We start from the raw sequence: 72,089 nt of genomic DNA, 5'->3' as shown, positions 1-72,089 counted from the left end.
TTTTCAAAAAGATCATCTAAAAAGAAGACAAAATATTGTTTATTAAAATACATAATTTATATGATTTTATCATTCTTTGTTTTGTTTGTCCTAAACACTGCTAAATGAATATTCTGTTGAGTAAAAAAATACAGGAAAATTGATAATAGTAATCATATACTCAATGCAGAGAATATTTCAAAAAAATTAAAGGTAAAATTTTTAACTATTAGAAATCTATAGTATCTTAGTCACTGACCAACACAATAACTGTAATATGATTCTGATTTTGAAATATTGCTGATACTCATTCTAAAAAGACAAATTTAGAACACTTTGTGCAGGTATAATGAAAGTAATAGAAAAATGAATTTTAAATAATTAACATATAATTTAATTATATGTACATGTAAGAGGTCATTTAGAAGTAGTAAGTACATATTAACAAAAAATATATACATTATTAAAATTCTGGGGAAATTTTGTTTAGATGTTAAAGAAAGCTGACTAGAAGGAATTTTGAATTAACCTATAACATATAATTTCGTGTCATCTAATATTTTTGGCTAGAAAAAAAACTTTCAAATGCATAAATCTAAGAATGTTTATCTTTTTCTGCTTTGTGTATGTGTGTGTTGTGTGTGTGTGTTCTAATGCACATTTATTTAAATTTTTCTTCTTTTCCTGTACAGATTTGATATGGTTCACCACAAAAAAAAAATAAAATAAAATGAAGAACCAATCAATGGAAATAGAGTTCATTCTGTTAGGACTGACAGATGATCCACAAATTCAAATTGTGATTTTTCTGTTTCTATTTCTCAACTACTCATTGAGCCTAATGGGGAACTTAATCATTATCCTTCTCACTCTACTGGATCCCCGCCTCAAGACTCCCATGTATTTCTTTCTCCGTAATTTCTCCTTTTTGGAAGTCATATTCACAACAGTGTGTATTCCCAGATTCTTGATAACCATTGTGAATGGAGACAAAACCATTTCTTATAATAACTGTGTAGCTCAATTATTTTTTTTCCTTTTACTGGGAGTTACAGAGTTTTACCTCCTGGCTGCCATGTCCTATGACCGCTATGTCGCCATCTGCAAACCTCTCCATTACCCAGTTATTATGAACAGCAGAGTATGTTACCTACTGGTGCTCAGCTCCTGGGCAACTGGATTCTTAATCATCTTTCCCCCTTTGGTCATGGGACTCAAGCTGGATTTCTGTGCTTCCAGAATCATTGATCACTTTATGTGTGAAACATCTCCTATCCTACAGATCTCTTGCACAGACACACATGTCCTTGAAATGATGTCCTTAGTCTTAGCTGTGCTGACACTTGCGATCACGTTGGTATTAGTGATTCTCTCTTATGCTTGCATTGTTAGGACCATTCTGAAATTCCCTTCTGCACAGCAAAGGACCAAAGCTTTCTCCACCTGTACTTCCCACATGATTGTGGTCTCCATGACATATGGTAGCTGTATCTTTATGTATATAAAACCATCTGCAAAAGAAAGAGTGACTGTATCCAAAGGTGTAGCTTTGCTGTATACCTCAGTTGCCCCTTTACTAAATCCCTTCATCTATACTCTAAGGAACCAGCAGGTGAAAGAAGTCTTCTGGGATGTATTACACAAGATTATGTGTTTTTCAAAAAACAAAATTTAAGAACATGATACAAATTATAAACTTAAAAACTGAAAACCAGTTCCATATATTTGTTATGATCATGTTTTTCTACCTCATCAGTTACTTCGGGAAGGAGATTCTCTTGTAAAAGTCTGTATTCCACTGTTCATTTTATTCATTCTCACAAAGGATTTTGCTCTGCTATGGTAACGTCCTTCAGGGTTTTTTTTTTTAGGAATATATTTTTTTATGTAAATGGACACAACACAATGCCTTTATTTTATGTGGTGCTGAGGATGGAACCCGGGTCCCGCCTGTGCTAGGTGAGTGCTCTACCGCTGAGCCACAATCCCAGCCCCATGTCCTACAGTTTTAAAATCCAAACTGTAACTAACCTTTCCTTATAAAATATTAGATTCCCCAAAACATGACTTTGAAATTTGCATAAATGTTCCTTGATGGATATAATTAATTAATTAATTCATCATGTTTTGTTCCAGACATTGGGTGGAGTAAAATCCTTAGTTTTAAGAAGTTTTCGTTACCTGAAGGACACATATATATAAGCCAAATATTGTTGCACAGTGTGTGTAATTAGTTTTATAATAAAAGTCTACAAAAATATTATGGTGTGGATAAGATGACTTATATGGCATTTAAAAGATGAGGAATATTATTCAGAAAAAAGTAATAACTCTGCTGAAACTAAAAATATGTGTAAGGAAAGAAGACTGAGGTGCAAATAACACAGGGCTATTAGGTAACTATATGCATTTGGAGACAGTAAGACTAATGGTTAGAATAGGATTTTGAGATATTTAATTTGGTTCAGTAAAAGTTTTACCATACACTCTCTAGAAAATAAAAGTTCATAAGTCATGCACTTTTCTTGCCTTAGTTTCTCCATATGTAATGCAAGAGAAATAAAAGCCATTCCTCTCATTCAGTAAAAATATTCTGTTTGAGTTGCTCTTTGAAGAATAACATTTAAGTCTGTGAAGAATTCAAGAATACGCTATTTGATATGCTGATGCAGGTAAAGGCAACACTAAAGAGGTGCAGTAAGGTGCAATGAGGCTTCAGAGGCTGAGGCAGTAGAATCAAGAGTTCAAAGCCAGCCTCAGCAAAAGCAGGGCATTAAGCAATTCAGTGAGACCTGTCTCTAAATAAAATACATAATAGGCCTGGGCCTGGGGATGTGGCTCAGTGGTCAAGTGCCCCTGAGTTCAATCCCTTGAACCAAAAAAAAAAAAAAAAACCCAGAAGAAGAAAAAGAAATCAAAGAGATGGAAAGGTTAAAACCTACAGGAGCCTATTAGCCAGAATACTGTTTTGGAATTATACCTAATGAATCAGTAATTTTCAAATACCTTTATAGTGATTACCTAGGTAGATTTAAATTTAACTTATTTTTTGTTTTTAATTGATGCATAAAATTTGTATATATTTATGGTATATAGTGTAATATTCAATAAATGTTATATTAAATAAATAAATAAATACTCAAATCAGGATATTTACTATATAGATGGCCTCATATATTCACCAGTTCTTTTGATGTACCAAGTTTTTATTCCTAGGGCTTCATAAGGGAAACGTCATACATAGTCAATACATCATATATTAAATGAGCACCTCCCATTATTTTGAGGTCATAGACTTTCTTAACATTTTCAACTAAAGTCATTGAAAGAGTATGTAAAAAGGAAATTTCAATATTCACTTCTTTTATTTTAGGGAGTTTGCTTTTGAAATGAAATTGAGCACGGATGTCTTAGAATGAGGAGGACAAAGAAGAGATCATTGCTTTAACCTCTATAAATTTTGAGGCTTATGATATAGAATTGATAGTGAGTCTAGCATATAGGTTATAGAGTGAGAAACAATTATACCCACTATATAATACAATTATATCCATTTTATTATTTTCCCAAATTAAAAGTTTAATTGTTTAATTCACAAAATAAAAGTTTAAATATCTAACTCTTTTTTCCTAAAAATACTTTTAGTGAAAATAATCAAATAGATATAATTGGCCTTAATTTACCATTTCTACTCCCTAAAAAATACATTAAATTATTTTTAAAATGTTTTTTGTAATCATCTAATAAATCTTTTGAAGCACACAGAAATTACCTAACTGAGAAGTTATCCAAAGAACCAGATCCCTCAATCAAATAAGGACTTGGGTGAACCACGTAAAAAATAAACCAAGAAGAAAAAAGATAAAAATATTTTAGGATATTTTAGTATTGTTTTAATTATTTTCTGCTGCATTTATGACTTGATAAATATTAAGTTATAGTTTGGATTCTAATTATTCATTTCTTTCCCATTTTTCACATCTTTAACTCATTCTCTTAGCCCAAAGGAAAATATCACAATGTTTTTCCCTCAACCTTGCACATTCTTTTTCCTTACAAGATCTCCCAAATCCCTTTCTGAAGTCAAAGTTTCCTAGGGTGCAGGTTTATTGTAATAAACAACTATGGAAGCAATACTTTAGAAACATTTGCATAATTTTATACACATGTATATATTATTTATTTTATGGTGATTTAAAATCCTTTGGGTATATTCTAAGGAGTATGTCAATGGTGGTTCTATTCCTAGTTTTTTGAGGAATTTCCTTACTGCTTTCCAGAAGAACAGCACCAATTTGCAGTCCCACCAACAATGTATGAGTGTTCCCTTTTCCCCACATCCTTACCAAGAATGACCATAGTGGTATGTTGATAGGACCCTTTTTTAAGTCTTCAATTTGCCTTAGAATCTTTACTGATTGGTTTATGTTCAAGGCCTGAATTCCATGTGGGAGGGGGGGAAATCCCTGTTCTGCCCTTGAGGTTTGTGTGCCCCACTTGGAATCAGGATAAGACACCCTGTTATCTAGAGAAAGCTAACTGCACATACTGTCTGCCTGAGAAAGCTGATTTTATCTCCTTCTGTGACTTTGTCCCTGTGACCTCCCATTATTCCTGCTTATTCCCATTTATCCCACCCATTACTAACAATACCTTACTGGCCTAAAGAAGATCCTTAGATTTCTAGTAGTTGAAACTTAAATTCCTTATGGTTAGTGGACTTTGGATTCTTTAGGTAAGGAATAAGCAGAAGAAAACTTATTAATAAAAAAAAACTCCTGCCCCTCTAAATACTTAGAATTCTCTATCATATATTTTAGTATCCAAATATATATTTTTTGTACTATGACATTTTATTTTATAGACCTCACTCTACTGTTATTCAATTTCCAGAAGCTTGTCCATTTTGTCAAGTCTGATACAAGTTCTTGGGCAGTTGTTTGGTGGGGTAATGAATGAATGAATGAATGAGCAGTTTTCATCCCAAGATTTGTGAATCAATGACTGAGAAGAATTTGTCCTAGAAGATCTTGGAGTAGAGATATTGTTCTACATGGAACACATATAGATCTTAAAACCTAGACCTGTTTTAGCTTGACAAAATTGAATTGCTTTAATAGTAAAATATTTTCTTATGTTTGTTGCTCTTTTTCCTGATTCTTCCCTGAATCAGAAATCATCTACTATGCCCTGTAAAACCAGGACATCAACATGAATAGCTTTCATGGATTTAAGCATTCTTAATGGCCAGGAACTTCAAACAGCCCTATATGATGGGGAAAACTTAATCAGTATTTCTCATCCCTCCCTACCTGTCCACAACACTGACATCACTTTTTTGGGGGGAGGGGGTACTGGGGAATGAATTCAGGGGCACTGGACCACTAAGCCACATCCCCAATCCTATTTTGTATTTTGTTTAGAGACAAGGTCTCACTGAGTTGCTTAGAACATCACTTTTGCTGAGGCTGTCTTTGAACTCGCAATCCTTCTGTCTCAGCTTCCCGAGCTTCTGGGATTATAGGCATGTGTCACTGCACCAGCAATATCACACTTTGAGTCCAGCCAGTGATAGAAGCAGTGATTTGCACTCCTGACCATGGTTTTGGTTTTCATACAATCTACATTGAATTATATGTAGCTGAGTCAACCTCACACATGACCTTCCTAGTCATTATCTAAGAGCAGATGACCAACTAGGAGGCCACTTCTCAGAGTTTCCTTCTCAGTATGGTATGTTAAAGCCATGAGAGGACTTTGTGCAAAACTTGAAAGTGGAAAGAGAAGTAAAGGTTATTTTTCTCCAAAAGGGTTTGAAGTCAGACTGATGAGTTAACAGGACACCCAGAGTACCTTCCAATTAAGTGTTTTAGAATTACCTAACTAGCTGATAAGGTTTTGAAAATTGGAGCCAGAATTAGATAGGCATTTAGTATAGATAGGTAAATCAAGTCAGGTTGGATCAAGGAGGCCAATTTGAGTAAGTCTGGAAGTTGGAGTGGGATTGAAATGCTAATGCCTTCAGAGCCCTTTCTACACCCTTATCAAGATAACCTGCCCCTGCTACAACCTGTGGCTAAGGTAACTTGTCTCAGGGGTTGTCCCTCCCTACAGGAAATTGTTAATCACATCCCCTTCCAGCCCAGATCATCCCACTTTGGCTCCTCCAGCCCATCTGCTGAAGGTATTCTGACCATGAAAATAGGAAAGCCTCTGTCCCCGGTGAGCAGATGCCCTGGGAGTAACTGGTGTTCTGATTCCCAGGATTGGAATGCCCAGCAGTTCCCCACTGAGGCTATTAAGATAACTATGCAGAGGCACTACCTGGTTTCCATAGTAACATCCTTGGATGTGAGAGACTCTGTGTTTGTATTAATCTGGACATTATCTCAGTTAAGTAGCATTAGGGTTAAAGGAATACTGGTTAGAGTGTAGGGTAATATGGGTAATATGTAATCTTTTTTGAGTTAATAAATTTGGCAGGAGAGAGGAGCAGAAAGCAAACACCTCTTTCTCACTTCTTCTGTCCACTCTACTCCATCTTGTCTGCCTGCTTCTACTTCACCTGTGTCTCTTCACAGGGTTTCTTCACAGGTGTTATTTATAATCTTTTTCTCACCTTTTGCCATCCCACTGAACATCACAGGGCCTAATCTTGAAAGCAGAAAAGAGAGAGATATGCAGGGGAAGACAGCAGGAGACAAAGGAACCCTAAAACCTATATTTAAAAAAAAAAAAGCCAGAACACCTTCTCCTCTGAGGATACCATGATACCAGCTATGGCCTCCTTCTCCCTCCCAGGGGAAGCCTATGTCACTGCTTTTTAAATAAACCCTCCTTTATATTCTTGCCTCTGTGTGCTTCTCTAATGTTATACTTCAACATGTGGGGAAACAGAACTCGTCACTAGTAACTAGCAGTATCCAAAGCACTCTCACAGAAATTATAGAAATTCATTGCCATTTCCCATTCACACTTCCTGCACCTTCTCTGCAGGCCTCCAACTGAAGCCAGATTTAAAGTTAGGTAGTCAGTGTATTTAGGCAAATCGGGTCTAATATCGAGTAAGATCCAAAACGGAGGCCATGTTGAGAATGAATTCCGGGAAAAGCTGAACAACTCTTGGAATGTTAATAAAGTCCTGGAAATGCAGGACAACTCATGGGATGTTAATTTCCCCAAGGCCCAGAGCCCATCCCAAAGAAGTGTTAATAAAACAGCTCCCAGCACACTTGAAGATGCTGACTCAAAAGTCCTTCCTGCCCAGATTACTTCTTTGGCCCACCTGTGTCCCACCCTTTGGGCCTTCCCACCTACATTCCATCACTGAAAGAACTATAAAAAGGGGAACACATTCGCCCTTCAATGGATTCCACCTCTTGGGTCCCCTTCTTCCTCCAGGAGAAGTCTTTTGTGCTGTCCTTTATTAAAGCCTCTACTTTCCACTCTGACCTTGCCTGGGCATGCTTCTCTGGTGTTATTCTTCAACATTGGGGAAGCAAGGACTCGTCACTGGTCAACAACAGTAACACAACCTGAAATCTTCAGTATTAGTTTTCTCAACATTCTCTCATCAACACTCAAAGTTTGGCTTCTGGCTACCTCAGGTCTTGAAAAGCAAGTAGAGTCTTGGAGTCTGTCAAATTATAAAAACAAATAATCTATGTGTATTTTTTTTCTTTGCTGAAGCGAGCTCATAAAGAGAGGAACAAAATGTGGAATGTATTCCTCTAAAGGCATCCTTCTTCTTTTTCCTGAGGGATAATTTCTTAAGCGTCTCTTCCTGGATGATGGGAATGGAGGAATGGACTCAGCAATAACATGAGAACAGCCCATTCCTATTAACTCCACTTTGACATATTTCATTTCAAAAGGACATGGAAGGATAGTTTTCAGAGATTGGTGTTTCAATTTACCCACTTCCCACACCAAAGAAAATGATTCACTTTTGTGGAGCGATCCCTCAGAGAATAAAATACCAAAGTACTGGAATAAGGGAGGAAAAATGGGCTATTTCCAAAGGACAGGAAACATGCTGCTAAATCACAACAGTATACAGAAGGAGCTATGGATGCTTGCAATAGCATGGTTGAACTTTGCTATGTTGAACAAAAGAAGTCAGACATGAAATTCAAACAGTGCAGGTTTTTTTATATGAAATTTTAGAACACGCATGACTAATCTGCAGTGACTAAAGATCATCAGTGTATACTTTGATTCAATGAGATGAGGTGTTTTTATATACATGCCTCAAATATATAAATATTTTCCCAAGCCAAGATATAAATGAATTGTAGGTTGAATTTCTTTCACGAGTTAGTATCATCTGTAGTGTTCAGAGACTGTAAATTTAGAACCAAAGCCTGGTGTTCAATTATTTTTACCACAAATGACATCTATTTATGTTTACAAATAACTTATTTGTGATTATTATGATTCCACAGGAGAAACTTTTTCAGTGGAATATCCATTTTGTTCATGTGTTATAGCTCTCATTGCAACACCCTTGAACTTTTTTTCCTTATTCATCTTTCAAGATTCATTGTAAGTGATGATTCTTCTTGAAAGATTACTTTGCACTTAAAAATTACTTAGATTTTCTACTTTTTCTATCACAACATCAATTACTTTATATAAATCACCATGTTTTGTGTATCTATCAATTTTAGCAATGTAAAATACTTAAGAGTGGATACAATTCTTAGCAATTAATATATGTATCAAATATTTAACTAACTATGTCTAGCAAGTTTGTAAAAAGCATTCAGTATATAAAGCAGCCCTTTATGAGAATAGACATTTCTAGGTAAAGTTAGAATTTTATATTCTGAATTGAGGAAGGCAGTTTATTCCCAGAGATTAGGAAGATCCACTCAGAAAGAAGAGGGGAGAGGTGCAGATAGACAGAGCAAACTTAATAAGATATAAATAGTCAAGGGAAAAAATGGCAGAGATCCAAAGTAATGCAATACATAACCATATTGAGTTTTCTCATTCATGTTCCCAAGAATGTTATTTATGTCTAACTCTCTCTTGTTGTTTTGAAAAGAACAAAACCCATGGAGCATATGCTGGAGAGCTTCTCTCACCTGCCAGTTCCTCAGGGTGTAAATGAAAGGGTTGAGTAAAGGGGCAACAGAGGTATTGAGCACTGCTACACCTTTAATTAAAGTCATCCTTTCTTTTGCTGATGGCTTCATATACATAAATATACAGCTCCCATAAGTGATAAAGACAACTACCATATGTGAGGAGCAGGTGGAAAAAGCCTCATTCCTTGTTGACCAGAAGGGAATTTGAGAATGGTTTTGATGATGAATGTGTAGGAGAGGACCACTAAAAACAATGTGAGGGCAAGTGTCATCACAGCTAAAACAAAAGCCATCAATTCTATGAAACGTGTATCTGTACAAGAGATTTGCAGGACAGGAGAAATGTCACACCAGAAATGATCAATCACTTTGGAAGCACAGAAATCCAGTTTGAGTCCCAAGAGCAAAGGAGGAAAGATGATTAAGAATCTAGCTGCCCAGGAGCTGAGCACCAGTTGGTAGCACACTGTGCTGTTCATAATGACTGGGTAATGCAGAGGTTTGCAGATGGCGACATAGTGGTCATAGGTCATGGCAGCCAGGAGGTAAAACTCTGTAGCCCTTAATAGGAAAAAAAAAAAGAAGAATTGAGTTGCACAGTCATTGTAGGAAACTGTTCTGTCTCCAGTGAGAATGCTTATCAGGAACCGTGGGATATGGACTGTTGTAAACAAAACTTCTAAGAAGAAAAAATTTCGGAGGAAGAAATATGTAGGAGTCTTGAGGCAGGGATCCAGCAGGGAGAGGAGGATGATGACTAAGTTTCCCATCAGGCTCAAGATATAATTGAAAAATAGAAAGAAGAAAATCATAATCTATAGCAGAGGGTCATCTGTGAGTCCAAGCAAAATGAACTCTATCTCCACTGATTATTTCTTCATTTCTCTTTTGTCCTATAAAATTTACAGAAAATAAAAACTAGTATCACAAGAAATTATGTCTTCCTTTTCATCTATATAAATTTCCATTTTCAGAAACTTACTGATTCACAAGTATTTCTCAAATAGCTTAGAGATCATCACAATGGAAATAACTTCCACTCCACTCATCATCTTTATTAGAATACCGAGAAATTCTTCCCTTGTCCAAATTGAAGTAGGTCCTACTTACGAGTTTATAGGACACTTCATTTGAAATGTAGCTCCTCAGTTTGATTCATGTTAATCTATGACCAATCTTTCAAATGTTTTATCATAATAGGCTGTTCTAATATTTAATTTGTTTGTTTCTTTGTTTATTTGTTTGTTTTGAACCAAGAATTGAACTCAGGGTCACTTAACCACAGAGCCTCACCCCCAGGCCTTTCCTGTATTTTATTTAGACACAGGGTCTCACTGAGTTGCTTAGCGCCTCATTAAGTTACTGAGGCTGGCTTGGAATTGAGGTCTTCCTATTTCAACTTCCTGAGCCAATGGAATTATAGGCATGCACCATCACACCCAGCTTGATATATATTTTTTTGAAGTTAGCTAATATTTCAAACTAATTGTCATTCAAGTGACACAATGGTTATAAGAAATAGTTTTCGTCCCAGTATCCATAATACCTAAAAATTAAGGGATACATGTGATAGTATAGGAAATTTATAAAAAGGAAAAAATATATGAGTTTCTGGTGAGCATTCAGCAGGGTGAGTGCAGGAATGATCAGATCAAAGCAGTGCTTAAATAATTGAGAAACAGGAAGATAAATGACACAATTTTCAAATGTGGGTCATCATTTGAACCCACTATGATGAACATTGTCACTACTTTATGGTTTTCCATTACCATCCTCTGTCTTTTATCAGGTCTAAATTATGAGGGTTAGGGAGAATCTCTATCTAATAAGAGTGATAGCTAGTGCTTAAGTTAGAGCTAGCAAAATTATGTTTCAGGTAGAGTTATGCAATGCTCATTCATGTTTTACAGGTAGTGTGCTGCTAAGAAAAATAGTTTGTATTTCCAGAATACCTTGATGGTAAAATTAAAACTTCATATATTCTAGCAAATTTATAAATGTAGTAGTATTATTTTATGAATATTTGGAAGACCCATAAAGTTTGAATAATTTACCTTTTTATATAATATATAAGAGTTGAGATTGCCACAGTCTGGCTGGGCACAAATCATGAGCCACTCAATCAGGAACAAACTTTATTTCTGAACTCCACCAGCACACTCCACACACACTCTCTGGGAAATCTCCCGAACACCACAGGGCTCCTCCAGGAACCACCAACCACCAACTGGAACTCCCACCACCGGAACTTCACCAACCAACGCGAACTCTTCAGGAATCCCCGCGAGCTCAACGGGAACTCAACGGGAACACTGCGAGAACTCAAAAGTCATCATCTTAATGGCTCGCTGGCATCACCTCTCAACACTACTTCTGGCAAAAATGCCATGCGTCATCCGGACTCGGCTGTGGCCCTTAATATGAGATGGTATATATAAATTCATATATTTGCATTATAATGTAGATACAAATGCAGGATTGCAAAAATATTGAGTTCTTGCAGGCCTATTTTTTGTTGATATAATCTCTGATGATTATGTGTAGTCTTCATATAGAGGAATAAACTGAGCTTCTGTTCATGGAGCAATAACTACCCCTAGTCAGCCAGTACTAATTATTTATAATGCTAGTAATGAACATATACACCATCTGAAAACACGGTCTGTTGGGCTTTTGTTACTTTTCTATCATTGAATGGAATTATATTTCCCCAGGAGATCCATGTATAACTAAAAAACATATTTTTTAAAAATCCATGCTATACTGTAGTCATGTGATCCTTTTACAATTTTTTTTCATGTCATAAAAATAAATATTTTCCTTTCTTGGTAGGGATTGTGAGCCTTTTATTCAATATATTTGAAAATTATGTATTCAGTATCACTTATTTACTAGGTTTTATATACACTCACATGGACATGAAAAATAAAGCATTTGTCTTTATGGCAGATATTAAATGTACAATATAAACAAAAATTAAGGAATATTGGTGCACAGCAGGGAGACCTCTGGTCAGTAGAGCAGACAGGAGAGACAATTCCTCTAGACTTGGTTTGTAGGCTGTGTGGTGGGGACAGGAAGAACAGTTATGTTTAAATGGATAACATTTAAGTTGAGAGATAAATAAAGAATAAAATTTAGAAGAAGAGGAAAAAAACTTTTTGTTTTTAAACAGAGATAAGAGTAAGTGTAAAGCCTTTGTGATGCCAGGAGACTCCAAAGATAACAACCTAGCCTGCATCCCAGAGATAGGAGAAAATTCAATGTGAAAAGTTATTTAATAATTGTGTGAACTCTTTTGAAAGAAATTAATAGGCATTTTGTGTTCAAATTCATAAGATTTTTAGGGAATGAAAAAGTTTATTACTTTATGATCATTTATTTGAACTGACTTTTAATAAATTATCTGAGATTCCACATATATTGCTGACATTTTCTTGTTTCTATTAAAATGATATTTCCATGATATGCAAAAGTTTATTGCTTTATTTAGCTACATTTGACTTAAAATATTCATATTCCATTTTTGCATTTGAATGTTTTTTCCATTCTTAGTTACTTAATTCTAAAGCTGTAGTTAACATTTTGACATTGTAATTATAATTTCATATCCTACTAGAAAAGAACTTTTTCCTCATCTTAATTATTAGTCTCTATAATTTATGAATATTTTAATTTTAAAATTTCAGCATTTTATATGTATGCAAATATTAGATACATAGTAATAAACTTTAGGATCCTAAATATCAAATCTACTTTTATTTAAAACACATTTATTTGTATATGCATTTATTTTAATTTTCTTTATTTTTTAAATATATCATGTCCTTTATTGATAATGGTGATTTGAAAAAAATTTTAGTTATAGAGGATTATTAGTGAACTAAATAAATTGAAGGATATTATAATTTTTTTTCTTTTTGGGTACCAAGAGCTAGGTACTCAAAAAAAAATTTTTTTTAACCATCTAGCATCATTTACAATGGAAGAGATACTGAGAAATCTATATGAATTATTTTCTTAGAAGTACAAATGCATACAAGCTAAGCTATTTATTTCCTTGTTGGGTTTTACTTTTGTCTTATTTTGTTTATTTTTTCTTTCTTTCTTTCTTTTTCCCCCTAGATTAAAATAATGAACCAGGTTTACATGAACTCCAAAAACACTATCATTTCTTTAGATTGGGAACTTAGCTTGAAAAGGGTTTATTTGAAGGGGAATTAAAGGACTGAATTTATGTTTTGGAGACTGTATGTTCTGGGTGCAAGAAATGTTTGAGAAGATTTACCTGAATAGAAATCAGATCAAGCAGATTTAAACAGATGTGGTGTTTAATGGTTTGTGCTTAGTTAATATTTTATTTCTGTATTTGACCACTTTCTTTCCTCTTTGAGATTAAAGCAAGTTTTTTTAAGGAATCACTGAAAGCTTGTCTCACCTGTTTGTTTCTCAGAGTGTAAATGAATGGGTTCAGCATGGGAGCAATGGATGTCATTAGCACTGTCACAACCTTATTGATAGCTACAGATTCCTTTGCTGAAGGTTTGACATAGATGAAGATACAGCTTCCATAGGTGATGGATACCACAATCATGTGAGAAGAACAAGTGGAAAAGGCCCTTTTTCTTTGCTGGGCAGAGGGGAATCCTAGAATAGTCTTGATGATGTATATGTAGGACAGAACAACGCACACAAGGGTCAGAATGAAGGTAAGCACAGCACAAACAATCACTAACTGCTCTATGAGCCATGTGTCCGAGCATGAAATCTTCAAGATAGGAGATGCATCACAGAAAAAATAATCAATAACATTTGAATCACAAAATTTCAAATTTAGGAAGAGAGTAAGTGGTGGGAGTATTATCAACAAACCAGCCATCCAACAGCAGAGGACAAGCTTCCTGCAGACTCTGTGGCTCATGATGATGACATAATGCAGGGGTTTGCAGATGGCCACGTAACGATCATAGGACATGATGGCCAGAAGAAAAAATTCTATTACTCCAAAGATGTCAGTAAAAAACACTTGAACGACACAAATATTATAAGTAATGGACCTGTCACCGGTTATTATGTTATACAAATATCTAGGGATACAAGCAGATGTAAATGAAATTTCTAATAGGGCAAAATTTTGTAGGAAAAAGTACATGGGTGTTTTAAGGTGGGGGTCCAATAAAGTGAGGGATATGATGGTCAGATTCCCAGTTATACTCAACATGTAAGTGAGAAATAGAAACGCAAAAATTGGAATCTGAAGTTGAGGGTCATCTGTTAGTCCCAACAGAATGAAAGTTGTTATTGTATAGTTTTTCATCACTAACTACTTTTATTTAGTCAATCTTCATGTAAAATTTAGAGCTATTTTATTTAACAAGAGTAACATGAAAGCCAGACAGATATAGTCACTACTAGAGACAGAAAACTAATGCACATGTAGTTTCTTCTGTAAGTTGTAATTGATGTTGTCAATACCCTGATAGGCGTGACTACTCCTTTTATTTTATATTTGTAATCTATATCCAACTGGATTGTTCCATGTTGTTGGCTTTGGCTCACAATGTCTTGTGATTCAATAAAATTATGAATTCTTTTTATCTCTAAGATTTCTTCTGTATTTTAAAATGGATATTTAAATGTAAGTTTTTTCCAGCCTTTTCATAGAATATTTGATCCTTGTCAAAATGTAAATGTATAGCATCTCATCTGGACTCCATGCATAGGTTTGTCAGTGACTTGCATTTCATGCTTTGCCAGCTATGATCAAGCCTGTATATATGTAGTTTGTTTTGTGTTTTAAAATGTAACTGCCACATTGTTGGCTCATTCCTTTGATTCTCCTTACATTTCTCTGATTGTGTGTAATTTATATGCAGTATCCGCTGGGGTGCACATGTGACTACAAATGAAGAAATGTTTGATCCAAGGATATACAGCTGGAAAAATAAAACATATTACTTACATACTTTCAGTCTGTTGACGATGAAAAATACTCTAACAACTTGATAACACTAGAGTCAAGTACAAAATCAAATTCCAAATACTAAATAAGCTCTCCACAGTCTGCCTGTGTACATCTCTTATTGTGATTTTCAGTTTCAGCATCTGCTCTATTGGACAGACTTCTAAAAATCTGCAGTCTGTGTTAATTGCTCATTTTTGCTCCTGTGACAAGCAATTTTAACTTGGCTTTAGCATTTCCCATGAGAAACTAAGTTTGTTGAAATTAGAATGTTATATTTTTTGCTTAAACTAGGATATCTACCCAAACTAACATAATCCTAGATTTATGATTAGTGTGTTTAAGAAATATTGTATGAATAGATACATATCTATATAATTTGCCTACATGTTCAAAGCCAGCTTCGGTTCTATTTGGGTTTCATCTTGAAATTACTTTGTCACTGAAATTAATTACTTAAATTTCATATGAGCCTGTATTTGACATTTATTTTCTTTGCTAGTGAATAAAGTCATACCATGAAAGTATCACTCCTGTGCTTATGTTGTTAACTTCCATGCCAACCAAAATGTCCACTGGTGTCTCTTCCTTGTTTTAGCTCTTCAACAGATATCTTTGTTATATTTTTGCTTTCTTGAAGAATCTGTCAGTAATGTATTCAAACCAAAAGTCAAGAAATTTGCATATCTGAATATACAATTTTACATGCCAGTCATCTTAAAATGAGTATTTTAAAATGAGTATTTTTACATCTCAATAAGTGCAATGAACTCTAATTTCAAACCATTTAATTTCTGTTATCAGTTTATAAACTTCTCTTTAGTTTTATAGAATTCTTATTATTTCAAAATTTCACCTATGTTAAAATAAATTTATGAATATACCACAAATTTTAAACCAATTCCTAACATGATATTATACATTCATTTGTTTTCTACAACTGTTAAGATGTCTGAAAAAAGCATGTTTAGAAACATTGCACAATTTTATAATTATCAGAAATGTAATTCCAAAGAATATATATTTGCATGTGTATACACACAAATTCACACACAAACACACACACACACACACATATACACAACCTTTGTTATACCATCTATAAACTTCATAGCACTTATTTCCTTTAACTCACATGTGACTGTTATAGTTCCAACATTCAAATCACTGTTCCTTATGGTAGGTCTTTTTGAAAAAATTATTGACATCTTTAGTTGGCATGGGTGTTGGTCACATTTGGTTTAATTTGTACAATTATACCATGGAAAAATCTTCTGTCCAGTTTATGTTTAAGGATTTCATCATTGTATTCTACAAAGATTTCTTTTTCCCCTAGACTTTCCACTTAAGTCTCTCCACTGAATATTTTAATAATATTTCAAAATAAGAGTTAATGAATTTTAAATTCTTGAATCAGGTTTTCTATAGGTTTTCCTCAGCTGTCACACAATTTTATTACCATACTCAGATTAATATCTCCAGCATTTATCTTATGTAGATAAAGAGGAACCACCACCCCCATTTTCCTAACAAAACTTAATAAGCATATTATGTGAATGCCATTTCTTCTTTAAAATAGTCACTTTTTCAAGAGATCAGGGTGGATCACCTCTTCATTATATGACCAGTTACTGCAATTAAATCCTAAGTTTTATTGTACCACCATTGGGAAGGAAAGACAATAATTTCTTGAAGACTTCTGACATTCCTAGGAACTATGGGACACAATAACTACAATGAATAATTTAATTGAAGGGAAGGATGCTCTTTTCACCTTACTTCTGTTTCTAAACCATTTTTTTTTTCAACCCAGTTGATCCTAAAGGTGGAAGGGGAGGATACTGGAGGGAGGGATAGGAGGCGAGCAGAATAAAATAGACACTAGTATTGCTGTGTGTATATATGTGGCCATATAACCAATGTGATCCTACAACCTGTACACGTAGTAAAAGTGAGAATTCATACCCATTTGAATCAAATGTATGATATTTCAAGATCATTGTATTGTCATGAGCAACTAATTTAAAAAAAAGGTATTACATGGTAGCAGGCCCTTTTCTGAACCCTCTGCATGTTAGCCTTTTTCCCCAAAAATGTCCCTTACTTATTCCCTTCATTAATACTGCTTGCTTTTAAGAGGCAAAGTTTAGGAAAATTGTTACAACTGTCAAAGATTTTTACATTTGGAAAAGTGCAGGGATAACTAATTTGTCAATATCAGATAAACAGTCACATTGGATAGCTTTAGTGCAGATACTAATTTTTTTTCCTTTAAAGAGGAAAGTTAGGGTATGAAAATAATAACATCTCCCCATCTATAAATTCACATTATTGTTACAAAACAACAAAATTCAGCATTCCAAAAGACAACCCAATAAAATCTGTGGATCTTTATATAATAATTCAAATAACTAATCACATACAATTTTGTTAAATCATGTCAGAATAAAAATATATTCACGTATTGAGGCTAAAGTAATTCAATATAAAAGCCTCACTATGTAAATTCAATTGGCTTCTTCAAGAAAATCATTATACAGATTTATAAAAGATTAAATGAAATAGCCATTGTACTTACTCTTTTGAGACTTAACAATAGCTTGAACTGATTCTTTAACAAGAGTGATAATGCCTAATTTGATGAAGATCACCTAACAGCAAAAGTTTATGATTGATTTTCTTGACTTGGTATAGGGCCCACCCTTATTTTCTATGATTGTTGCTTGGAGAAATCCTAGAATTCTTCACATTTATTTGTACTAGGGATTGAATTTACGGGCACTTAAACACTGAGCCACCTCTCCAGCCCTTTTTTATATTTTATTTTGAGACAGGGTCTCACTAAGTTTCTTAAGACCTCAATAAGTTGCTGAGGCTGGCAATTTGCGATCCTCCTGCCTCAGCCTCTGGAGCCACTGAGATTATATGGGTGCATCACCATGCCTGGCTTCTTCAAGGTTTTCATCTCCAACAAATTGGGAAGATTTTCTAACAAAGAACTTTAGTCCCCTTTTTACATGAGAAATATTTTCTACTTCTCTTTGGGTTGAAAATAAAATATTGTTTCCAATACTTTCCTCTATTGGTTTCAAGGCATTGGTATTAGGGCTTCTCTGGATGGGGTGAGGGCCTTTTATACTATTAAGATTTGCATTTGATTTACTTGCTGAACCTGAATTTAAATAAATAAATGACTGTGTCCTTTGTGACCCACGTTTAAACATTATTAATGAGACTTCTTTGTAATGAACTTGGGCAAAAATCCTGAAAGATGCTTCAGTGGGGGCAGTGTCCTCAGGGACACAAAGATGCAATCACAGCCACAGTTGCAGGTCAAGATACAATAGTAGAAAAACAGGGGTCATGAATCTGTCTTGTCCACATTTTTTCCTTACTAAGAATGATAGTTGAAAGATCACAAGGTGAACCTACCTGCTAATTTTTCTCAAATATTAAAAAAAAGACAATAGAAGAGAAAACAATTTGGAAAACTCAAAGCAAATGATAATTTTTTAAATACTTTAAAGTAATATAAGGCTACACAAATATTTTTTAAAAATAAAATATTATTTCTATTATTTACCTTTGTAACTTGCTTTTTTAATCCCACTTGATTACATGATGCTCCATATGGATTTTTGAATATCCATTAGTATTTTAAAACTTTATTATTAGTTTTAAATATATGTGCAATTATCATTATTTTTTTAAAATAGCTTCACCATAATCAATTGCATGATTGCATCATTTTAAACATTTAGTTTGCTGGGATATTTTTAAAAGTAACAATTGCTAGAGAAAATATACCTAGATAAATTTTTAAAGGTGGAATTTCAGAATAAAAATAAACTCACATATTGAGGCTTTTATATTGAATTATTAAAGTGGCCTCAAAAAGGTTAGACCATATTATACAGTTGAATTTTATTTATGACCTCGCTATGTAACACATTTAATCTAATACTTATGACTATGTCTAGTGATCACATATGATGTGAGAATTTCTTCATCAGTTTATCATTTGTTTTAACTTTTTGTTTATGTTGTTATGATGTATAAAAACTCATGTTTTGATTTTTTTCTATTTTTATAAACAGACCTTATGTTCTCATATTAATTTCTATGTCTGATACCCTTCTACATCCTAAGTCTATGTCATATTATTTTCTATGTTTTGATCTTTCCTTTGTCTTTTTACTGAGAAAGATATTTTAATTATTAAATTGCACCTTTTTACCTACATATAGTTTGGTGGCACCTAAGCAGAATTTATCTATGTCACTCTTGTGTTTTCGTACTTGTTATCCTTTAAAATACTTAATATAAATACTTAAAACTTTTAAATGATTTCTAAGGTGAAAGGGGGGAATAATATAAATTAAATCATATTTTGAAATTAAGTATAATATATAAAAATTTGTAGACTATAGCTAATGCATTATTGAACACAAAATGTTTATTTTAAATCCATATTTTAGAAAATATGACAGTAGAAAACCCAGCAATATAAGTATCTATATTAAGAAGATACAAAAGAACAAATTAAAACAAAATATAAGGAAGAAAATTAAACAGTAAAAAAAATTTGTTTTATTTAACATAAATATAAGAAAATTATAAAATTCATTTTTAAAAAATAGGTTAATTAAATTGTTAAATATCTGCAAATATTATTAAGAAAAAAGGAATAAAATAGAAACTATTTAAATGGCAATTGTCCCAAAAGGGAACATCATTACAGACCCAACAATTATTAATGTTGTATTATGAAGATATTAGTCCAATAAAATTGTATATATAAAATAAAGATTAATTGAAAAATAAAATGAAACAGATGGAGACAAGTAAGGCCAGGAAATATGAATATTCCAAAACATGTCAAGTTATGAATTCCATAATCCATAATGTTCTCACAAATAAAATTCAAGATCAAATGGTTTTACTTGTAAATTAATCCAAACATTGAAAAAACAGTAAACACTGATTTTGCATAAACTCATCCAGAGAAAAGTAAAAGGAAATATTCTCAACTTGTAATATAAACTTGATACCAAATTTAAAAGGATTATAAGTTTAATTACAAGCTTATTTATGTTAAAATAAGTGTAAGGATCTCTAAATATAAATTATTGAATTAAATATTGTAAGAAAGGAAAGGATATACATAAGCATAAAATGAGGTTTATTTCAGAAATTCTAGGTTGGCTCATCAATTGAAAATTCTCAATGTAATACACCACACTGGCAGAGTAAGTAAATAAAAATATGATGATCTCAATAAAGTAGAAAAAATAATTTGATAAATATAAACTTTTGATAAAATATAAATAGTTTGATAAAATATGGATGACAGGGAGCCATCCATGAGCCATGCATGAACTAAAGCTGTGTTTCCACCATTAGGCAGGAAAGCCTATATCAGGAACTCCCAGTAGGAACCCACTGGTTTGAGAAAGCTCACTACCTAGCTCACTGCTCAAGTTCTAGCATAGCATGGGATATGGGACCGGTGAAGAGCCAAACAGCCTGCTTACCCTCACCTTATCCTGTTTTTCATGAAGAAGCAAGCTCCTGAGACAAGACTCACTGAAACCTTATACCTAAATAAAGCACAGGCTCCATCTTTGTTAGAAGCAGTACCCCTCTGCTTAACCTGTCACTGCCCTTCTCTGTAAACTATATTTCTGATCTTTGGTGTCTGTTTCATGGTTATATTTTCATAGCTTTTATTTCACATCCAGCCCATCCTTCAGACTTATTCCCTCATCCATGCAGGAGGTGAGCAAGACTCACTGATTACAAATTCTCAGCAAAGTTTTCATAGAAACAGGATTTATTAATCTGAAGAGGGAATCCAGAAAATATTATGTTACTTTTAATATTAACAGCTTTTCTGTTGAGCGTATGACAGGGCATCCTCTCCCCCAATTTCTACTTTTCATGCACTGTGCAATAAAGGTAAATAAATAAATTTGTCTTTATTTGAAGATTACTTGGTTGTATATGCAGCAACATTTAGAAGACACTACAAGTAAATCATTTAAGTAAATATAATAATAATTGTTAATTTGGAGAAATTGATACAAAATATACAAACAAAACAAATAACAATAATAAAAACCTAAAACACAAGAGTACCTCTGAGTATCCCATTCAAAGGTAGAAAAACACATCAATGGAATTGAACAATGAGACCTGAAAAATATTCACTTAAGTAACAATTGATTATTACAAAGTTACCACTTGATGCAATGAGGAAAGGGTGATAAAAGAATGTTGGATTATTTGGTTATCCATGGATTAAATGAAATTGTTCCTTGCCTCAAAATAGAGACAAAGTAAATTGTATATACTTCATTCACCTCTGTGATTGAAACCTGTGTAATACAATGTGTTTAATGGTCTGCATGATAGTGAGATTAGGCAAAGATTTCTGAGCAAAACATAAAGAATTCTATAAACAACAAAGATAAAATGATGAATTGGAGTTTATTAAAATTTAGAACCTCTTGTTTTTCAAAGCATAACTTAAAACATGAAGACACAAGACACAGGGGGTAAGTACTTCAGTACATGCAAAATATAGAGTATTCAAACTCCAAAAAGTAAATTTTTAAAATAAAAAGACAATTTAACAAAAAGAAATATTATTTGAATAAGCACTTCACTAATAGAATATCTGAAATCCAAAGTACATATAATAAGGTATTTAATATTACTAGTCCCAAAATAGCTAAAATTAATAGATCTGGTAAAGTTAAGTATTGGCAAGAATTTGGAACCTTCAGCATTGTGATGCAAGACTATATTGATACATCATCCTTAAAAATTATTTGGCATTGTCATATAAGCTTAACATAGTGGTATCATATAGCTTACCAGATTCACTCCTAAGTGAAATATGAGTGCATAAATTTATAAAAATTCTAAAAATATGAGTGCATAAATTTATAAAAATGCTTGGAAAAATATTTTAGTATTTTTATTTTTAATAGTTACATACTGAAAATGATGTAAATATTCGTCATATATGATTGACTATAACTTAGAAATTAAATGACTGAACTATTGCTAGATGGAGGAAGAGCATAATTGTGGAGCAAGACCATCCAGTGATCCTTTAATCACAGAATCATCAACTTGAAGAACTATTCACACTTGTAATTTACCTCTGCGGGAACTAAGGAAGCCATATGAAAGATCACAGCACCTGGTTTTAGCATAATAAGAAGAAACGATTCATTGAAGAAATCAGGAGGGAAAAAGTTCCCTATATTACATTTCCCACATAACCAAAGAGTGCAGTGTGGTAAGAGATATCTTTGGAGATAGAGTAAATTAAGAGAGGGAAGAGAGAGGAAATTAAGAGCTGATCTTAGAACCCAGTACCAGACCTGTCACAGTAAAACCTAGTACCAGGGTGTACCTCATGGCCCCTGATCCAGGCCAGCACCTGTGGATAGAACATTGTGACCTACCCTGATATCAGATAGAAATTTGTAACTTCAGTGGGATGGATCTGTATGTCAACATATAGCACTGTCAGCCATGGTATGGACTGGGGATTTCCCTGGAACTCTGTTGGTCCCTGAGACTATGAGTCTCACATAAGACTCAAGCCTTGGATGAATAGTGAAACATCGGCTTAGGAAGTAAAGGGATTGCCTTTAGAATGTAACACAATGGATACATGTTTTAAAATATTACATAGTAATATGCACAAATTTTATTTGTTGATTAAAAATTAAAAAAAACTGTTGCCAATAATGACTTGAGTAACTATCACAGACATAATGTTGAGTAGATAAAACTAGAACAAAAGTATAAACGTTCTGTACAGTATTTTCTCCCTTATCCATAGGCTATACAGTTATGTCCACCAGGTAATTCTTGAAACTGTGGATAATACCAAACACTAGACATCCCTTTTAAAAAATAAATCCAGAGCAATGATAAACTTTCATTCTCACCTAAAGGAAGTTCTTCATGGCTTCTCTTTGGCATATCTGAATTGTTAGCACCAACTACTCTTAGGCTTTGGCTTCATTATTTGGCACCATATGGCTACTAAAAGCAAGAGTTACTGAGGTAACTATGATACTACAAGCTGGGTGTTACTACAAGAGTGTGGATGTGGTTTACAAAGGGATGATCAGGGTGGGGGTAGGATATAGTGAGATGGTGTGTGAGATACTACCGTGCTACTCTGGAAGGTGTGCAATTTAAAATTTATGAATTTCAAACCACAATTGATTGAAGGCATTTAAAAAGTGAACATCAAAACTTCAGGTAAATAGGTAGAGACTACTGCCTTGGTATTTGTATGGTGATCATAACTAAACTAACTTATTTCAGATTAGTTAGCATAGCAGATATATTTAATAGCATACTTACCTGGATGGGCATTAAAGAGATTTTGGGATGCTGAAAATAGACTGGGTGCTGGTAATATTATAACTTACACTTTATGTTAAATATTAATATTAATATTTTTAAATATTTATATCTTAAGCATATATGATGGCACATTGCCTATAATCACAGTTACTCAGGAGGCTGAGGCAGGAGGATCAAACTAATTTCAAAAAAAGTTTGATGACAGTCTCAGCAACTTAAATAAATAAAAAGTGCTCAGTGGGGATGTAGCTCAATGGTAGAATATCCCTTGGTTCATTCTCCAGTACTTTCAACAAAGTATTTATACATTAAAAGATATATCTTAAAACATTGCAGATAAAATAACAAGTATATCCATTTCAAATAATACAGTAAGGGTTGGTGAAATGGACTAATCAGTTTAGAGATAAAACAAGATTGGTAATCATAGGGGAAAAAACAAAGAGAAATTTTAAAAAAAAATTCTTCGAAATAAACGAGAACAGAGATACAGCATATCAAAATCTCTGGGATGGTATAAAAAGAGTACTTGGAGGAAAATTTATAGCATTGAGCACCTACATTAAAAAATAGGAAAATCCCAGATAAATAATTGAATGTTATACTTAAAGGCCCTAGATAGAGAAGAACAAACTAATTTCAAAATCAGTAGAAGATATGAAATAATTAAGTTGAGACCCATAGTTAATAAAATAAAGAATAAAAAAATAAAAGGATCAATTCAACAAAGAATTGTTTCTATGAAAAGATAAACAAGGTTGATGAGTCTCAGCCAAATTAACCAAAAGAGAAAGAAGGATCAAATAAATAAAACTAGAGTGAAAAAGAAGATACCTCCACAGACACTTCTGAAACCCAGAGAATCATTAAGAAGCACTTTGAAAAGTTATACTCCAATAAACTGGAAAATATAGAAGATATTGACAATTTTTAGACACATATGACCTACTTAAATTGAAACATGTGGATATAAGAAACACAAACAGATCAATATCAAGCAATGAGGTTGAAGTAGCAATGAAATCCACCCAACACACAAAAGCCCAGGAACAGATGGATTCTCTGATGAGTTCTACCAGACTTTTAAAGATGAAATAACTCCAATCTTCCTCAAACTATTCTATTAAATAGGGAGGGACGGAACACTCCCAATGTATCCTATAAAGTCAGTATCACTCTGATACTATAACCAGATAGAGACACATCAAGGAAAGAAATATACAGAGCAATATCCCTGATGAACATAATACAAAAATCCCTAATAAAATATTGGCAAGCCACATTCAAAAAGAGATTAAGAAAATAGTACACCATTATCAGATGGGTTCCATTCAATGAATGCAAGATTGTTTCAATATATGTAAATCAATAAACGTAATTCACCACATAAGTAGAATTAAGGACAAGAATCACATAATCAACTCAATATATGAAGAAAAAGCTTTAACAAAATCCAGCGTCATTTGTGTTAAAATGCTGGAGAAACTAGGAGCAGAAGAAACTTATCCCAACATTACAAAAGCTATATACGACAAACTGAAACCCATCATACTGAACAGAGAAAAACTGAAAGAATTTCCTCTAAAATTAGGAACAAGACAAGGATGTTCACTCTTACCATTGCTATTTAATTATATTTCTTGAAACTCTAACCAGAGTAATCAGGCAAGAGAAGGAAATTAAAGGGATACAAATAGGAAAAGAAGAAGTCAATTTTTTGTTTGCTGATGACATAATCCTATATTTAGAAGACCCAAAAATGTCTACCAGACTTCTAGAGCTGATAAACAAATTCAGCAAAGTAGCAGTATACAAGATCAAAATACCTAAAATCAATAGTTTTCCTGTACTCCAATAATGAACTTCTGAAAAAGCAATCAGGAAAATCATCCCATTCACAATAACCTCCAAAACCAAAACAAAACAAAAATACCTTGGGAGCAAATCTAATCAAGGAAGTGAAAGACCTCTACAATGAACTTTAGAACACACTAGATAGAATCGAAGACTTTAGAAGATGAAAAATGTCCTATGTTTTGGGAAGGCAAAATTAAATTGTCAAAATGGCCATAATAACAAAAGTGTTATGCAGATTCAATGAAATCCCCATTACCAGCAACATTCATCACAGAACTAGAAAAATTAGAATAGTCAAAGGAATAGCCAATAGCCAAAGCAATCCTGAGCAAGATGAGCAATGCTGGAGACCTCACAATATCCAGTCTCAAAGTATGCTATGGCGCTATAGTAACAAAAACAGAATGGCATTGGCATCAAAACAGACATGTATTAAAATGGAATAGAATAGAAGATGCATAGATGCAACTACAGAAATCTGGTACTTGAAAAAGGTGCCAAACCATACAATGGAAAAAAGATAGGTTCCTGATTTTAGAGGAAACACATAGGGTCAACACTCCAACTATTTGGGTGAGACACTGACTTTGTTCATCAGACACATAGGGCTCAAGAAATAAAACCAAGAATCAATAAATGGGATGGCATCAAATTAAAAAGCTTCTACACAGCAAAGAAAACAGGGGAGTGAAGAGAATGCCTACAGAATGGGAAAAAAATCCTTGCCAGCTACTCCTGTGACAGAGGATTAATATTCAGAATATAGGAAGAACTCAAAAAAACATCAAAAATAAAAATAAAATAAAACCACAATTAGTCAATGAGCTAAATAACTAAAGAAAATTCTCAAAATAAATACAAATGACCAAAAAATATATTAAAATCTATTTAACATCCTTAGCAATCAGGGAAATGCAAATAAAAACTACATTGAGATTTCATCTCACTCCAGTTAGAATGACAATCATGAAGAATACAAATAACAATCGAGATGAAGATGTGGTAAAAAAAAAGGAACACTCACACATTGTTGGTGGGCCTGCAAATTAATACCACCACTTTGGAAACAGTATGAAGACTAGGAAGGGAACTACTATATAACCCAGCTATTGCACTCCTTGATATTTACCCAAAAGAACTAAAATCAGCATATTATATGATATGGGCACACCCATGTTTGTAGTAGTGCAATTTATATAGACAAGTTCTGGAACCAGCCCAGGTGCCCTTCAACAGATGAATCAATAAATAAAATATGATATATTACATATACATATATATGTATATACATTATATACATTATATACATATTATATATGTATTTTTTCTATTATAAAGAAGAATGAAATTACAGAATTTTCTGCTAAATAGATGGAAGTGGAGAATATCATGTTAAGTAAGGTAAGCCATACTCAGAAAATCAGTAAATACTTTTTCTCATACACAAAAGCTAGACCAAAATAAGTGGGGGAGGGGGAATTTCTGTGATGAGAGAAAAGAGATCACGGAGAGGAGAGACGGGAAAAGGAAGGAGCTGCAGAATGAAATTGACAATTTATGCTTTGTACATTTATGAATATATCATGGTGAATTTCCCCTTTATATATATATATATATATATATATATATATATATATATATATATATATATATATATATATATAAAGCACCCCCCTCCCATAAATTATAAAAGGAAGGCCAGTAGAGTACAGGATGAGAAATAGGGGGAGAGAGGAAGGGAAGGATTTAATGGAGCAAATTATTTTTCATGCATGTATGATTATGTCAAAATGACCTGAAGTATTATATATAGTTAAGATGCACTATAAAAACTTTCTAAAAACAATATTGGCCTTAAATTAATAACTTGTTGACACTGTGATAGAGGTGTTCATTAGGAAACTGAATCTATTTCTGTGAATATAAAATTAGTAGATGTAAAATGCTTAGAATATGATCTGGCAGAGCATAAGCTTTCAAGAATGTTTCTTAATAAGGTGTTTTTAACATTTTTTGGACATTTCAAGAAATTTAGGATACAAGCTGTGAAAAAAAGGCTCCAAATATGGCCTGATGTTGTTTCTCAGTCTGGGCCCTTAGATCTGTTTGAAGTGAACCCAAGTTTCATATGACTTTATTACAGGTCTCCTCCACTGTCTTGATTTCAAGGTAGGTGAAGAGCATTATTACAATCTAAATTTTAATTATTTTATTATTTTTTTGGTACCATGGTTTGAACCCAGATGCATTTTACCACTGAGCTACATCCCAAGCCCTTTTTAGTTTTTACTTTGAGACAGTCTCACTAAGTTGCTTAGTGCTTTGCTAAGTTGCTGAGGTAGGCTTCAAACTTGTGAACCTCCTGCCTCAGCCTCCTGAGTTGCTGGGATTACAAGCGTGCACCACTGTGCCTGGCTGCAATCTAAATTTCTTGAAACAAAATTTCTAATAACTCAGTAGTCACTAAGTCCACTGATTTCCATTCATAAACACCCAGTGCTTATCATTCAGGGATTTAGAACTGGTAGAATATAATTAACAGGGTTATTGATCTTGGAGTTAGGGCATGGACTGAGTCAACTGAAAAAATGTGGGAAGGTTGGGAAAAAGTTCAAAAGTGATGAAAAGAGAAGTCACAAGAATCAGAACTGGAGACCAAATTGGAGTTAGTATTGTAGAACAACTGAAAATATGAGTGGCCTCAAAATGCCTACATTAGATAGAGCTTCTCCACATCCCTAATGCATGTTACTCTATTCCCCTTTTTGCCTGGTCAATATTACTAGGTGTTGCTCTAAGAAGTGGCACACTTTACATATTTCCATTTCCATTGTTTATATTGAATTATGTATGCAAAATTCAATTCTTTTTCAGAAAATCTCAAATTATACTGGGTCACAACACTGAAATTTTCATCCAATAGTTCCTTTAGTTATTAACCCATAGATAAATTTCATTATGAATCTTATATTGATAAGATGCACTGACAAATTTTTTTTTAAGTTTTAGTAGTTGGAAATGTTAATAGCCGGTAATTTTACCTTTACACACTCTAAACTTGTATTGAATTATCACTTTATATCTCATATAGTTGTACCATTAAAATAACAATTATTTTTTAAAAAGGTATGTTGCATGGAGCATCTTTTACTATGGCTGTTATAAACAGCCAGGTGCGGTAGTGCACACCTATAATCCCAGCCACCCTGAAGGCTGAGGCAGGAAATCCACAATTTTAAGGCCAGCCTCAGCAACTGAGCAAGGTACTAAGCAACTTAGTATGATCCACTTTCAAAATAAAAAAAGGGGGGGTTTGGGGATATAGTTCATTGGTAAAGTGCACCTGGGTTCACTCCCTGGTATGAAGAAGGAGAAGGAGAAGGAGAAGGAAAAGGAGAAAGAGAAGGAGAAGAAGAAGTTGTTTAGATTGCAATAAAGCCCCTTACCTATCTTGAGATAAACACAGTGAAAGTCATTTATATGGCTAATTAATTTACATACATTCCATATTTTTCTTTTTTTTTTTTTCGGTGGTGCTAGGATTGAACCCAGGGCCTTGTGCATGATAGGCAGGCACTCTACCTACCAAGCTATATCCCCAGCCCCTCATTTTCTCACTTTTTAAGTTATTTTATAATCATCTAATTGCCGCAGTCTGACTGGCAGGGCAAAATAGCCGGGGGGTGACGAGCAACTTGTGTACATTGATACAGCAGGAGTTGGAGCGGTTTATTGTAGGACAAGAGGGGTATATATGCATTCCACACAGCTTATCTTAATTAACATAAACTAGATACATCAGTCAACCAATAAGGAATCTCCACACTTAATTCCTCCCTGGTGTTACTTCACAAACCACTGCCTCTGGCAAAATGCCAGGTGCCATCTTGACTTGTTTACAGAACCTAACATCTAATAATTTTAATTTCTCAACAGCAAATGATTAGTTATTGATAAATCATAAAACCAAATAAAGATATAGATACATGAACATTTTCCTTGTAAATACTAGTCTTTCAAAAATTTTTAGGGCTGGGGTTGTGGCTCAGTGGTAGAACGTTTGCCTATCATGTGTGAAGCACTTGATTTGATCCTCAGCATCAATAACAATAAATAAAATAAAGGTCCATCAAAACTAAAATTTTTTTTAAAAAGACCTTTATCATGTTGCTTCATGAAAAACTGTGGTTTTTAGAATATTCAAAATTGTAGGATTTCATATTTTATAATTCAGTTTCCAGGTTGACATGAACATTTATAAAGATATTTATTAAACATTGAAATGCATCTGTTTTAAAGTTGTTATTTTCTGTGTTTATAATTTATGTGTAATATGTTTTATCATGTTTTTTAATTCATTGGTTCCATGGATCCATTAAAACACAAGTCTCAAAAGGACAGGAAATTAGTGGGTTTTCTATTTATTTCATCCCCACTGCCTGAAATGTAGAAAAGGCTTTCAATATTAGAATTGGCAAATTCTATGAACACACTTACTCAATCCCAAATATGTGATGAATGCATTGATTCTGTTTTTTTGTTTCATTTTATTTGCAGTTTCTATTGAGATTTGCTATTATGTGAAGTCTTTTAGTTCCCTGGAAGTATGTTGTTGTTGTTGTTGTTGTTGTTGTCGTTGTTGTTGTTGTTTTTGAGAAAACTTATCCTGAAATTCCTTCCTTGCAAGGAGAGGACTGATGTAAAAAGTCAAAGACACATATTTAGAAATCAACAATCCTTTCAGTAAACTTAAAATACTTTTACATTAGCAAATTCCATTACTTATTTAAGAACAATGCAATTCTTTTGACTGAGTCCTTGAAGGCCTGTTTTACTTGCTTGTTTCTCAGTGTATAAATGAAGGGGTTCAACATGGGACTGATGGATGTAAAAAGGATTGTTACCCCCTTATTAATAGTCATTGAATCTTTTGCTGAAGGCTTAACATAGATGAAGATACAGCTCCCATAGGTTATGGAGACCACAATCATATGGGAAGAACAGGTAGAAAAGGCCCTTTTCCTTTGTTGGGCAGAAGGGAATTGCAGAATAGTCTTAATGATGTATACATAGGATAGCACTACACATATGAGAGTCATGATAAAAGTGAACACAGCACAAATTATAACCATCTGCTCTATGAGCCATGTTTCTGTGCATGAGATTTTTAGGATGGGTTCTGCATCACAGGCAAAATGGTCAATAACAGTAGAGTTGCAGAATTCCAGATTCAGGCCCAGGCTAAGTGGGGGGAGTATGACCAACAAAGCAGCTGTCCAGCAACAAAGGATGAGTCTTCTGCAGACCCTGGTGTTCATGATGGTCACATAGTGTAGGGGTTTGCAGATAGCTATGTATCGGTCATAGGACATGGTGGCGAGCAGAAAAAATTCTGTTACACCAAAGATATCAGTGAAAAATATCTGAATGATACAACTGTCATATGTGATGGTCTTATCCCCTGTTGATAAGCTGTACAAGTATCTGGGAATACAAGCAGTTGTGAATGAGATTTCTAAGAAGGAGAAGTTTTGTAGGAAAAAGTACATGGCAGTTTTGAGGCGTGCATCCAGCAAGGTGAGGGAGATGATTGCCAGGTTCCCAGTTATACTCAGCATGTAGGTGAGAAAGAGAAAGATGAAAACCACGACCTTCAGTTGTGGGTCATCTGTCAGTCCCAGCAGGATAAATGTTGTTACTGTGTGATTTCTCATAAGTGGATCCTGACTTCTACTTAATTTGCATTTAAACTTCAGAGATGTTTGTGTGCGATGGTAATTCACAGACAAAGAACCTTGAAAACCCATTCACATGTATTTAACTGTTTTGTTTACAAATATTGTCATTCACGGCAGCTTAGGTTCTATAATTACATATTTTTGGTCATTTCAGGGTATATTAAAAATATCAAATTGCATTATCTATACCAATTCCAAAATGTTATGGTTGCTTTCTTCTTATTGCATTCTGATCTCATTTTTTTTATTGGTTGTTCAAAACATTACAAAGCCTTTGACATATCATATTTCATACATTAGATTCAAGTGGGTTATGAACTCCCATTTTTTTATTTTACCTGAATCTCAGATTTAATTTTCCCAAACAGCTAGATTTGATTATTAGTGTTTTGTAAGATTGAGAGATTTTCCTTATTTACTCTGTGAATTCTAAAGCTGAATTTTAAACTTTCTTTTTCATATTCATGTTTCCTTGAAGTCTTGTTATTAATACAATTATATCACACAGACAGTTAATTATACAGGCTCTCCTTCTGTGGCTGAGGATGTCAAGTACACTTGTGTTCTCTTTAAACAACTACTTCCTTACTTGTCCCCCTGATTTTTCCTCATAATTTTCTATTTATAATACTCCTTCCCTATTGTGGTACATAAGAAAGAGTATTCTGAGAATGAGTTTATTGTATAGGATGATAAGTTAGATATGGAATTCATACCTATGAAAATCACAACTGTTTTTAGTTTTTAATATCTATAAGTGTTGAGCACATTCCAAAATGCTGTATTAATATCCCAAAGTTCAAAATATATCAGGTTTAAACTATTACACATCTCTTCAAGCATGGTTTGATAGTGTAAAATAGAAAAAAATTATTACCCTTCATACATATACTATGTGATAATATATTATATAAAATATTTATAAATAATGAATAATAAATAAAATTTAACTACTTCAGTGCCCTGATTCATAATTATTATCCTGTTGTTGGTTACCATACATTCAATTATAAGTATAGTGAAATCATATTTTGTCCCCATGTTTTTAAATAAATGAATTATATGAAAGTTTATCAAACACCTCTCTTTTTCTGTTGAAGTTTAGGAAATTTCTAAGTATAACGTTATAATGTGTGTTTTCTTTCTTTCCTTTTCCTAATTTTGAGACAGGGTCCAACAAATTTGCCCAGGCTAGCCTTGAACTTGTGATCCTCCTATCCCAGCCTCTCCAATGGCTGAGATTATTAGAGTGTGCCACCCTTCCCAGCACAGAAGTGTTTTCAGCCACACAGTATTTCTAGTAGCCTCTGTTTATTTTCCTATTGTTACGTACATATTGAATTTCTCACCTTTTTGCTTTGTCATTTCTAGACATTTATTTTCTTGCTGGTGTCTCTTATGTTGATAGTTCTTAATGCTGCATTATTTCTTCCTGATGGATTATTTTCCTGAATTTCTCAGCTCTAAAAAGTTATTGCTTTTTATGATCTCAATCATATAATTAGATGTACCCCAAACACGACCAAAGTGAAAATCATGATTTTCCACACCTTGTACTTTTTATAATCAAATTAGTGTGTTTTAATTATGAAAACTTTATTATAGACTAGACATTGAAATAAACACTTTGCATGGTTTATCTGGAGTATTCTTCTCTTCAATGCTCTGTATTTCTCCATTTTTATCTCTGTCCCACAGTATCCAATTTTATGGGAAATGTACATATCTAGCCAGTAGTTTCTAGTTTTTAGTTTCCAGAAACTTTCATTGGAGATATTACTACTTTACACATGACTCTAATCATGCTACTTTTTCGTTGTTTGTTTAATATAATTTTATAAATATTTTGTATAGTACCCAAGATTAAAGCACTCTAAAAATACTGTTAATACCACATTAATTTGCATTTCTAAATTTTAGTGCAATCAGGAAAGATTCATTTATTAGAATCACATATGACCCAAATCTCAAAAAAGAAAATGAAATTAAAGACAGAATTTATTATATTTACCCTTCTGGCAGTTAATCATAACCTTCCTCTATTAGTTGTTTACATGTATTTTTACAGACACAACTTGAAAATATTAAGAATGAACTTGATAATTTTTAGCCACTACTGATTGAATTTGGTAACTTCAACACTAACAATATCCCTGAATTTTCTCTTTTATAAATTCCACCAACTTTCTCACAATAGATATAGTGCTATCATAAGCCCAGGAAATTATTTTTTATTTTTAACTATCACTGAAAAGTGGGTTCAAAGGAACTCTTGTTACCTTTAGAATAATTGATGTTCAGAACTCTTTTGTTCAGAGAAAGGGTTTTCCAATTTGAAGCTAGACATTTATTTTATTTGCCAAATCTGCAACAAAGTTAATGAACAAAAAAGTCCTTTGTGACCCAGGTTCAAAACCACTAATGAATCATTTGTGTAATTAACTTGGGGAAAAACAATCAAACCTACTGTAGTAACAATGGGAACGTGGACTTTAGAGACAGAAGAAAGCATGAGGATCTTTAAAAGAGACTCGTAGGACAACTTTAAGAATCTCATTAAAAGCAAAACTAATCCAGTTTCTTTTAATTAATTGTTAGCACACAAAGTAACTAAAAGATCCGTTTCTTTTTCTGATTTATCAATTTTTATGCCAAAAATATATTTTACATAAAGATTTAAAAATATCATTCAGCTTCCTTTCTCAGAATGTTATTTTTATTACACAAACCATAAAAATTCTTCAGTCAAAACAAATAAATAATTTCAATAAACATGCCTAGATTCAACTGTGAGCATTCTAAAAGAAAGCAGAAATGTCAATTTCTTTTTGTGCACTAACATTTTTGGTATTTTAAATTATGTTAAAATCTAGTACATTAAAATCATTTTACTATACATACTAGTACATATAGTAAAATCTAGTATGTTAAAATCAGAATTTCTGTGTCTTCAAATCTACAGAAAGATCTTCACAATAAGAAACTTATTCTTTCATAAAATTGATTTTATAATTCCTCTGGGAATAGAAATATAATAGAATCTACTGCATGAAAATATTGTTGAGTTAAGCAAATTTCTTATAATTCCACAAAGTATAAGAATACTTGAAGCTCACATAAAATAAATATATTTTATTAGAGTCACGTATGATCCAAATCTCAAAAAAGAAAATGAAATTAATGACAGAATTAATTTGACAAATCATAATTGTATATATGTGATATATATATTTGATATATGTGTACAATGAGGACTGATCAAAGTATGCTAATTAGCATATCCACTGAAGCATTATGGAAAATAATATTTCTACAAGACAGTTCCCCAAGAAAAACATGGAGGGATAGTAAGGCTTGGGAGGAGGGAGGGAAATTATCCAAACATTAAGAACGGACCCTAAGGGAAAAAGCAAACTTTCACCCTTTCCCAGTTCATCGTCAGCATCTCCACGAAAAGCAAAGCCTCACCCCTTCCCAAACACAATGGGTCCTGAAGGAAGGAGGCAAATACCAAAATGCTGAGCCTGGACTTTTACCCTTTCCTATTGCAGATGAGTCCTGGAAGGAGAAAAGCAAATAGTGAAGCTCTAGATAACAGGGTGTACCAGAAATAAGCAGTGAACACTGAGTTTTGAGCTTTCCCCAATGACAACAAGTTTACCTTTTTACAATCGCCTTCCTGAATTAAAATTTTAACCTGCACAACTAGGTCCCTGACTGTCCAAACTGCACATCTGCAGTATCCATTAAGTCACACTCATTGTAAACTATAAAACTAAAACTCCTTCTGTAACCCAGAGAGCCATTTCCTGTACCCAGAATAGAGCCCTCCCAAGTCTGATCAATGGACTTTGCTGCAGAATAGAGGAAAGCTTGCTGATCCGAGGTTTGCTTCCTGTCTCCTGCCTCCATCATTTGGTGTTCATGTGCTTGCATCCATCACGTCCCATGTTTTCGTGCTTAGAGATGTGAACTTATTTTCAACTGTTTTGTAATATACAATATACTGTTATTCAATATATTCACCCTGATATACAACAGATCTCCTAACTGAAACTCTGTGTCTTTTGACCAATAATAGAAGAGAGTATATTTGTTGTTTCAAGCTGGGAAAAAGTGTGGAAAGAGATAGATGAAAAGTGATGGCTGAAGTTAACAGGGTTCCATTTGAGATGATAGAAATGTTCCAAAGTTAGATTCTGGTGAGGTATGCACAACTTTGTAAATATAACAAAAATAATTTGATTTTTATATTCAGTTGTGCAATGATAATTTATACTTCAAATGTATATACATCACATATTAATAAAGGTATATTTATTATTTTTACTACATATGTTTAAGGTGTATACTATGGTATTTGATGTACTAATACAGCTGTTTGGTTTTTTTTAAGTGGATTAAGTGCTTCAATCAAAAGGAAATGGCTTAAAGAAATAGGGTGAATTGGTAAAAATCTCACAGCTGTAGAAATGACAGAATTTGAATTTAGATACTATTACATCAAGGTTAACTTTTCAAACAGGGAATAGCTTTGAACAATCCCAGGGTCTGTGATTTTATATCTTTTACTAGGAAACATGCAACCAACAGAGCAGAATCTGGATGCATCTGTTAGGAAAATAAAATGTTTGATATTCAACCTATCTATGTAATGTAGGTCAAAAGGTACAAACTTGAAGTTATGCAAAATGAATAAATCTAGAGACAATATACAGTAGGAAGACTATAATTTATAATATTGTATTTTATACTGAAAAATTGATGAGATATCAGGTGCCTCTACACAAAACAAAAACTTTTTTGAGATGATGGGTATATTAGTTTTCTTGATTGTACTAATCATTTCATCATGTGTATCATGTTGTACACTTTAAATATATACAAGAAAATCAATAACATGATACATAGAGTAATTAATGTAAATGTGTATAATGAATTTGAACTATATATTCACTGAAAGCAGCAAGCAAAGATGAAATGCAGGAAGCATATTTTATGTTATAATCAATATAGCATGAATTCATCTTTTGTTTCAACATTGATACATTTAATTCCTCTTGTTCAAAATATTTTTCCCTTTTATTTTCAAATGTCGTTTTTACTAAAAAAGGTGTGCTTTTAAGATACTGGAAATTAATCATACTCAAGGACACAAACTATATTAACAAAGCTTCTGCTTTCAATATTGACAATCTAGGTAGAGAAAAATTTAATGCTAAGTGAAGTTAGCCAATTCCAAACAATCAAATGCCGAATGTTTTCTTTGATATAAGGAGACTGATTCATAGTGGGATAGGGAGGGTGAGCATGGGAGGAATAGACGAACTCTAGATAGGGCAGAGGGGTGGGAGGGGAAGGGAGGGGGCATGGGGTAATTAATGATGGTGGAATGTGATGATCATTACTATCCAAAGTACATATATGAAGACATGAATTGGTGTAAATATACTATCTATACAACCAGAGATATGAAAAATTGTGCTCTATATATGTAATAAGAATTGTAATGCATTATGCTGTGATATATAAATTTTAAAAATTTACATAAAAATAATAGCAGACATACAGGATGTTTCTGCATGGTGACTCTTTGGGGTTTGGGGCATGTAAGATCGGGCAGGAGGAATGAATTTTATTATAAGAACCAAGGCATAGAAAAATGAAGAAAAAAAAAATTTATATGAAAACCCCGTATGGAAAAGATGAGGCACAAAAAAGTAGGAAAATGTAAATTTAAATACCTCTGGAAGTATTAGTTCCAGATGATAAACTATATGAGCTTTTTGGGAGGAATGTGGTAAACAATTTGAACTCTATATTGTATAGCTATTTATATCATAAAACTGCAGTCATATTATTTACAGCTTTTTATATTCCTTTTAGAAAATTATCTAAATTTTTAAGATCCCACATATTTGGCTGTTTTTATTTCCTTTATTTCTTTTCATTTCATTTTCTCTGTGTTTGCTCATTTTAATAACATTTTGTGTAAATGTTTTAATATAACTACCTACATCTGGCAGATTATTTAGTAGTAAAAAACATTTAAATTTCCCAAAATAGCATTTTTTACCCTATTCCTTTTAACTCCATTTTTTTAGGAACCTATTCTATTTAAAATTTTGACTTTATTGGTTTGATATACTTTAAAATCTCGCAAATTTCAAGCTTTAGTATTTTAGATGTCTTTCTTAAATTGAAAGGTTTATAATTCCATTTCATGACAAAAACACTTATTTTTGGTGCAATCTAAGCTTTTTGTTTTATTATTTAAATTTATTTCTTAAACTTACACATGAAAACATAAAAAATATACATATTTACAGGTTATTACATGATTTTTCAATGCTTGTATACATTATATAATATTCTTATCAGGATAAAAACAAGCTATCTTCTGAAACATTTATCATTTCTTCTTGATGGAAACATTCAAAATCCTTCCTTCTAGCTTTTTGTAATATCCAATATATTATTGTTATCTGAAGTCATTCTTCTGGGCAGTAGCACAGCAGAACTTCTTACTCCTATCTGTAACTTACTACTCATCAATTTACCTTTCCCCATTCTACTTTCCCTAGCCTCTTGCAACTGCCACTCTACACACAACTTCAATGATATATACTTTTTTATATTTCACACATAAGTGAAGTACTTGTGAAGTACTTGTCTGTCCATTCCTGGCTTATTTCTGCTTCTCTCTCTCTCTCTCTCTCTCTCTCTCTCTCTCTCTCTCTCTCTCTCTCTCTCTCTCTCTGAGGGGGGAGGACAGAGGATTAAATCTAGGAGCACCTAACCACTTAGCCACATCTTCAGCTCTTCTTACTTTTTATTTTTGAGACATGGTCTTTCCAAATTCCTCAGGGTCTCACTAATTACTGAAGCTGGTCTCGAACTTGTAATCCTCCTTCCTCAGCCTCCTGAGGCACTGGGATTACAGGCATGCACCACTGCACCAATTTATTTCTCTTAATGTAATGATTTCCACTTCCATCTATGTTCTTGTAAGTGACAGAATTTCATCTTATTTTATAGCCAAGAAGTATTCCAGTGTGTATATATACTACATTTTCTTCATTCATTCTTCAGCTGATAAGAATTAGCTTGCTTGTTCCATTTCTTCTTTTTACCTCTGAGGGTGCATAGGAAGACTTTTTTTATTCTGATTTTGCTTTGTCTTCTGTTTGTAAGACCTAGTACAGTACCTATCCTAAGGAAAGTGCCCAATACATATTTATTAGGTGAATTAATGAATGAATCATTTGGAAGTTTTGGATTGGAAGAAACAGTGCTGATGATTATTTGTTCTGTTGTCCCTGAAAATGTAAAAAATGACTAAAAGTTTATATCTATCTTATTTTCTTTTATCTTATTTTTTGGTCTTCAAATTTGAAAATGAAACAAGGATTTAAAATGAAAGCTATTAACATGTCTATTATGGAATGATGTGATCTTAAAAGAGGCTTGTAGAGATAATGCCACTGGATGAGGATGAGCAAGAGCATTTTGAAAAAGTTAACTTGCCAGGGGAGTTTGGGAAATTCACCAAACATCAACTTCATGTCCCTTATTTCTTGGAAAATATTACAATTCTTTTGACTGAGTCCTTGAAGGCCTGTTGTACTTGCTTGTTCCTTAGTGTGTAAATGAAAGGGTTCAGCATGGGAGCCATAGAAGTGGTGAGGACAGTCACCCCTTTATTTATGGCCACTGAGTCCTTTGCTGAAGGTTTAATGTAGATGAAGATGCAGCTGCCATAGGTGAGGGAAACCACAATCATATGGGAAGAACAGGTAGAAAAGGCTTTTTTCTTTTGCTGGGCAGAAGGAAATCTTAAAATTGTCTTGATGATATAAATGTAGGACAGAACTACGCACATGAGTGTCAAAATGAGGGTCAGTACAGCACAGATGATAATGGTCTGTTCCATAAACCAAGTATTTGAGCAAGAGATTTTCAGGAGGGGAAATGCATCACAAACAAAATGATCAATGATATTAGAATCACAAAACTCCAGATTCAGGCCTAGGCTCAGTGGGGGGGTTAAAATAAACAGACCTGCTACCCAACAACAAAACACAAGTCTCCTACAGACTCTACTACTCATGATAGTCACATAATGCAGGGGCTTGCAGATGGCCACATAGCGATCATAGGACATGGCAGCAAGGAGAAAAAATTCAGTTACACCAAAGAGGTCAGTAAAAAATACTTGGCTGACACAGGCATTGTAGGTAATCATCTTGTCACCTGTTGCTATGTTATATAAGTATCTGGGAATGCATGCAGATGTGAATGAGATCTCCAAGAAAGCAAAATTTTGTAGGAAATAGTACATGGCTGTTTTAAGGTGAGAATCCACTAAGATGAGGGAGATGATAGTCAGATTCCCAGTTATGCTCAGCACGTAGGTGAGAAACAGAAAGATAAAAATCAGAACCTGCAGTTGTGGGTCATCTGTCAGTCCCAGTAGAATGAAAATTGTTACAGTATTGTTCCTCATTGTTGATTTCTGACTTCTGTTAGATCTACACTTAACATTCAGAAACAGTTTGTTATAGACTATATAGCAGTTTTAATTTGGGTTTTTCTTATTCACAATGTTTTTTTAAAATATTACATTTTAACATTTATTACATTACATTACAATAAACATATTTAATTTGATCAGTTTAAACTTCTGTTTTAAGCCATCTGGAAAGTTTTCTGCAAGTCTGATGTCTGCTATCATGTCCTATAGTAGAAAAGGGCATGTGCTACTCTATTGACACTTAACAAAGAATACTAACTTGGAGTGGGGATCAGGCTGCCTGTGTTTTCTCATCATCACACTCCGCACCATATACACTGTTATTCACATGTTTTTCAATTGTCAAAAAAATGTTCCTAAATGAATTCCTCTATTGCATGTTTTCCAGTTAGACGCCTAAGCCATTTTCCTTTCAGTTTGGACTCTGAATTTTAAAAAGTTTTAACATTAACTTTCTTTAAGTTTTCTGTGTCTTTGAACCACTTTAATTTATTAATTTTTACATTTCAAGAAATCAAATTTTCTGCTTTTATTTATTATCTTCATACTCATAATAGAGAAACTGCCTTCATTTTGCTACTATTTTCAGGAATAATTCCTTCTTCCAGTTCCCCTTCTGATCTCTCAGGTAACACAATGATCACATCACTGAGTAAATTTAATCAGCCCTATCACCAATGGATATTGGTCATCCTCTAAATGAGACTGTTTTTTTGTTTATTCTATTTTCAAAGTGTAAATTTGAAATGAGGACAGAGATTTCTAATGAGGTTTTTCATTCTTTTGGAGGGCTGGGGGGAGTTATATGCACATATATCTTAGTTTCTGATGTGAGGTGATAATATAGACAATATATTTCTGGATAACTATCAAATTTTAACATTTCAATGTCAAATTTAAATGCATAAATATCTCCCCAAAGTGGCATTTTATATATCTAAGGAAACCAAATTCTATAAATGGAAAAACTTGCTTTACTAAATATAAAAATTATCACATTTTTTCTTTTTAAGAGATAGGTGATTTTTTTCTCTTCCAGAAATAATAAAATTTAGATTACAAAAAAGTGAATATAATTAAACTAAAATAATAAATTTTATTGCACTTACTATTTTAACTGTCAATTATAGTTTCTGTTGGTTGTTGAAACACAAAATCGTACAATTTCTAAACTGGAAAAGATATTTAAGATGACTGTCATATGAACTTCTTGTCATGTTTGCTTATGAATCCACTGTCAAATTCATGACAACTCTAGGTTGCATAAACATCTCAGAGGTATCCATCTTCAACCAGTTACTTGGACTTCCTTCTATTTTTATACCCTTAAAATAAAACAAAGAAAGAAAAGAAAACATTTTAATGTGAAGACTGTGGAATGTTAGGAATCTGTACCTGAGGATAGTTGGCACTCTGACTTCTCAGGTCAATGGGTACCTTTGCTGTATCTAGCTTACATTTGCTCTGTTGGATAAAAATGCAACTAAATGAAGAAGAGAGTCTCTGGTGACCTACACATGGTTACTAGGAAATCTATGGAGTAACCAAATTTGAGGTTAAAAAAAAAATAAAAGTATGCTACCTTTGGCTTCCTTGGAGACAGTGTCCTTAGAGACAGGAGGCTGCATCTGTGGATTAAAGCCAATAGAACAAACAAACAAAAAAGAATCTGATTATGAAATAAAATACAACTTTAGCTCCTTTTTAAAACCTTTCACTTCACATACACTGAGGGAAGATCATAAGAAACTACATTTCTCATTAAAAGTTTTTTACATGAGTTACTCATTATAGTTGGCAAATTTCAATTAGACAAGAAAAACATAAAATTACATAACCCATGTTGTTTACATTTCTGATTTTTTTCTACAAATATATCAATATATTTATAAGCACTATTTAAAAATAAACATTAACAACATAATTTGTATAATTGGATATACAATGCCAAATGTTCTTAATTTTTTTTTAAGGTAGGGGTACCAGAGATTGAACTCAGGGGCACTACACCACTGAGTCATATCCCAAGCTCAATTTTGTATTTCCTTTAGAGAGAGGGTCTCACTGAGTTGCTTAGTGCCTTGCAGTTGCTGAGACTGGTTTTGATTTTCCTGCCTCAGTTTCCCAAGCCTCTGAGATTACAGGTGTGTGCTACTGTGCCCAGTTAAATGTTCTTAAACTTTTAAATATGCTCCAAATTAATATATATGTAATCATATTGGAATCATTTTTTGCAATTAATTTATTTTATTTTTTAAGTTTTTAATTTTTTTAGTTGTTGACTTATTTATTAATATGTGTTACTGAGATTTGAACCCAGTGCCTCATATAAGTGTGGCAAACTCTCTACCTCTGAGCAACAAACCCAGCCCTTATTTTATTTTTTAAAAATTATTTTTAGTTAACACATAATTGTATATATTTATGTGCTATAGTGTGATATTTCAACACATGTATATAACATATAATGATCAAATTAGAGTAATCAGCAAGTTCATCATCTCAAACATTAATGATTTCTTTGGGATATTCAAATCTTTTCTTCTAGCTATTTTGTATATACATAACTTATGGTCAACTAAGGTCACCCTACTGTGCTATAGAACACTAGAAATTGTTCTTTCTACCTATGCTTTTGACTTTAATCACCAAGCTCTCTCTATTCTTCTTTTATCCTACTCCTCGCAGCCACTATTCTACTCATGATTTCTATGAAATTAATTAATTTTTGCATTCTATATATAAGATCATGCAGCATTTGTCTTTCTATGCATGGTTTTCAATATTTTATGGCTGAGTTAGTATTCAATTATGTAAATGTGTGTATGTGGGTGTGAGTGTGCAAACATTTTCTTTATCTTTGTATCTGTTCATGGAAACTTGGGGTGATTCCATATCTTGGCTATTGTGAATAATGCTGCAGTAGACACAGGAGTACAGATATCTCTTCTACACACTTATTTCCTTTCCCAAAGAAAATAATCTAGCTGTAGGATTCCTGGATCATATGGTAGTTCTACAGTTCTTTGAGGAACCTCCATACTGGTTTCCATAATGGGTATACGTATTTACATTTCCATCAATGGTGTATGAGAGCTTCTTTCATTCTGTAGCCTCACCAGTTGACCAGTTCTGGGATTTTTTATTTTTTATTTTGTTGTTTGTTTTTTTGTTTTTCTGCATTTTTGTTTTGCCTTTATGTTAACAGCCGTTCTACCTGGGATAAAATAGGATCTCACTGTGTTTTGCTTTCATTTCCCTGATATCACTGAGGTTGAGTGTATATTCATAAACTTTTAGCCATTTGTAGGTCTTCTTTTTTTTTTGTACTGGGGATTCAACTTAGGGCACTCAAATACTGAGCTACATCCCCATCCCTACTTTGTATTTTATTTAAAGACAGGGTCTCACTGAGTGCCTCACCATTGCTGAGGCTGGCTTTCAACTCTCATTCCTCCTGCCTCAGCCTCCCAAGTCACTGGAATTACAGGTGCTCATCATGGCACCTGGCTGCCGGTCTTCTTTTTGAGACATTTCTATTCAGATCATTTGATCATGTTAAAATTGGATTTTTTCTTCTTATGCTTTTGAGTATTTGAGTGCCTTATATATTCTTGTTATTAATCCCTTGTTGAATGGATAGTTTGAAATATTTATTCCCTTTCTTCAGATTTACTTAGCTCTGTTGATTATTTCCTTTGCAGTGTAGAAGATAATTTTCATTTGATAGAATACCATTTGCTTATTTTTATTTTGTTTCCTGAGCTTTGTGAATTACCCAAAAAAAACTTTGACTGAACTTATGTCCTGTAGTGCTTCCCTATGTTCACTAGTAGTTTCAAAAGTTTGGGCCTGACATTTAAGTCTTAAATCCATTTTCAAATTATGTTTGTATATAGAGAGAGGTAGGGATCTAGATTTATTGCTCTGTATGAGGATACATGCTTTTCCTACCACTATTTATTGAAAAGACTGTCATTTACTCATTGTGTATTCTTAGAAGCTTTGATGAAAAATAATTGTCTGTATAACTATGGATTTACTTCGAACTTATCTCTTCGATTGCTTTGGTCAGTGAATTTACTTTGATGCCAGTACCAGGCTGTTTTTCTTACAGTAGCTTTATATTATGTTTTGAAATCAGGTATTATGCTGCTCTAGTTTTGCCTCTTTTGCTCAAGATTGTTTTGCCTATTTGGCAGTTATGTGAAGAATATGTTTGGTATTTTGATGGGGATTTCACAGAATCTATAAATGATTTGGATAGCATTGTATTTTAACAATATAAATACTTCAAATCCAGGAACATGAAATATCCTTAGCTGCTGGGCCTTGTTCAGTTTATTTTATCATTGTTTTATGGTTTTCATTGTAGAGAGCTTTTGCTTCCATTGTTTATTCCTTCAAATTTTGGATTTTAATAGCTTTTATGAATGGGATGTCTTTGTTGATTTCTTTTTCAGCTAGTTTATTATTACTTTTTAGATATTCTACTAATTTTTGGATGTTTATTTTGTATCCTGAAAATTTACTGAATTTGCTAATCAGTTTTAATATATTTTTTAGAAAAGTATTTTGTTTTTTTCTATATAAAAATTGTCCCTGTTTGCAGGGACAATCTAATATTCTCCTTCCTAATTTGTATGCCCTTTATTTTTTCTAGCCTAATTGCTCTGTCTGGGATTTCACCACTGTATGGAATAGGAATGGTGAAAGTAGGTATCTTGTCTTGTTCTAGATGTTAAAAGAAGAGCTTCAAACTGTCCTCATTCAGTAGAATCAGCTATTTCCTGTACTTACATTTGGATTTGGTTTATTGAGAGTTTTTATAATCATGGAATGTTGAATTGTATCAAATTGCACCACTCCTCCTTTTCCCCAGTCTGTTTCCCTCCCCCTCAGTTCCCTTCTTCCACTCCACTGATCTCTCTTGTATTTTTATAGAGTTTTCCCCACATTTTCTCCTTATTTTGTTTTAGCTTTCACATATGAGAAAAAAATTCTACCCTTGACTTTCTGGATCATGGCCTAGTATGATGCTCCCTAGTTCCATCCATTTATCATCAAATATCATAACTTTATTCTTCTTTATGGTGAGTAAAACTCAAAATGGAGTTTTATATGTCAGATTTTCTTTATTGACTCACCTGTTGACAGGCTTCTGGGCTGGTTCATAATGTGGCTATTGTGATTGCACCTGCTATAAACATTCATATGGCTGATTACCTTAAATACACTGATTTAGATCTTTTAGATATATGTCAAGGTGGGATAGTTAGGTCATATGGTGCTTCCATTCCTAGTTTTTTTGAGGAATCTCCATACTGCTTTCTGAAGTGGTTGTACTAGTGTGCAGTCCCACCAGCAATCTATGAGTGTACTTTCCTCCCACATCCAGCATTTATTCTTGTTTGTATTCTTGATCTTTGCCCTTCTGATGAGGGACAGAAAAGCGCAATGTAGTTTCAATTTGTGTTTTCCCAATGGCTAGAGATACTGAACATTTTTCATGTATTCACTTGGTATTTCTATCTCTTCTTTCGTGAAGGATCTATTTAGTTCGTTTGCCCATTTATTAATCGGGTTGTTTGGGTTTTTTTTGGTACTAAGCTTTTTTGAGTTTTTTTTATATGTTATGGATATTAATCTCCTGACTGAGTTGCAGGTGGCAAAATTTTTCATTCTGTGGGCTCTCTCTTCAAGCTTTTAATTGTTTCCTTTTCTGCACAAGCTTTTAATTTTGTGTTTTCCCACTTATTGATTCTTGGTTTGTTTCTTGTCTTCAGAAGTCTTGTTAAGGAAGTCAGTGCCTATACAAACATGTTGGAGTGTTGGGTCTACATCTTCTTCCATAGTTGCCAAATTTCTGGTCTACTTCCTTGGTCTTTGATCCACTTTCAGCTGACTTTTGTGTGAAGTGATATGTTGAGGGCCACAGCCGAGTCGGGATGACGCATGGCATTTTTGCCACAAGTAGTGGTTGAGAGGTGACTCTAGCGAGCCATTAAGATGATGAATTTTGAGTTCTGGCAGAGTTCCCCTTGAGTTCTGCTTGAGCTCTTGTGGGAATTCATGGAGAGTTCTCATTGGTTGGGGAAGTGTAGGGGGAGGGATATTTCTGGTTGCTGGTTCCTGGAGGAGCCATGGGGCCTTCAGGGGAGTTCCCAGGAGCCTGTGTGGAGTGTGATGCTGGAGTTCAGAAATAAAGTTTGTTCCTGCTTCAGTCGCTCTTGATTTGTGTCCAGCCAGACTGTGGCAGTGATAGATAGGGGTCAAGTTTTTTATTCTACATAGGGTTATTAAGTTTTCCCAACACCATTTGTTAAAAGGCAATCTTTTCTCAAATATATGGTTTTTGGCACCAGAAAACTCTATGGATTATGTGGATTTCTCTCTGTGTCTTCTATTCTATTCTGAAGGAATTTAATGTCTGTTTTGGTGCCAATACCATGTTGTTTTTTGTTACTATAGTTCTATGGTATGCTTGGAGGTCCAGTATTGTGATGATGCCTCCAGCCAGGCTTTTTTGGCTTGGTATTTGGCTTTCTGGGTCTATAAATTTTAGAACTGTTTTTTCTAGTCCTGTGAAGAATATCACTGGTATTTTGATAAAGATTTCATGTAATCTGCATGACACTTTTGTTAGTATGGCCATTTTGACAATATCAATTCTGCCTATTCAAGAACATGGGAGATATTTCCATTTTCTAAGCTCTTTTTAAATTTCTTACCTCAGGGTTCTATAGTTCTCATTGCAGAGGTCTTTCACCTCTTTGCTTAGTTTTATTCCCATTTATTTTAAAAAAATCTTTGAGATTACTGTGAATGGGATAGTTTTCCTAATTCCTTTTCAGCAGATTTATTATTAGAATTTAGGAAAACAATTGATCTGTATATGCTGTATCCTTCTACTTGGCTAAATTATAAGTTCTAGAAATCTTCTGTGGTGAGCCGTTCCTGCGGACTGTGGTCGCCATTACATGATGGCGCTGGCTCCGCTGTGGTCTGTGAAGGACAACTCCATATCAGAGAGAGTTGGCGTATTGTCAACTCCTTATCAGAGAGATTTGGCGTGTCGTTCTCTAGCACCCTGTGAGAAGGGTCCACGTGGCAGCTTCGCATTGGGGTTCGCGGTGCTTTATTAAGGCTGGGAGGGGCATCCAATTATGATTCCGGGGATTAGAAGAATTATTAGAAGAATGTCAAGGGCCTGAATAAACTGCTGAAAGAAGATTCCTGAGTCGCGTCTTCCTTGCGGGCAAGGGGGTCGTGACAAGTGGTGCCGAAACCCGGGAGAAAAGAAGAAAAAAGAAAAACCCAGCAACCAGAACTTTCAGCAGTCAGGGAGGCGCGCCGGTAAGTCCCAGGTAAGGTGGGACCCGCTGTTAAAAAGCGGAGGCTCCTCTATACATAAAGAGGGAGCGTTAAAAGGTACCTGCTCCTCTGTAAATAAAGAGAGGGCGTTACATATCATAGCAATTGCACTCTGTATTTTCGTTTTGTTTTCTGTGTATTTTCGTTTTGTTTTTGTGTACTTTCACTTTTGATTTCTGTGTTTTCTTGTGTTGCGTCATGGGTGCCGTGACTTCAAGTCCACTTCTTCTGGCCCTAGATGGCCTTTTACGTTCCAAGGGACTGGAGGTGAAACATCGTAACTTAGAGAGATTTTTACAGAGGGTAGATACAGCTGCATTGTGGTTTGCATTTTCAGGCAGCCTCACTACACCCAGCTGGGATAAATTAGGCAAAGACCTTGATTTTGCTCGTGAGCAGGGCATGCTAGCGGGCGGGGTGATACCCCTCTGGAAGATGGTCCGTAGTTGCCTTACGGATGGCAGATGCCAAGAAGCGCTTGTTAAAGTGCAGGAAGTTTTAGAACAATTACATGAGGAAAAATCAGAAACAACAGAGAGTGAAGTGTCTCAGGAAGAGGGGAGTGTGCAAGGCGTGGAGAACGGGAGGAGACTGTATCCAGATCTCAGTGTGCTGCGCACGCCCCCATGCGAAAGTGGGTCAGAGGTAGAAGATAATGAAGAGGAGGAGCTGGAGACGCTGTCTCGGCAGCTAGGGAGTTTAGGTACAGGGAGCAGAGATAAGCAAGGGCTCAAGAAAGGACGGCCTCCCGATCCGCCTCCGTATGGCGGGGGTGTTTCGGGATGAAGTTTCCACGCCCAAACATGGAGGGCTGTTAACGTTGAGATGGGTCTTGCTTATCCAGTTTTTCAGGATGATAATAGGGGAAGATTTCATGAGCTTTTGGATTTCAAAATTGTAAAGACCCTGATGGAGTCTGTGCGCACTTATGGGGTTGATGCCGCTTTTACACTAACTCAGGTAGAGAATCTGTCCAGATACTGCATGACTCCCTCTGATTGGGCTAGCCTCGTTCGGGCTTGCGTCTCCCCAGGCAAATATTTGGACTGGAGAGCATTTGTGCTAGAGGGCGCAGCAGAGCAGGCCGCCCAAAATCATGCAGCAGGACACCCCCATTGGGACAAAGAAATGCTTTTGGGACAAGGGAGATTTGCTAATCAACAGACAGGATTTCCTCTTGAAGTATATGACCAGATTAATAATATTTGCATTCGGGCATGGAAATCACTTCCAAATAGAGGAGAGGTGTCTGGTAACCTGACTAAAATTATACAAGGCCCTACAGAACCCTTTTCAGATTTTGTAGCAAGGATGGTGGATGCTGCTGGAAAGATTTTTGGAGATCCTGATAGAGCCATGCCCCTTATCAAGCTCAAATAGCCATAACTTGGCTCACTGAGGAGCCTGTTTGGGTGCCTCAGTGGCCCCTTCCCTCGGCTAAATTGGCAGCAGCCCATGACCTAGTTAAAGAACAACTTGACTTGGCCCACATTCAACATTCTACTTCTCCATGGAATACTCCCATATTTGTCATTAAGAAAAAATCAGGGAAGTGGCGCCTACTGCATGATTTACGAGCAGTTAATGCTCAAACGCAACTTATGGGGCCCATTCAAAGAGGGCTGCCGCTGCTTTCCGCTGTTCCTCAGGGCTGGCATATCATTGCTATTGACATTAGAGACTGTTTCTTTTCTATTCCTTTGCATCCTAAAGACTCACAGCGTTTTGCCTTCACCCTTCCCTCATGTAATCACGAGGAACCAGATCAAAGGTTTGAGTAGGTTGTTTTACCACAGGGAATGTCTAACAGTCCTACGATTTGTCAGATGTATGTAGGGAAGGCACTCACACCTCTCAGACAAAAATATCCTTCCATCAAGATTATTCATTATATGGATGATGTATTATTGGCAGCCAAATTAGAGCAGTCAGTTAATGAGGCCTATAAAGACCTGGTGAAGTTGTTAGCTCAGTATGGATTACATATTGCACCTGAGAAGGTTCAAACAGGGGATTCTATTCAGTATTTGGGAGCGACAACTGGATATGACATATTAAGACCACAAAAAGTTACTATAAGAACTCAAGATCTCCAAACTCTAAATGATTTTCAAAAACTGTTGGGAGATATTAATTGGATAAGAGGTTATTTACATATTCCTAATATCGAGCTCCAGCCTTTGTATGCTATTCTTAAGGGTGATCCAGATCTTACTTCCCCTCGTACCCTCACTAAAGAGGCCAGAGCAGCCCTTATAAAAGTAGAAGAAGCTATACAACATGCTACTCTATGCAGGCTCCAGAGTGATAAACCTTTCCAGTTATGTGTGCTTGCCACTATGCGGCAGCCTACTGGAGTACTGTGGCAAGATGGGCCTTTACTATGGATCCACCCACATGTATCCCTAGGAAAATCTTTAGAATACTATCCTGATGCTGTTGCAGCATTAGCACTTAGAGGGATTCAACAGAACATTCAATTTTTCGGACAAGCACCTTCTTCTCTTATTATACCCTATTCTAAAGCTCAAATTAATGTTTTGTGTGCTACTCTAGACAACTGGGCCATTCTATGTTGCTCGTTTCAAGGGGATATTGATAATCATTACCCTTCTCATCCATTACTCCATTTTGTTAAAGAGCATCCCATCATTTTCCCTAGAGTAACTTCACCCACTCCAATTCCGGGGGCTGTTAACATTTTTACTGATGGCTCTAAGTCTGGAATGGGAGCTTATGTGATTAATGACTCTCCTCCTGTCCAGCATCAATTTGCTCCTGGTAATCCACAATGGGTAGAACTACAAATTGTCATTGAAGTTTTTCAACAGTGTTCTTTTCCTTTCAATCTCATTTCGGACTCCATCTATGTGGTGCAGGCGCTCAAATTTCTGGAGGCTGTAGGAGCTATTAGTGACACCCATAATGTATCTACTTATTTTAATCAGCTTCAACAGCTTATCTGTAGCTGTACTGCCCCTTTCTATCCAATGCATATTCGGGCTCACACCTCTCTTCCTGGCCCGTTATCAAAGGGTAATGCCTGTGCTGACTCGGCAACTAGAAGCCAGTTGGTATGCTTGGCCTCTTCCTTAGAAAAAGCTAAATTGTTTCATCACAACTTTCATGTCAATGCTATGACACTGCGCAGACGTTTTTCCATCTCAAGAGCAGATGCTCGTCAGATAGTATTACAATGTCCCCATTGTGTCACATTTCTTCATCCTCCTACTTATGGTGTAAACCCACGAGGATTGAAGCCCTTGGTTGTCTGGCAAATGGACGTAACTCACGTGCCTGACTTTGGTAACCTCAAATATGTACATGTTTCTATTGACACATACTCTGGAATTATTCATGCTTCTGCTTTATCGGGAGAAAAGGCACATAATGTCATTACTCATTGCTTAGAGGCATGGGCAGCATGGGGTGCACCTGCATCCCTTAAGACTGATAATGGACCTGCTTATACGGGCAGACAGTTTACATCTTTTTGTTCTACTATGGGAGTACACCTTGCTCATGGGTTGCCTTATAATCCTCAAGGGCAAGGCATTGTTGAACATGCCCACTGCACCTTAAAAGAAACCTTAGAAAAACAAAAAGGGGGAATAGGAGTTGACCACACTCCTAAAGAACGCCTGTCCTTAGCTCTTTTTACCATTAATTTTTTGAATTTGGATATTCATGGCCGTTCTGCGGCCGATAGACATGTGTCCCCTCAGCCCTCTGTGACTGGCTATGTTAAGTGGAAGGATGTTCTTATGGGCCAATGGAACGGCCCTGACCCCGTGCTGACATGGGCACGAGGATCTGTATGTGTTTTTCCCCAGGATCGCACGGAGCCGCTGTGGATCCCTGAATGCCTGACAAGAAGAGTCTCGAGATCTACTAACCAGCAGCAGGAGGTGCCACAACAGTCCCATGATGAGGAGCTTCATTCTGATGAGTGCTCTGGCTCTGATGCTGGTACCAACGGTACAGATGGCACCAATGCAGTGGTGGGCAGTGGCACAGGCATGGCCAATGCCAATGCCAGTTCATAGTAATTCTAGTGTCCTCCCCACTCTTTTTTCTACCTCATGTGAGATGTTTGCTCCTTGTACCTCTCCTAGAGGAGACATGGAAAATATTTTTAATCAGTCTCAAGTTAATCTCACAGGAGTTTTTTGTTTCAGCCTTGGGAACACTAATTGTATTAGCCTTAAGACCAAAAAATTGACTAACTGGGAGGACCCATTGCGGTCCAGTCGAGTCTCAGGGAGAATTCTCAGTGCTGTATTGAGCCAAGTAGTTTCAGGGAAGCAATCAGGCTCAGGGACCCCTGCAAATAGCTCTGTTTTAAACATAACTACTTTAGCTATTATCTCCGAGGTACTAATCCCAATGCCTCCTTCTTCTAATAGTACTTGCTATGCCACTCATTTCAAGGCCTCTCCTTACTGTACCCCTAATTTTGGTTTTCCCCCAACATTTACGCCTTGTCAGGATCATTCTTGGGAGAAACATCAAGTTGCTAAAGGTTTCTCCTTTTCCCCCCCTCTGAAGAGATATGTTTACAACTTTAACAACAATGCCAACTCCTCTACAGGAACAGGTTGGTCCTGGTTTCAATGGCTCATTTCCAATGAGAAGGGGGCTTCAGCTGATATTTCTGCATTGGCTCAATTACTAGGAGCCAAAAGTTGGCCGGCTAATGTTTCTGGCACTACTAAGGAGAGTGAACGAGGTAATAGGCTTACATCTGTTCCGTTCAACTCTCTGTTACATTATGCCACATTGCCTCCTGCAATGGTCTGTATCCAATCCCCGTTCCTGTTCCTTTTAGCTAATGACACCTCATCGGGGATGCTGGATTGTTCTAATATTACCTGTTTCTTATCTGAGTGTTGGAATGGTTCTTGGACTGTAGCAGTGATTATGAAAATTCCAACTTTTGTCCCAATCCCAGTCACTGCGGATCCAGATAAATTTTCTATTGTAGAGCTACTTAGAGTCCGCAGAGATTTTGGAATCACAGCAGCTATAGTGACAGCCGTGGAAGCATCTGCTGCTGCAGCAGTTACGGCCAGAGTAGCCATGGCCAGTCAAGTACAAACTGCTGCCACCATTAATCAAGTTGTTCAACAAACGTCCACTATACTTGAATCGCAAAATGCGATTAATCAACATATTTTGTCAGGGATTTTAGCTACCAACCAAAGAACAGATTTTCTTCAAGCTCAGGTAGAGGAATTGGCTGACCTAGTACTTTTAGGCTGCATTGACCAACGTGCACATTTATGTATAACCTCTGTCAGATTTAATGATTCCAGGAATGCTTCCAACATCATTGGTGGATATCTGGCCGGGAATTGGTCCATGGAAGCGGAAGACATGATCCAGTCTCAACTAACACAGATAGCTGTCTTGAATAGTACCCGTGTCGATCCCGTGACTCTGGGTCAATTCACCAATTGGATATCTTCTGCCTTTTCCTTTTTTAAGGAGTGGGTGGGAGTAGGCATTTTTGGTGCACTGTGTTGTTTTGGTATGTTCCTCTGTTGGTGGTTTCTCTGTCGCCTTAAAGCTCGTAGTGCTCAAGATAAGGCTATGATCATACAAGCTCTTGCTGCTTTAGAAACTGGCAACTCACCTCAAGTCTGGCTTGCGCATCTTAAGCAGTAAATCTTTGACATGGTCATTGCACCCCAAGTTATTATAACATTGCACTGGGATTGACATGTCTTTCCTCGTTATTCTCTTAGTGTCAGAAAGCCCTTGCACTCTGCCGGTCTTGCTACCATTGCACGCAGATGGGTTTCTACACTAGTGCCTTTGACATGGTCGTTGCACCCCAAGTTATTCTAACATTGCACTGGGTTCGACATGTCCTTCTTTTGTCTTTCTTCTAGTGCTGGAAAGCCCTTGCACTCTGCAGGTCTTGTTGCCATTGCACGCAGAAGGGTTTCCACACTGGTCTTTATCTGTCACTTTAAAGTCCGTGCCTTTCTTTCAGGGTGCTGCCAACTTGTTTGTAGTTGTACTTCTAGACAGCCACAGTTCAACCTCAGCTATTCCCTCTTACTCACCATCGTCACGATACAGGATGCGAGGCAAGGCACTGCACTTGAGTGATCCATTGAGAAGAGGGACCTCAAGGGGAGCATGTCCTATTGCATGCGGGTTTGACGTGTCTCCGCCCCGCCCCACGAAAAAAGGCGTCAGCTGATATGGTGTCAGATCTGGGGAAGGCGCCCCCTAGGGCTGGACCATACTACGCAGCCACTTCTGCACAGTGGGATAGGACCTCTACTCTCGCCTGTATTGTCTTAGTGAAACAAAAAGGGGGAGCTGTGGTGAGCCGTTCCTGCGGACTTTGGTCGCCATTACATGATGGCGCTGGCTCCGCTGTGGTCTGTGAAGGACAACTCCATATCAGAGAGAGTTGGCGTATTGTCAACTCCTTATCAGAGAGAGTTGGCGTGTCGTTCTCTAGCACCCTGTGAGAAGGGTCCACGTGGCAGCTTCACATTGGGGTTCGCGGTGCTTTATTAAGGCTGGGAGGGGCATCCAATTATGATTCCGGGGATTAGAAGAATTATTAGAAGAATGTCAAGGGCCTGAATAAACTGCTGAAAGAAGATTCCTGAGTCGCGTCTTCCTTGCGGGCAAGGGGGTCGTGACAATCTTCTGATGGAATTTTTGTTGTTTCTAATATAGGATTGTGTTATCAGCAAAAAGAGAAAATTTGGCTTCTTCTTTTCCTATGAAAGTCCTTTATAGTCTATCTCTTGTCCAATTTTTCTGGCTAGCGTTTCAAGGACTATGTGGAATAAAAGTTTTGAGAATGCACATCCTTGTCTTTTTCCTTATTTTATAGGTAATTCTTTCATTTTCCTTCATTCTAAATGATGTTGGCCTTCAGTTTGTCATATATAACCTTTACAAAACTGAGGTAATTTACTTCTATCCCTAGTTTCTCCAGCAATGGAGAACTAATGACTGGGTGCTATATTTTATCAATGGCCTTTTGCATCTATTGAGATAATCATGAGATACTTCTCAATTCTATTAAATTTGTTTAGTTGTAGATGGACACACAATATCATTATTTATTTTTATATGATACTGATCATCAAACCCAGTGTCTTACACATGTGAGGCAAGTACTTATGACATAGCTACAGCCTCAGTCCTCCTTAACTCTATTTATCTGGTGAATTATATTTATTGATTAGTGCATGTTTTTGATTGTGTTTTTAATTGTGTTTTTTATTATGGTTTACTAATATTTTTAAGGATTTTTGCGTCTACATTCATCAGGGAAATTGGTCTGAAGTTTTTTTTTCTTCTTGATGTGTTATTGTCTGCTTTTGGTGTCAGGATTATACTGGCTTTATAGAATGAATTTAATAGTTTTTTCTCCTTTGCTATTTCATAAAATAATTTAATGATCTTGTAGAATTCAGCTTAGAATCCATCTGGTTCTGGCCTTCTAACAACTGCTTTAGTTTCATTGTTTTTTTGTTTTGTTTTGTTTTGTTTTTTGAGAGAGAGAGAGAGAGAGAGAGAGAGAGAGAGAGAGAGAGAATTTTCCAATATTTATTTTTAGTATTTTTTAGTTTTTGGTAGACACAAACATCTTTATTTTATTTTTATGTGGTGCTGAGGATCAAACCCATCACTCGGCACATGCCAGGCAAGCACGCTACCGCTTGAGCCACATCGCCAGCCCTAGTTTTATTGTTTGATATTGTTCTCTTTATGTTTTCTATGTACTTATGCTTCAATTTGGGTAGGTCATTTGTCTCTAAGAATTTGTCAAAGTCTTCAGGATTTTATAGCTTATTGAAGTATAAACTTTCAAAGTAATTCCTAATAATGATCCTCTGAATTTCAGAAGTGTTTGTGATGATAACTCCTTTTTTTAACCTCTAAATTGTTGATTTGGGTCTTCTTTCTCTTTATTTTTTTAGTTTTGCTATGGGTCTATCAATGTTGTTTATCGTTTAAAAGAACAAACTCTTAGTTCTATTGGTCGATTGTATTTCTTTCTATTCTTAATTTTATTAGTATCCATGGCCCAGGACAGAGATGTTTGCTGCCCCAACTGCATATAAGCTCTCAGTGCTCACAGCTAGAAATTGCAGCCATCCTTATTTCCATTCTCTGTCCTATCTCCTGTGGAGGTCATGTGGAGCACTGGGATAGGCCAGCACTTTCAGGGAGTGACAGTTCCTAGGTCAGATCCATCCCACTCCCCTTGTCTGTGTTGTCTTGTTGGGTTTCAACAACATTCAGGTAATAGCCCTCCTGCTACAAGTTCTTTCTAGATATATTGTTGAGATTTCCTGATGCAGATGTGCTCTCTCTGGTTTTATTTGTTGCTATCTGAAGGTGGGGAGAAGCTGTATTGATTTAATTTTTTCTAGGGAGGCTGGCCAAGTATATTTTACATGAAATACCTGCCACACTTTGAGTGGCTTTCTGTTCACAATTTAAATTCAACAGCTTGATCTCCTTCACTGACTCTTCTGCTTCTCTCATGTTTTAATTGTTTCTGTTTTTCTTTCCAGATGTTGGTAAGGAAGTGAATTTATGTGCTTTTTCTCTTCCTTTTTCTCTTTCTGATACCCAAACCTGATTCAGGTTCAGCATTAAAAACATTGTCCTTATTTTCAGCTCTGGTGATCAAACTTCAAGCCTCTCCAAGTCTCAGACAGCTCAATATTGAGTGTCAAAGCACTTATTCTGTTAACCCCTTCTCTAGTCAGCTGCTCCTTCACTGTTTCCATTCAGGGCTATGTAGAGCTCCAGAGTCCCTGATTAGGACAAGGCACATTATAATGAAAATACCTAACATACATAATAAACACAGAATAATAAAAGCCACGAAAGATAGGAATCAGATTACATATAAGGGAAAAACAATTAGGTTATGTGCAGAGTTTTCAACCCAGACCCAGAAAGCTAGAAGATCCTGGAACAATATATACTAAGCTCTGAAAGAAAATGGATGCTAACCAAGAATCTTATATCCTGCAAAATTAAGCTTCCGATTTGATGATGAAATAAAAACCTTCCATGATAAACAAAAGTTAAAAAGAATTACAGCTAAAAAAAAAACCCTACACTACAGAACATCCTTGGCAAAATATTCTGTAAAGAGGAAATGAAAAACAACTATAGAACTCAATAATATAATCAATAACTTAGACTTAACTGACATATAGAGAATATTTCATCCTTCAACAAGCAAATACACTTTCTTCTCAGCAGCACATGGATCCTTCTCTAAAGTAGACCATATATTCTGCCACAAAGCAAATCTTGGAAAATATAAAAAATTAGAGATACTACTCTGCATTCTATCAGATCATAATGGAATGAAATTAGAAATCAATGATAAAAGATAAAAACTACTATAACACCTGGAAACTAAACAATATGTTTCTGAATGAACAATGGGCTGCAAAAGACATAAAGGACAAGATTAAAAAATTCTTAGAAGTAAATGAGAACACTGATACAACATATGGAAATCTCCAGGAAACTATGAAGGCAGTTCTAGGAGGAAAGCATTGCGTGGAGTTCACTCCTTAAAACAAGAAAAAGTCAATAAATAAATGACCTAACATTACATCTCAGAGCCCTAGAAAAAGAAGAAAAAATCAGCAGCAAAAGCAGTAAAAGGCAAGACATAACTAAAATTAGAGCTGAAATCAGTGAAATTGAAACAAAAGATACAATTGAAAAAATTGACAAAACAAAAAGTTGGTTCATCATGAAAATAAATAAAATTGACAAGCCTTTAGCCATGCTAACAAAGAGAAGGAGAGAGAAAATGAAATCACTAACATACGTGATGAAAAAGGAAATATCACAACAGACATTACAGAAATACAAAGAATTAGAAATTAGTTTTAAACACTTGTACTCTAATAAAACAGAGAATATAGAAGGCATCAACAAATTTATAGAGGCATATGAGTTGTCTAAATTAAATCAGGATGATATACACAACTTAAACAGATCAATTTTAAGCAAGAAAATAGAAGACTCTATCAGAAGACTACACACCAAGAAAAACTCAGGACCAGACCAATACACAGCTGAGTTCTACAAGTCCTTTAAAGAACATCAAATACCTATGCTCTATGAATTATTTCATGAAATGAAAAAAGAGGGAGCACTTCTAAACCCATTATATGAGGCAAATATTACCCTGATTCCAGAATCAGGCAAAGACACATCAAAAAAAGAAAACTTCAGACCAATATCACTAATAAACATACATGCAAAAATTCTCAATAAAATTCTGGCAAGTCAAATACAAAACCATATCAAAAAGGCTGTGCACCATATCCAGTGGGATTCATCCCATGGATGCAAGGTTGGTTAGATGTATGGAAATCAATAAACATAATTCATCACATCAATGGACTAAAGATAAAAATCATATGATCATCTTAGGAGATGAAGAACAAGCATTCAACAAAATACAGCTCCCTTCATGTTCAAAACACTAGAAAAATTAGGGATAACAGGAACATATCTCAACATCATAAAAGCTATCTGTGCTAAACTTCAGGCCAACATCATTCTAAATGGAGAAAGTTTGAAAGCATTCCCTATAAAAATTGGAGCAAGACAGGGATGTCCTCTGTCACCAGTTCTATTTAACATAATTCCTGAAACACTGGCCAAAGCAATTAGACAGACAAAAGAAATTAAAGGGATAGGGATAGGAGAAGAACTCAAATTAGCACTATCTGTTGATGATATGATTATATACATAGAAAACCCCCCCCAAAAAATTCCACTAGCAAACTTCTGGATCTAGTAAATGAATTCAGTAAAGTAGCAAGATGAAAAATCAACACCCATAAATCAAAGGTATTTCTGCTTATCAGTGACAAATCCTCTCAAAGGGAAATAAGGAAAACTACCTCATTTACAATAGCCTTAAAAAAATAAAATAAAATGCTTAGGAATCAACCTAACAAAAGAGATAAAAAGACTTTTACAATGAAACTACAGAATGCTAAAGAAAGAAATCAAATAAGACCTTAGAATATAAAAATATTGTTCTTGGACAGGCAGAATTAATATTGTCAAAATGACCATACTTCCAAAAGCACTGTACAAATTTAATGCAATTCCAATCAGAATCCCAATGACATTCCTCATAGAAATAGAAAAAAAAGTCATGAAATTCATTTGGAAAAATAAAACACCCAGAAAAGCTAAAGCAATCCTTAGAAAAAAGAGTGAAGAAGGTGGCATCATTATACCAGAACTTAAAATATACTGCAGAGCAATAGGAACAAAACAGCATATTCTTGGCATCAAAATAGACTCACAGACCAATGGGTACAACAGAGAGGACACAGAAACAAACCCACATAATTATAGTTATCTTATATTAGACAGAGGTGCCAAAAACATGCATTGGAGAAAAGATAGCATCTTCAACAAATGGTGCTGGGACAACTGGAAATCCATATGCAACAAAATGAAATTAAACCCCTAACTGTCACCATGAACAAAACTCAACTCAAAGTGGATCAAAGACCTATGAATTAAACCAGAGACACTGCATCTATTAGAAGAAAAAGTAGGTCCTAAACTCCATCATGTCAGATTAGGCCCCTGCTTCCTTAAATAGACTTCTACAGAACAAGAATTAATATTGAGAATCAATAAATGGAATGATTTTAAACTTAAAAGATTTTTTCTCAGCAAAAGTAACAATCAGTGAGGTGAATAGAGAGCATACTAATTGGGATCAAATTCTTACCACATGTATGTCAGATAGAGCACTAATCTATAGGGTATATAAGGAACTCAAAAATCTTAACACCAAAAAAACAGAACAGACACTTCTCAGAAGATAATATACAATCAATCAACAAATATATGAAAAATGTTCAACATCTCCAGCAATTAGAGAAATGCAAATCAAAACTACTATAAGATTTCATCTCACTCCAGTCAGAATGGCAAATATTAAGATATAAATAATAATAGGTGTTGTTGAGGATGTGGGGAATAAGGTACACTCATACATTGCTCCTGGGACTGCAAATTGGTGCAGACAATATAGAAAGCGGTTTGGAGATTTCTTAGAAAATTGGGAATGGAACCACCATTTGACGTAGCTATTTCACTCCTCAGTCTATACCCAAAGGACTTAAAAACAACATACTACAGTTCAAAGCCACATCAATGTTTATTGCAGCACAATTCACAATAGCTAAACTGTGGATCCAACCTAGATGCCCTTTGGTAGATGAATGGATAAAGAAAATGTGGTATTATACACAATGAAATATTACTCAACAATAAAAGAATAAAATCATGGTATTTGCAGGTAAATGGATGGAGAGGAGAATATAATGCTAAGTGAAGTCAGCCAATCCCAAAAAATCAAATGGCAAATGTTTTCTCTGATATAAGGAGGCTGATTCATAGTGAGGTTGGGAGCGGTGGAACAAGAGGATTGGATAAACTCTAGATAGAGCAAAGAGGTGTGAGGGGAAGGAAGGGTGCATGGGGGTAAAATAGGTAATGGAATGAGGTGGATATCATTACCCTAAGTATATGTATAAAGATACAAATGGTATGAATATGCTTTATTTGCAACCAGAGATATGAAAAAATGTGCTCTATATGTGTAATATGAATTGTAATGCATTCTGCTGTCATATATAACAAATTAGCATTAAAAATCACAAAATTGTCACAAATAAATAAAGGACCATAAGAAAGTTAATCTAGCTAATCTAGTGAGAACTTCAAGAAAGACGTAAAGGAACTAACTTTTTATTTTCATTTAATTGCTTATATCCAGCACACTCCTATTTGTGTAAAATAAAGGCAATTTTTTTGATTGTGTCATTGAGAGCTTGTTTCACTTGCTTGTTCCTCAACGTATAAATAAATGGATTTAACAAAGGGGCAACAGATGTAGTGAGCACAGATACCCCTTTATTGATGTCCACCTGTTCTTTGGCTGAAGGCTTGACATAGATGAAGATGCAGCTGCCATAGGTGATGGAAACCACAATCATGTGGGAGGAGCAGGTGGAAAAAGCTTTTTTTCTTTGCTGAGCTGAAGGGAATCGTAGAATTGTCCTAATAATATTTATGTAAGAAAGAATCACACCTATTAGTGTGATAATAATACTAAACACTGCACAAATAATAACAGTCTGTTCTAGAAACCACGTATCTGAGCATGAGATCTTAAAAAGAGGAGATGCATCACAGACGAAATGATCAATGACACTGGAGTCACAGAACTCCAGCTGGAGGCCCATGCTGAGAGGTGTGATGACGATAACCAATCCAGAGATCCAGCAAGAGAAGACTAGAATGGCACAGACTCTGTTGTTCATGATGGTAACGTAATGAAGGGGTCTGCAGATGGCCACATAGCGATCATAGGACATGGCAGCCAGGAGAAAAAACTCTGTGGCCCCAAAGAGTCCAATAAAAAATATTTGACTGGCACAAGCATTGTAAGTTATGGTGTTATCCCTAGTTGACATACTATAGAGGAATCTGGGAACACAGACTGTTGTGAATGAGATTTCTAAGAAGGAGAAGTTTCGAAGAAAAAAATACATAGGTGTTTTAAGATGGAAATCCATCAATGTAAGAAGTATAATAGTCAGATTACCAGTGACGCTCAGAATGTATGTCAAGAATAAAAAGATAAAAACCAGTTTTTGCAGCTGTGGGTCATCTGTAAGTCCCAACAAGATGAATGTTGTTATTGCTGTGTGATTTATCATAATTTATTTTGATGTTTTAGGCAATCTGCACGTAAAAGTCAAAGCACCTAAACAGAAGAAAAAAACAATACTTAGAAGCTTTGACAATGAAGTATGATTAAAAAAAAGGTAAAACTAAATCTAACTATACTAAGACAAGCAATAATAAGGACAATAAAGTCAATAAAATTGAAAATTAAGAAGGAAATAGAGAAAAATTAACAAAATGCAAAATTGACTTTTGAGAGATGCATGACACTAATAAAACTCTAACCAGGCTGACAATAAAACACACACACACACACACACACACACACACACACACACACACAAAGTCACTAACAGAAAGAAAACACACATATTAGAAATATCAGGAATTATAGAGGAGGAAATCACTAGAGATTTCCCAGGAAGGAAAATGAAAATTATAATGAGACACCATCTCACCACAGTTAGAACTATTATCAAAAAAGCAAGAACACAAACAAAATATTCAAATGCTGACAAGGATGTGGAGAGAAAGGAACTCTTAGGGATGTAAATCAGCACAGCTATTGTGAAGAACAGTATGGAGGTTCCATAAAAACTAAAGATAGATGTACCCTATGATCCAGGTATGTCACTTCTGGGTACACAGTCAAAGGAAATGAAATCAACTCACCAAAGAAATAACTACCTTTTCAGGTTTATTGCATCACTATTCACAATAGCTAAGATAAAGAATCAGTCTGGGTGCCCATCAATAGATGACTGGGTAAGGAAAATGACATATATACACAATAGAATATTGTCCAGCCATAAAAGGGAATGAAATCCTGACATTTGCAGCAAAATGGATGAAACTATATGGATGAGCCTTATGTTAAGTGTAAAAAGCCAGACACAGAAAGAAAGAAAACTACTACATGTTTTAACATATGGAAGCCAAAAATTGTCAACCTGAATGTAGAATAGTGAATACTGGAGATTGGGAAGAGTGGGTGCAAGGGCAGGTAAAGGGAGGCTGGATTTGACTAGTGCAAATATCTCACACAACCCTATTCATATGTACAATTAATACATGTTAATAAAATTGAAAGAAAAAAATATTTTTTAATTTAACAACTATAAATACAGAAAAATTATGGATGTTGGTCATTTCATCTGACTCTTTAATATTTCATAACAGGTCCTTATTTCTATAATTTTTGGTAATGATTAATACACAAAATTCTTTTTATCTATAAGTAGTTTGTTGCAATATAATGAAAAGCTTGGCACAAGTTATATTGATTTAGTGTAGCCCAGATTTACATACAGTCAATCATTGTATTTCAAAAGCCATGCTATTTTATAAAGGTTTCGAATCAAATCATAAATTCACCTTGTTAGTGTGTGGGTATACTTCTTTGTTTTTTAGTGCTAAGTATCAAACCCAGGGCCTTGCACCTGATGGCATGTACTCTACCACTGGGCTACATTCCAATCCCAATATATACCCTTTAAATTTCTGTGCAGTCTATAGTACACTATACTTTTTCCTGCATTTAATTTAAAAAAAAAATTAATTTAAAAAAAAAAGGGGAGAGAATTGAACAACAGCAGAGGAGGTAGAGAGGGAAGATGGGAGGGGAGGGGAGGGGAGGGGGGATAGTAGGGGATAGGAAAGGTAGCAGAATACAACAGTCACTAATATGCCATTATGTAAAAATGTGAGTATGTAACAGAAGTGAGTCTGTATTATGTATTTGGGGAGTTCAAAACCCAATTGAGTCGAATGTATGAAAGATGATATGTCTTGAGCTCTGTAATGTTTTGAACAATCAATAAAAAAAAAAAAAGAAAGAAAAATCAGAATTGCAATGCAAAAAAAAAAAAAGAAATATCAGTAATTACAGAGAAGGAAATCACTAGAGATTTCCCAGGAAGGAAATGCAAATGAAAACTATAATGAGATGCCATCTCACCACAGTTAGAACTATTGTCAAAAAAGCAAGAACACAAACAAAATACCCAAATGCTGACAAGGATGTGGAGAGAAAGGAACTCTTAGGGATTGTAAATCAGCACAGCTTTTGTGAAGAACAGTATGGAGGTTCCTTAAAAACTGAAAATAGGTGTACCCTATGATCCAGGTATGTCACTTCTGGGTACACAGTCAAAGGAAATGAAATCAACTCACCAAAGAAATAACTACCTTTGCAGGATTATTGCATCACTACTCACAATAGCTAAGATAAGGAATCAGTCTGGGTGCCCATCAATAGATGACTGGGTAAGGAAAATGTGGCATATATACACAATAGAATATTGTCCAGCCATAAAAGGGAATGAAATCCTGGCATTTTCAGCAAAATGGATGAAACTATATGAATGAGCATTATGTTAAGTATTAAAAGCCAGACATAGAAAGAAAGACAACTACTACATGTTTTAACATATGGAAGCCAAAAATTGTCAACCTGAATGTACAATAGTGAATACTGGAGATTGGGAAGGGTGGGTGCAAGCGCAGGTAAAAGGAGGCTGGAGGGCCTGGGGATGTGGCTCAAGCGGTAGCTCGCTGGCCTGGCATGCATTCGGCCCAGGTTCGATCCTCAGCACCACATACAAACAAAGATGTTGAGTCCGCCGAAAACTAACATATAAATATTAAAAAAAATTCTCTCTCTCTCTTAAAAAAGGAAGGCTGGATTTAATTAGTGCAAATATCACACAGAATCCCATTCATAACTACAATTAATATAATATAATTAATATATAATTAATATAATATAAATAATATAAATGTTAATATAAATAAAAGAAAAAATATTTTTAATTTAACAACTATAAATACAGAAAAATTATGAGGTTGGTCATTTCATCTGACCCTTTAATATTTCATAACAATTCCTTATTTCTATACTTTGGTAATGATTAACACATTAAATTCTTTTTATCCATAAGTAGTTTGTTGCAATATAATGAAAAGCTTGGCACAAGTTATATTGATTTAGTGAAGCGCAGATTTAAATACACTCAATCATTGGATTTCAAAAGCCATGCTATTTATATAAAGCTTTCTAATCAAATAATAAATTCACCTTGTTAGTGTGTGGGTATACATCTTTGTTTTTTAGTGCTGGGTGTCAAACCCAAGGCGTTGCACCTGCTGGCGTGTACTCTATCACTGGGCTACATTCCAATCCCAATATATACCATTTTAATTTCTGTGCAGTCTATAGTTCACTATACTTTTTCCTGCACATAATTATTCTGGCTGCTTTTCTCTGAATCAAATTTATATATATATATATATATATATATATATATATATATATATATATATATATATATAATATAATTTATGTATATATATAAATTTATATATATAAATTTATATATATATATGACTTTTTATGTACTAGTATACAATCATTATTTATGCATAATTATTAATGTCATTCCTTTTGCCAAACCCAAAACTATTGATTTCTCTCAAAAGTTATCCCACATGATTGGGCACATCTAAATAATGACCATTTTCTTTAGGATCTACATTCTTAAGATGCTTAATATATTATAAACACAATTCATATTTTCTATTTCATGCATCCACCTCACTTCTATCATTTTGATCTTACACTCAGAAGGAAACATTAATTCTCTAACTGGATTCTACATCTTCTATTCTAATCATTTCAATCCTTTATCCATACTGCATCTAAAGTAGGTCCTCACATACCATCTCAATTCCTGTAGAAGTAGCTAGATCCATCTCCACTGCATTTTAAGAACCATCATCTCTATTTCAGAGCTGTTTTGTATGCTATTTACCAATCTACCTACTTAAACTGTGATATTTTTGAGATTAGACCCTATGTTATACAATATAATGCATATCTTAATCCATTTCCTAGAATATATTTCTCTAGATATTCATTGTACATATCATAGATATTGACAGAATATATACAGGATATATTCTTTACTTGAGAAAAGTCTTTACTCCTGTGGTCCATATAGAAGGTACTACACTCATACTGAAGGTAGCTCCTTCAATAGAAAAACAGGTGCTGTGTTTCTCTGACATTTCAGTACAAATTTTGAGCATTATGACATAATTACTCAGACTAGGCATTTCATCCACCCAACTAGTCACTTAAATTCTAATATAGATCATGTAAAAAATGATAAAAGTAAGGTAACAAGTTATTTAAAAAGTTGTAGATATTAGCTAATAACTTTTCTACAGTACTGTATCTAATTAGTCTCATAACTGTGTGACAATACTTTTTGTGTTTGACCATTTTGTTACCCAGACATTTTCTCAATTCATACAGAGGCTTAAAGTCTTCTTAATTTGTGTCTGTGGTTAATAATCTCAATAAAGAAATAACATTCAAGTAATGAAATTAATTGCTCATATTGTTAAAAACTAAATTAACACACACACATACACATATATCAACATCAATATTTGTATTATCTGTCTCCATTAGTGACAGGAAAAATCTTATTTAACCAAATTTACAAAAGAAAAATTGACTTGAGAAATATGAAACTACTTACACTTTAGTCTGTCACTCAGGCATTAGTTTTATTTTATCCACAGCCTCATTAGTGCAATTTCACAACTAAGTAAAATTTGTAAGTAGAGATGTGGATACAATCTAGTCATGTTTTCTTATTGAACTGGCACTCAAAGGGAGCAGTAGAAATATATATACCAGATTACATCAAATTTTATATCCTGATGTCTAACAATTATCACAAATCCCAATATCAGGTTAAATTTTAAAAGGAAACTGTTTCTGCAAATTTGTGTGGCTTAAGAGAAAGAAAGAGTAAAATATTGGGGAGAACCAGAAATTTTCTTTAATTATTTAAAACCTAAGGTTCCAATCTCAACAAGATTGAAATAGGATGAGTCCTTTAAGAGTTTCACCACAGTCATGATGGAGAATCATTTATATGGTCATCCTGTATCAGGAAGGATTAACTAAGCTTAAAAAAACAAGTGTCCTTGGTGACCCTGCATCAGTGTCACTAATGAAAATAAAAGTAATTTATGTTATTGACAAAACAAAAGCTAACTAGTGCACATAGGAATTAGAATAGTGTCCTTGGAGAATGACAATGCATTATAGTTCCAAGGTCAAGATGCATTATCAGTATAGTATCTTTGCCAAAAATAATGATCCGAATAATATTTTGGTTTTTGTTCATTTTATTCATGTTATGTTGGTTGATAATGAAAAAGAAATTTCTTCAATGTGTATTTGTAATTTACTCTTAATGAATTCAATATTACTGCCCGTTGGCTATTTTTGGATAAAAATGTTTGCTGAATTCTTATCTTTCCTAAGATATTTGTATGACCTTAACATCTAGTTGTTATTAAGTCTTTATAAGTCTTATATCTTAGAAATGTTACTTTGTGATTTAATATTTAATATTAATAATAGTACTGATATTTAGAAAAATTTTCTACTACATCATAAAATATATTCTTGATTTGATTCATGATTTCTAAATTTAGCAGCATTAGTTGAAGTTTTCTTATGACCCTGATCTGGACATATATGTTACTTATATTTTCTTCCAATAATTTTATTATTTACTTTGTTTATGTTTACATATGTGTCCTATCTGAATCATAATTTGGTAAAAGGTATAAGGATATGTAATTTTCCCCCAAGTGATTAGCCATGTTGTGACTTAATAAACAATCAACTATTATGTTGTTTTTTCCTCATCTTTCATTTTTTTTTAGAACTTAACTTATTTCTTCACTTGGAAAGGAACAAAATGAGCCATCTTCAGTCCATAAGATTTGAAATATTCATAACATCCAGAAAGATAAATTTTCCTCTTTGCTTGCTTCATTTCCATTCCATATTTATATCATCTTATTAATTGATCCACTGGTTGGAAAATGAAAGAATTCCTGACACGTAATACTGGATTACTACATGTCCAATATTATATCCATTTATAACCAATAGGGACAAGGACAAAAAGATAATTTGCCAGTGGAACTAGATTACATTATGGAGGAGGGTGATGGTGTCAAAAAAGTACAATAAACAATAAAAAGGAGAATGGAAGGTCATGATACTCACAAATGATTATTGAATATTTTTAATTTTCATCCATTTTCTCTGTTGAATAATAAAAGTAATAAATAGAAGACTGAGTTAACAGAAGTGGAAATTAGATGGGTCTAGAATTGGACCCATCTATATTTTTCTATTTCTAAAAATATAAAGTAATAAGTGAAATATATTTTATATTTCTAAAAATATAAAATAATAGGTGTGAAAGAGTAATTATTAGATGTTCCAATTCATTGATTCATCAAAGAGTAATAAAAAACTATGTTGTTCCCACAATACCCATCATTTCATATCTATGGAAAGTCTTGATATCCAAAGAATGTGTGGAATGAAATTATAACATTTTAGATACTCACAGCTAATAGAATATTAAAGTAAATGAAAATAACTATTTAAATTTTGAAAAAGATAAAAAATAGTTGCTACAGTTTGAATGTGTACTCTCCCAAATTTAGTTATCAAAATTTAATGGTCAATGTAGTCGTAAGAGTCAGGACTTTAAGAAGTGAGTAGGTCATGAGGGCTCCTCTCCAGTGAATGGGATTGAGGTCCTCATGAAAGAGGCTTTATTGAGCATTTGGATCTCTCACCTTCCACCTTCTGCCATGTGCGGACCCAACATTCCTCCCCTCTGAAAGATGCAGTCACAAGGTGCATCTTGGAAGAAGAAAGCAGGCTTCACTGTACAACTGAACCTGCTGGCACCTTGGTCTTAGAATTCCTCACTTCATAAATATGAGAAAATAAATTTGTGTGCATTATAAATTATCCAGTCTCAGATATTTTATTATGGGACCACAAATGGTCTAAGACACTAGTGTTTGATTTAGATGTAATTGAAGAATAAGTTACATGTGAACCAGTTTTGCCCTGAGGTTTTTATATAGTACAGAAATTCTCAGAGACAGATGTAGTTAGTACTAACACTAAGAGCTGATTAAATTTTTGAAATAAAACAATGGGAGTGTAACTAATGATCTACTGGGATATTTCATAAAACCTCTTAAAATACTCTTAAAGGTATTTTCTCACATGTGTTTCACATTCCTGATAGTCATGTTTTTTTCTCCTCTTCTCCTTTGCCATCCAACACATTGCTCATTGGTCTCTTCTAATTCCTTCATGTCACCCTTTTTTCACCTCCACTGAGTCTATAGACTTATCTTCTTTGGAGGTTGAAAAAGATAAAAATCTAAGAAGAAAAATCTGTGGTGATATGTTTTCAAGTACCACCTAAAATGCTAATTTATATATATATATATATATATATATATATATATATATATATATATATTAACTCATGTTAAGAATAAAATAATTAGGGCTGGGCACGTGGCTCAGTGGTAGAGCACTTGGCTAGCATGTGTGAGGCACTAGGTTTGAGTCTAAGCACCACATATAAAATAATAAATAAATTAAATAAATGTCCATTAATAACTAAATATAAATATATATATATATTAAAATAATAAAATAATTATCATACCTTTTTTGATGGCTAATGCTAGTTTCTCATGATATGGCTTCAATATCAACCTCTTTGTCTACTAAACATTTTTTAATATCAAAAAATAAGAGTGGTTATAACCAGAAAAGTGGCAGTGAGAAAGATGAGGTGGGGTTAAATTCCAGAAATATTTTGAAGATGTTTTGCTATTTTCAAAAAAAAAATACTCTTTAGTGCTAAAGAAAGAAATTAAGGATAAAATTAAGGTTTAGCTCTAGTATTTTGTGAGTAAAGAGTTAAAAGTAAACAAAATTGGTTATTATAAATAATTCCTTTTGGAGCAGTTGGATTTGTTTAGTCAGCTACATAGTTGTACATACAGGTTTGGAGTTTTGTGGAGCAGTATGAACTAGAGATTAAAATTGGGAATTTATAAGCCTGTATAGTGGCTTTAAGACATGATCCAGAATGAGGACATGTGGGAGTAAGCATAGGAAGACAAGGGTTTGGGTCCAAAGATCCAATGTAATATGCACAATCAGAATAAGGAGAGATGAGAAAATAAGTAAGAAGAAAACATGGAAAGGTGAGTGGGAAGAACACCAGGTGAATGTGTATCATGGCAATCAAGTGAAGAAAGGGCTTCAGGCAGGTAGACTGCTCATGTTTTTAGGTCTCTGGTGGAAAGAGAAAAAGAAGAGAGAGGGAGAGGCAGAGAGTGCTGGGTAAGCTCAAAATGGTGGTAACCTGGCTCCCTTACTGTTGGAGTCTGTAAACAAGTCAGGATGGTGCCTGGCATTTTGCCAGGGGGAGTGGTTTGTGAGGTGGCGCCAGTGAGCCATTAAGTGTGGAGATTTCTTATTGGTTGAGTGCTGTATCTAGTTTATATTAATTAACATAAGCTGTGTGTAATGTATATATACCCCTCCTCTCCTACAATAAATGTCTCCCACTCCTGCTGTATTAATGTACACAAGTTGTTCGTCACCCCCACCCCCCCACTCCGCCACCCCCCCACCCCCCCACCCCCCCCCCGTTATTTTGCCTCAGCTGGACTGTGGCACCTTACCAAAGTTTCTGGAGGGTTATGTTTTCAGTGTGAAGTCAAGGTCATAAAAAAGTCTGATTCAGTGTATGTACTCAAGGTCATAAAAATCAAGGTCATGTGAACATGTGCCCACTTATGTAACTTGTTGAAATTGTGCTTTTTCTTTGACCTGAATATTAAAAAAAAAATAAAATAAAAGGCCCGTGGAAATGGCTTGGGAGGCTGGCTAGGACTTCCTCAGGATAAAATGGGCCACTATCCCAACCAAGCCTCTCAGCTTCTTTCAACTGCTGGAGCTATGAACTCCTGAACTCTCTTCCTGGGCCTGAGCCTCAGCCAAACAAATAAAAGAGGGGATGGGGGTGAAAGGGAAAAATATCACATAAAAACATGAAATAAATGGAAATCCCTCCTGACCCCCAAAAAACCAAACCACCACTGTCTCTCAATATTGGAATTATCTTCTACCTTATTATGCATAGTATGTTCAAGGAGAGAAGTCAGTATACAACTTCTGGATATTCTGCCTCTCTATATACTATTTGAAAAAATGCATAAGGATTCAGTTGTGGTTGACTGCTCTTCTTTCTTAATTTTTCTTTACAATTGTCCTTTTCCCACATTATGAAAGACATGCTCTCTTTTCACTCATCCTCAGCCTTGCTCTAATACTATATCATAAAGACGCACAGTGAGAAACCCTAAAGGTACCAAAGGAACAATTCAAAATACTGATGTCCATGAAGACTCCTTTATTCAAAGTATCAATTGCAGTTCTTTTTGAAAGCTTTACTTTCTATGCATTTTTCCTTTAATTTCCAGTATTTTTTCTCATAGAAAAGGAGTCCAAGATTATAAATATATAAAACATAATTTTATAAGACATAAGAGTGGTGTACCAAGTTTGAACAAATATTTTAATAAAATATTTTCATTATTTTGAACACCCTATCACAAATCTTCCTACTTAAAACAATAGTGATCTCTTCCAAATAATAACCAATTTGCTTTTATTGTTTAGACTTAGGGGTAATGATTTTAAGTAAGGTGCTACTTTTCATTGGATGTTTATTGAACTGTTTCAAATTTCTGTGGGTTAAATAATGCTATTGGAAAAATTGTATTCCATATTCAAATTTCCAAAATTGATCTGAAAATGATCTTTATGGGTATTTTTATTGGTTGTCATAATTAATTCAGACACCGCTAAGATGGTCTTCTTTTGGGGAAAATATTCCCATCCAACTACTCAGGGCCAAACCTCAAATAAACTGATTTCCTTCCCACCAACTCTCATTTCTTGAGAATTGGTTTTGAGTAGTGAGCATGTCAAGTGGTAGCAGTTGTGTTGTTGGAAGTATGGTGTAATGGTTTACAAGCTATAATTGGAGTCAAAAATCTCATTGCAATCCAGTCATCATAATTTCCAAACTGTCATGAATGTGCACAAGTAATTTTCCTAATTTTTATTTTTGCAATAGTAAACTGTTCATAATTATGCTTCTCTTTCCTATTAAAATGATTAAGTTGAATATATTTTGTTAGTGCTTCAAGTGTAGTAAATGTTCACACATGATAGGTTAATACATCATAATTAGTAATACTTCAAAAAGGTTGAATTTAGGTGTTAATCTTCAAATCACTGAGGAAAATACTGTAACACTCATTCTCTAATGGCAACACCATGCAGACATTTTATTTTTTCTTAATGTTGAACATCATGTTTAAAAATTAAATAGAAATAATATCTGTGTTAGGTACTTGGATGTCTTTCTCTTAGAGATATATTTATATGTTGGGATATGAGGGTATCCTTACAAAATTATTCCTTGAAAGGAATTATCTTGATATATTGGAACATGTATGTTATCTATGACCCAAAACAACTTGCTAGTTTTTAATGTCTCCATGATTATATTGATATGATTATTTTTAATGTGAATAAAATGATACTTTATATCATTATGCTTGGAATAATAAATCTACTTTTATTAAATGATAAAGACAAAAGAACTACTGAGGTATTGTAGGTTGTTTTGAATGCTTTTAAATCTTTCCTGTTTTTCATAGAGACTTTGTCCCCTTAGAGTATCACAAAGAAGCACTTACTTCTTTTAAATAATTGGAGACTAGCATTTGCTAGTTTCCAGAAAACCATCTCATTATGATAATCTATATATTATCTTATAATATCTGGTGTTTAAAATAAGAGTTTATTAGAAATATTTATTACACATTCCATACATACTTGCATATGTTCAGACATATGTATTAGTGAAGGAAAATTACATTACTAAAATATTAAAATCTTAATTTTCTGCTTTCAATTAACCTGAGAGATTATTTTGTGTTTATTTTTGACAACAAAATGAAATATTGTTTTCAATGAGTATATTTGCCTTTCATTATTGCTACTCATATATTATAGAGAAAAAATATACCAATATATACTTATAATGGTAAGTAAAATAGTAGTGAATTTTTTCAAATATTTAGGAATAATTACACAAACAATGTAAGTTACACAAAAATAAATAACAGTTATTCAAACATGATATTTTATCATTTCTCTTTTTATAAAACATGAATAATTGTTTATTTTCTATATTATGAATCCATGAATGCAAGTACAAAAAGTTTCATTTTTATACTTGCACCTGAATTTCTGATGCTTTGGTAGTTCAAACCAAACATTGCAATGGAGAGCTCTGAATAAATGGTCATTATATTTTTATTGACTAAATAAAGAAAATCTAAGAAATTTTAGAAATCAATTAAACATAACAAAGTTGAAAGAAATTCTTCCTAGCATATGACTTCAC

At 34.5% G+C, this 72,089-nt stretch overlaps 5 protein-coding genes and 1 pseudogene across 5 annotated transcripts; 1 reads left to right on the top strand and 5 right to left on the bottom strand.

The window, feature by feature from the left end:
- Positions 1 to 709: 709 nt before the first annotated feature.
- Positions 710 to 1,654, top strand: LOC144378336 (olfactory receptor 6C6-like). Its single transcript, XM_078052362.1, has one exon. It carries the CDS (start codon positions 710 to 712, stop codon positions 1,652 to 1,654), a length of 945 nt encoding a protein of 314 aa, XP_077908488.1.
- Positions 1,655 to 8,852: 7,198 nt separating this feature from the next.
- On the bottom strand, positions 8,853 to 9,952 carry LOC101957028 (olfactory receptor 6C6-like; annotated as a pseudogene).
- A 3,476-nt stretch (positions 9,953 to 13,428) lies between these two features.
- Positions 13,429 to 14,388, bottom strand: LOC101957326 (olfactory receptor 6C2). Its single transcript, XM_005342698.3, has one exon. The coding sequence runs from the start codon at positions 14,386 to 14,388 to the stop codon at positions 13,429 to 13,431; it is 960 nt and encodes a 319-aa protein (XP_005342755.3).
- Positions 14,389 to 30,065: 15,677 nt separating this feature from the next.
- Positions 30,066 to 31,009, bottom strand: LOC101968815 (olfactory receptor 6C2). The gene has a single exon (XM_005342712.4). It carries the CDS (start codon positions 30,999 to 31,001, stop codon positions 30,066 to 30,068), a length of 936 nt encoding a protein of 311 aa, XP_005342769.4. The 5' UTR covers positions 31,002 to 31,009.
- A 7,586-nt stretch (positions 31,010 to 38,595) lies between these two features.
- LOC144378335 (olfactory receptor 6C2-like) lies at positions 38,596 to 39,531 on the bottom strand. Its single transcript, XM_078052361.1, has one exon. The coding sequence runs from the start codon at positions 39,529 to 39,531 to the stop codon at positions 38,596 to 38,598; it is 936 nt and encodes a 311-aa protein (XP_077908487.1).
- A 20,243-nt stretch (positions 39,532 to 59,774) lies between these two features.
- Positions 59,775 to 60,713, bottom strand: LOC144378334 (olfactory receptor 6C2-like). The gene has a single exon (XM_078052360.1). It carries the CDS (start codon positions 60,711 to 60,713, stop codon positions 59,775 to 59,777), a length of 939 nt encoding a protein of 312 aa, XP_077908486.1.
- Between the last annotated feature and the right edge of the window lie 11,376 nt (positions 60,714 to 72,089).

The sequence above is a fragment of the Ictidomys tridecemlineatus genome, chromosome 6 (assembly GCF_052094955.1).
Source record: "Ictidomys tridecemlineatus isolate mIctTri1 chromosome 6, mIctTri1.hap1, whole genome shotgun sequence".
NCBI classification, from domain to species: domain Eukaryota; kingdom Metazoa; phylum Chordata; class Mammalia; order Rodentia; family Sciuridae; genus Ictidomys; species Ictidomys tridecemlineatus.
The sequence above is the reverse complement of the archived record's forward strand: the minus strand, read 5'-3'. Positions and strand labels throughout refer to the sequence as shown.

Excerpts from the sequence above, each read along its gene's own strand:
- LOC144378334 (XM_078052360.1), bottom strand. The coding sequence starts at position 60,713 with ATGATAAATCACACAGCAATAACAACATTCATCTTGTTGGGACTTACA.
- LOC101957326 (XM_005342698.3), bottom strand. The coding sequence starts at position 14,388 with ATGAAAAACTATACAATAACAACTTTCATTCTGTTGGGACTAACAGAT.
- LOC144378335 (XM_078052361.1), bottom strand. The coding sequence starts at position 39,531 with ATGAGGAACAATACTGTAACAATTTTCATTCTACTGGGACTGACAGAT.
- LOC144378336 (XM_078052362.1), top strand. The coding sequence starts at position 710 with ATGAAGAACCAATCAATGGAAATAGAGTTCATTCTGTTAGGACTGACA.
- LOC101968815 (XM_005342712.4), bottom strand. The coding sequence starts at position 31,001 with ATGAGAAATCACACAGTAACAACATTTATCCTGCTGGGACTGACAGAT.